General features: G+C 29.3%; 1 protein-coding gene and 1 long non-coding RNA gene across 3 annotated transcripts; one reads left to right on the top strand and one right to left on the bottom strand.

Moving 5' to 3' along the window:
* Positions 1 to 27,003: 27,003 nt before the first annotated feature.
* Positions 27,004 to 42,925, bottom strand: LOC129989281 (uncharacterized). Of its 2 annotated transcripts, none has more exons than XR_008785747.1 (3): positions 42,777 to 42,925; positions 29,533 to 29,939; positions 27,004 to 27,642 (listed from the first exon to the last, which is right to left on the bottom strand). It is a non-coding gene; the product is annotated as an uncharacterized LOC129989281 (long non-coding RNA). The 2 variants fall into 2 exon arrangements; XR_008785746.1 differs by lacking the exon at positions 42,777 to 42,925 and adding an exon at positions 30,422 to 30,548.
* Positions 42,926 to 47,930: 5,005 nt separating this feature from the next.
* LOC129987918 (DNA topoisomerase 2-alpha-like) lies at positions 47,931 to 58,145 on the top strand. Its single transcript, XM_056095915.1, has one exon. The coding sequence runs from the start codon at positions 47,961 to 47,963 to the stop codon at positions 52,656 to 52,658; it is 4,698 nt and encodes a 1,565-aa protein (XP_055951890.1). The 5' UTR covers positions 47,931 to 47,960; the 3' UTR covers positions 52,659 to 58,145.
* Positions 58,146 to 72,089: the final 13,944 nt, after the last annotated feature.

Raw genomic sequence — 72,089 nt, 5'->3', positions numbered from 1 at the left:
TAAGCTACTTGTACATTCACATCGATTTCGATTAATCGCTATTATATCGGTGCTGCCGTTTTTCTTAAATTTAATGCATCAGGAAGAACGCAATTTCAAGGCATCTGATGGCTTTCAGATCAAACTTTTTGAAAAATATGGCAAAATATATTTTTGAATTTTATTCGAACATTAATTTCGTGCAATTTCAAGGCACACAATTTCTTCCAGATTTAATGTTTTGAAAAATATAGCAAAATATATTTTTGGATTTTTGCATAAAAAAATTGAGAAAAGCATCCATGGATTAAAAATATGTCCGTTAAAAGCCAAAAGTGCTTTGAAAACTAGAAGGATATGTCTTTCTTTTCCTTTAACAAAAAATATATATAGATAGATACGAAGCAAACATTCTCTTGACATTAGTTTATCAAACGACTTGTATAACATGTAAACGCAAATAACAGGTGTTATATTACCTAATTAATGAAACTAAAAAATAAACTATTTTCCTATTGAATCTTTAAATATTAAGGTTTGAGCGATAAATAAATTGAAATTTTTTTTTATTTATTTATTTCATATTATGTAACATTTAAACATTTGTTAATTCTTCTTAAGGGAACAGATTGTTTATTCTGTTGTTGAGAAACTACAGAATACACTGAGTAATTATTGCCTAATATTTGAACAAAGATATGCTTTAGATTTTAAGTTATGTTGTCTTTTCTACGAATACTTTAACAAAATTTAAAATTTTGGAAAATAGCATTTAAAGATTAAGTAGTATTAAAATGTAAAGTTTGAAAATATGAAAAATCATTTTAATTTCTTAAAGAATGAATGCAGAATTATAATTCAAACAGTTTAGTAAAGAAAACTATTCAGAGTTTAATAATATTGTATAAAACATATTCATACTTTGGTATTACCTTACCTAATCTTTTATTTTTATTCTGATATATGTCATAATTTGAACCAGGATAAACTAAACCAAGTTTTTTCTGCGTTCTTTTTTTTTTTTTTTTTTTCTTTTACTTTCTCGAACACGAAGTATAGAGTAAATATTCAAGAATTCAAATTTCTTCTCAAAAAAATTCAAACTTAGATTTTGACGGATCTCCACGGTTCAGACCTCCGTGAGTCTGAAGAACGTATTTTTTGGCCTTATATCTGTCTGTGAACACAATAACTCAGAAATTTTTTCAGCTAGACGGCTGAAATTTGGTTTATAGACTTACAACCAAACTTGTAGATTTCTATCTAATTCATTGTTTCCAATGCGAAAATTTAATACATAATACACTGAATAAAAATCAGTAAAAAACGTTTCAAAACGCATTATTTCTTAATAACAAAATAAAGAGTTGTATTTTTTTAAATACATTTTTGTTGTGTACAGTATCGATGAAGTTCAAGTAAGGATATAATGCAATGAAGTGCATGGAATTTCTTTGATGATCGAATGTTAATTTCTTATTTAGACATGCCAGTTAATCATTAATTATTATGATTTTTCTTCCCTTCGGAAATGCAGAGGATGGCACAGATTGCATTTCTGTTACTTTTTTATTTGTTTGTTTTTTCCTGTTTTGGCAGTCTTGTGAAATGCAAAAGTGAATTAAAAGAATAATATCAGGACTCGTTCTTTAATTCTATCTTTGGTGCTAAAACGAGAAATTTAGGAACACTAGAAATATCTAGGAAAAAATCCATCTAAACAGCGCATTTCCTGAATTTTTGGAAATACGTGCACTATGTAGGGCAAAATCCAAATTAAACAGCACGTTTTCAAAAATTCTGGAAATGCGACGAAAATGTAGGCAAAAAGCTAAATTAAACAGTACATTTTCCGAAATTCTGGAAATACGTGGAAGATGTAGGGTGAAATCCAAATTAAACGGCACATTCTCCGAAATTCTGGAAATACGAAGAAGTGGTAGGCAAAAAATAATTTAAACGGCATATTTTTAAGAATTTTAGAAACAAAATGAAGCAATTAAAAAGTGAATAGATGATATTATAAAACTGCAAGTATTAGATCCACTTACCAGAAATGTTATAAAATCGAGTACGGAATGATGGGAAGTGGTTAATGATATTTGAATTTCATTCAAAATTTAATACTGCCAAACATCAACTTTTGAAATGCGATTTCTTGCCAAATAAAACCGGCAATACATTCTTTGAATGAAAAGTATTTTTTTATCACGTATTATTACCGAAAATGATTTGCATAGGTTAGTCATGAATAATGGTCCAATTTATGTCTTCCAATTAATAATAGTTTTAACAAAAAAGGTTCTTTGTAAGATTTCTTGATAAGTTTCTTTGTAAGATAAGAAACTGTAATTGCAAACAAAGAAGCTTCTTTGTTTTCAGAGGCTCTTTGCAAGATATACGAGTAGACACTAATGCAGTTTAAAAGAATGAAAAAAAAAAAAAAAACACTAGGTATAGAAACGCACTCGGAGTTTATATAAATTCACAAGGGAATTTTCCCCAAAATTTAGCTAAGATACCATTTATTTTATTTAAACGATATATTTATTACAGACAGTGATATATGCATGTGCCAGTGCCTTCCTCTAAATTCTACTCCACCGCATTCTACTTTTGACACTTGTTCGCCAGTTTCTTTCTTGGATAGCCAGGAAGTCTGCCTCCACTGACTCCATCCACCTCATTTTGAATCTACTCCTTTTCCTACTTGTTAGAGGTTTATGTAAGAGATTTTATTTTTAATATGAAATCATCATACATTCTAAATATATGAACACCCAGTTCATCCGATTTATTTTTATGAACTTTATAATATCTGGTTCTCTATAGATTGTATATAGCTTAAAGTTATATAGCTGGATCATATGGACTGAGTTTCAATTTTTAAAAACATTGCAATATTTTTAGTTTTGAGGGTATTCAGTTAATATCCAAAATATAGCATCGTTTTAAATATAACTTTTGTTAGTTTTTCAGTACTCTCAGTTTTAGAGTTAAATAATTGTAATTTAATCAAAATTAACTAAACACTAAAATAATGATTATAAAAATAACTCTTAAAAATAATGAATAAAAATTAAACCAAATACAGGGGATAAAAGACATTTAAATCCAAATAAATTATTTTAATTTGAAGTAGTTTGAAAAAAAATTAAATTCTCAAAATTTGACCATAAAATGAAAAATGTAGCAAATATAGTCTGGGCAGTTTATTTCAGTAATATAATGTTGAATTTTTTCTTGAAATTCTCGACCTCCAAGAAAAAAAGAATGTCATTGACAGGCGCCCCTTACTTTCCACTCCTCTTGGACTTCGTGACCTTGTCTGGTTTCTTGATGCAGTGGCCAATAGCTGCATACAAATTTCAAGGGGTCAGGTTGTCTGTCTATAACCCCCTTAGTGTCCTTTGAGCCATGGCTTTATGTTTCATTCATTGCAATGAGAAAAGAGCTTGAAACGAAAGTTTTGTTTGGTCATTCAGATTACTTATTTTTCCCCAGTTCTCTCACTACAAAGAGGTTTTTGTACTATGAACAATCAAAGATTTTTTTCTTTCTATTTTTTTTCAATCAAACTAAAAAAAAAAAAAAAAAGAATCAACAGACGTTATACAAAAAAATTAAATAGATAGATAAAATCAAGGGGGGGGGTCTACCCAAAATTTATTCCCATATTTTTTAATAAAGGGAAAACATCTTGCATAGCATTGGCTTAGAAGAGTAACGAAATATTAACCTTTAACGCGAATTTATCATTTTTAGTGAATCTATTGTGTCATCCTTGGCGGACATGCAATTAATAGTACCCGAAAATCATATTTTTGTTTTAGACGCGTTTTTTCTAACCGATTAAAATAAAAATTTGACACAAAACCACGCTTGAAGTGACAAAATCATATTTCGTATTTATATATTTAAGTCAATGCGACCTTGAGTTATCGCATTTACATATTTCTTAAAATACAGACCGACAGACGATCAATCCTTCGTTGGATTTGGCTCAAAATTTGATAGGTGTCTGTTTATCGAATTTTGTCAATCTAACTCTCTTCATTTTGTGGTTATCGGGTTCAATTATATACGAACAGCCGGACAGACAGGCTTGCTCTGAAAAAATCTACAAATTTGAAATACCGTATACCAAATTTCAACCGTCTAGCTGAAAGCGTTTTTGAATTATCATTGTCACAGACAGACGGTCTTTATGTAAGATCATGTTTTTCGAATTCAAAGAGGTCTAAAACCTGAAGGTTCATCAAAATCACGAATTCGAATTTTCTTACGATTGCTATACTTTCTCTATACTACGCGTACGAGAAAGTAAAAACGATGCGAAAAAAGGTTGGATCAATTATTTCTATATATAATAATTGATTATTATATTATAATTATTATAATATATATAATTATAATATGATATTAGTTAATAATTTATGTGTTGAGGCTCTAGAAATATATGAACCATGGGAGAATTCTAAAACGAAACTTTTGTTTTCAGAAACCCTTAAACAATTTTAAGATAATTTGGTTATTCTTCCGGATGGGAGGTTTGAAGTATCATTACCCTTTAAATCCGATATCAACTACAACAATAAAAATTCGACTCTAACAAGGAATATGAACATGTGTATGCGCATCATAAGAGATAATTATGCGCAGGAATGTATTAAAGTGTTTGAAGAATGGGAAAACTTGAGAGTTATTGAAAGGGTTACCCATTGAGGATATTGACAGAATTGGGTATTATTTACCACACCGACCAGTAACCAAGGAAACGAGTGAAACTTCAAGAATTAGACCGGTTTTCGATGCATCTGCTAAAGAAGGCAAAGGATCTTCTTTGAATGATAATTTAATCAGGAGTCCCAATTTGATCGAGATTATTCCTGACATTATTCATAGGTTCAGATTGCCCAAGGTAAACCTTTCAGCTGGTATCGAAAAGGCATTTTTACAGATAAGTATAGCTAGTGAACATAAAGATTTTTTGCGTTTTATTTGTCTTTCCGATACAGAAGATTTTATATTGTTTAGACATTGTAGATTAGCGCTTGTCGTGACATCTAGCCCTCTCCTACTAATGGCCTGTCTGCATCATTTATTTGAAAACCCTTCCAAAGAGTATTCATAAGTGGTTTCAAGCTTTATCACTCCTTTTATGTCTATAACTGCATTACGGGAGTATCTTCTCCAGAAGAAATGGTGCGTTTCATAGAATTCTTGCATTTCTAAATGCACTGGGGATACTTTTTTCGGGGGAATTGTATGGAACTTGGGCAATGACACACTTAGATGTAACGTTGCATTGAAATTGAATACTACACAGATTCATTCAAAGAGAACTGTGTTATCGTTGATGCAAATGATATTCGACCCTCTCTTGGTTTATTATGTCCTGCTACTTTAATTCCCAAGTTAGTGCTGCAGGAAACTTAGAGAACCGGAGTTTCTTGGGATATGCCTTTACCATATAACTTGCAGAAGGAGTTTTCAGATTGGGTGCAGGAGACAGCTGAGTTTGATAAAATATGCATTCCTAGGTATTTAGAGGATAAATGAAAATTCAGAATTGCATTTTTCATGGACGTTTTGGAAAATCGTATGCTGCTTGAGTATTCATGAAAATTGAGAATGATTCTAGTATTAAGATGCGTCTTGAGCGAGCTAAAGCACGAGTTGCTCCTATGAAAGAAATGTCAATTCCAAAGATAGAACTTAAGATAAAAACTTATGATAAGCTCTTTTAGTATAGCTGAAATAGCTCTCTTAGTATAGCTATCATATATATATATATATATATATATATATATATATATATATATATATATATATATATATATATATATATATATATATATATATATATATATATATATATATATATTGTCGTCAAATGAAGGCGGTAATATTTCTTTACAGGAATAATTGCAGCCTGTAAATTAGATATTTTAATCTTAAATAAACTTAATTCATAGTTATAAAATGTATTTATTCCAGTGATTTAAAATGAATTAACATAGTTTGGCTACAGCAAAATAACTTTTCTTAGCATGCATATTGCACAAGAGGTCCAGAGAAAAGAGTGTTTTATTCAATTTAATCTAACCATTAAATAGATTTTAGGCGGAGAATTCTCAAAGTGAAATAAATAAAATAAATTTACCATTTCTTTATTGAGGAAGTAAAAATTAGTTGAAAAAAAACTATTAATTTTATAACTATTATTCATTGAATTCTGAATTAGGGGAAACCGTTCTGTCGCCCTATTCATGTTTACTATAAAAGTATATTCCCCTAATAACTCCACTTGCGTGGTAAACAAAACACTGAATGGAAACAATTTTTTTCCCCTAACCTATGATAACTTGTTATCCGAAAGGCAAAGATTAGTCTGCAAAATTGCGACGTCTTATTCACTTGTCAGCTTATTGATTATTCTGCTAAATATAGCGCAGAGTATAAGCTAAATAAACACCATTTAAATCAGATGACTAAAAATCTGCGTGCTTAATACCGCCGATATCCATCGCATTCATTGAGTTCTTAGTCGACCGATCAAAATTTTTTGGCAAAATGCGATATCTCATTCACATGTCACCTTATCGGTTAAATTGCAAAACAGTACAAATTGAATGAACGATATTTGAGCTAGATGTCTAAAATTCTGCGGTCTTCCATCGCATTCAGTTCATAATCGATTGTCTAGAAATTGTCGGCAAAATGCGATATCTTATTCACCTATTCGGATATACTTTCAAAAGTGATGTAACTTATAAGGTCGATGAACGATATTTCAATAAAAAGTTTAAAAATCTGCGAATTTAACTTCTTTGACATCCATCTCATTGCATTCATTGTCGGCCGATCAAAAATTTTCCACAAAATGCGGCATCTTATTGACCTGCCACCCTATCTATTATTTTGCCAAATATAGTCAAACTGCTTTAACCGTTACTTGGATATTTCGACTGTTTACAACATATTAATTTAAGGTAGTTTTTAAATTATTATATTCGAGAACGTGCAGCTCTTCACAACCGTACTGAAGTGGAGAAGTTTTTTGCCGACGAAACTCTCAATCTTTCGCCGAAGGAGGGGGGGGCAAGCGCTTGCCGACTGGGGGGCAATTGCCCCCCTGCTGACGCCGCCTCTGGTCTCCACTGACTCCATCCACCTCATTTTGGGTCTACACATTTTCCTATTTGTTAGAGGTTAATGTAAAAGATTTTTTTTTTTAATATGGAATCATCATCCGTTCTAAATGTATGATCCGCCCAGTTCATCCGATTTATTTTTACGAACTTTATAATATATGGCTTTCTATGGACTTTACATAGCTCAAAGTTATATCTTCTTCTCCAAATATTGTTGATTTCTATCCCGCCAAGAATGGCTCGCAGAATTTTTCTTTCGAAAATGGCTATTTTATTTTCTCCAGCTTTGGTCAGGATCCAGGTCTCTGAGCCATTGATAAGTATTAGTCTAATTAAGGTTTTATATAGTAAAAATTTTGTATTTCTTGATAGTAGTGAGGATTTAAAAATCGTTTTAGTCCGTAAAAGGCTTTATTTGCATTCGTTAGAAGACCTCGAATCTCCTTGGCAATGCTATTGTCATCAGTAACTATAGAACCAAGATATGTAAAACTTTAAAACCTTAGAAATACTTAACGCTTTTACTTAAAATTCGAAAGTCATTTCTATAAAAGCTCTTTGTATTTTTATGACAAATGCAAGAATTTTAGTTCCCTTTTTCTACAATTCTCGGATATTAGATTGGCAATATACCGTTGTTCCCAGAATTAGTCAATAAAAGCTTTTATTTTGGAACACTGTTTCTACCTTTCTCTTTTCTAATTAGCAATTTTAATTGAAGAATATATTAACCATGCAGAAAGGATAAAACTATTTTGAAAGTGATTTTTAAATTAATTTTATCAATGTAATCATTGAAATTTAATTAAAATGTTGGAGAATGAAATTCGAAATTATATCTTTTTCCGTTTTAGGATATACTACTGTAAATGCCATTTTTGATGCCATTTAAGCAAAATTATTGACTGAAGAATTGCGATAATCAATTTTAAATTCAGAGTATTTATCTTACAGTACATATCAATTAAAACTGTCGTTTGAAAAAAAAATCGCAAACACGCCTGTCACTATTAAGAAATAATATTTTTAATATTACATTATTTTTTTTCATGAGATCTTCGTCTTTTACAAAAGAACAGCACAAGAATTACGTGAGTTTTCTTAAATGAAAATTATTTTTAAATATTAATTTTTATTTTTATGATCCGTTATAATAAAAAAATGTTAGAAAAAGAAAATAGGGAGGGAAATTGAATATTAATCCTTGAAATCTATTCTTAATTATACTTTATTTAAAAAAATTAAAAACATTCTAGTGCTTATGGTGATATTATATATACTTATTTTTTCGCGAAGCCGGATACAGTAAAGGCATTGAATTAAAATGCATAACTGCAATAGAATTAAAATTAATAAGAATATTCTCAATGATTCGAGCTAATTTATAGCATTCTGAGGTTGATAATTTTTATGAGGATTATTTTTTAAATATTAATTTTACTTTTAATGGTCAGTTGTAATAAAAAAAAAAAAATGTTAGAGGATGAAAATAAGAACGGAAACTGAAAAACTGAATATTAGTCTTCAAAATCTCTCCTTAATTATATTTCATTCGAAAACCATTAAAAACTTTCCAGGTACACTGTGAATAAAAAGATAATTAGTTTTTCACGAAATATAGTATACAATAAATGCACTGAATTAAAATGTATAACTTTAATAGAATTAGAATAATAAGACTATTCTCTATGATTCCAGCAAATTTATTCTAGAAATTCGATGCTTCTAATCTTTTTAAAGGTTTTTTAATATTTCTTACAGAACTGAATAGATTGTTCAATTAAATTAGTAATCTATAGTAGAATCTCCTTGGTGTCAATCGCTATAAAAATATTTGGTTAAAAATTCAATATGTCCAATTAAAGCTATTTATAGAATATTAGAAAACAATTTAAGTAAAAGTCATGTTCAAAGGAAATGACTATATGCTATATCCAAGTCATAGACAGACGGAATTTATCGTCTCCTCTTCCCCTTGAATATTTAGAATAAACTAGCAATCCATGCTGTCCACAGAAGCCGGAAGGGAAGGAGCGTCTCATTTCTCACTGGTAGAATATTGAAAGGTCATTTAACAAATTATAGACAGTTATAATTTATGAACCTCCCCCAAATACTTTGGAAGATGAAGGATTTAGAATCGCTAAAAGTGCCCATATCCCATATGCTAGGAAAAAACTACCAATCCATGCCCAGAACCCAGGAGAGAAGGGGTGTCTCCTTTCTCTTTTCTTTTTGGTGGAATGTTGAAAGGGTGGAAAAAATTTATTTTGGGTAGGAGGAGACGAGGGAAAATGGCATTGGTCAACTTGAATTCTTACAAATGATTGGCGATCTGCATAGCCACTCTCTAGTCGATAATTTTGGAACTTTTTTCTTGTTGATCAAAACTTGATAACTAACTTGTTAAAATAGGACTCCCTACTTATGGTCCAGCATTCCTAAATTCCTTCTGAAAGCCTTCGCAAATCTCTCATCTTCAACTACAGTTCTATTAGAAAAATGTTAATTTGAAACATCGACTTTAATTTCATTTCCATTTCTATTGGTCTTAAAATTTTCTAGAAAATATTATTAGAACCCGATTTTAAAAGACTTTTTTTAAGAATATTTTTAAGCATTCATTCCATTTCTTCTAACTTGAAACCGCTTTTAGAAAAATTCAAAAGCATTTTCCTCTGTTTTTAACATTAGTAAATGCGAGTGCATACAATTGTTTAAATAACTGCATACTTCTTACTGCAAAATTTTCAACATTTTTATTCTGCTATTATCTAATTATATCATCAATAGTATACAATACAAAAATGGCAGACGAAATGGCACTCAAAGGAAAATGCTTCAGCATAACATGGAAAATCGAAAATATGACTGGATGTTACCAGAAGTTTGACAATGAAATTTCAAGTCCGACTTTTACAGTAAATACGTTGGATAAAACCGTGTGGTGGCTAGCGGTTACGCCAAGAGGAGAAATCGATTCTATTGATTACATTAGTCTTTACCTTTACAGAGACATAGATAAAACTGATACCACTATAGATGTGAAATTTGAATTTGCTCTTATCGGGAAAGATGGCTCTGTTCTGGTTTCTGACGTGACTGATTATGCTTTTCCAGAAAACGCCGGGTATGGATTTCCCACATTCGCAAGGATAGAAAAAATTTTTAATACAAAACGGTCACTATATGTTCCTCAAGATACTCTGACTGTGCGCTGCAGAATATGGAAGAATGGCGAAGGTATGTCTGAAAATGGTCAATGTCTTGCTCGAACTCGATTTGAAGTTGAGAAAAGATCCTTCCTGTGGAGCTTGAAAAACTTCAGTACTATTGAATTAGATAAAAAATGTAAATATTCTATTAAGTCAAATATGAATAAGAATTCAGTAATGGATATAGAAATGTTTGAGACAGAAGGTGAAAATTCCAACAAAATTATTCGCTGCGTATTGTCTCCTCAAGACGAAAAAATCAAATATTGCACTTTGCGATTGTCCCTTGTCAATGAGTCGGGAAATAAAATAGAATCAAACAGACAAGAATTTTGGTACAGTAAGAAAGATAAAAGCGCGGAATTTACATTCTTTTTCACCAAGAAAATATTGATGGACAATAAACAATTGTTCCTGCCCAGGGATATTCTAACATTACATTGGGAATTTGTATTTTCCAGAGGTATAGCATTGGAAGAAATAGAAGAGATTCAGTATGGATGTATCAGCCCTGAGGCCAAACATTCTGATGACAACAGAATGAATAAAGACAAGATACTTCCTGCAGTTTCTTTTAATGATACTATAAAATCCTTCTACGAAGAGAAATTCCTCTGCGACGTCGAGCTGAAGACGAGCACAAGTGCGTTTCCTGCTCACAAGGTTATTCTCTCTGCCTCTTCTTCAGTATTTGAAGCAAAGCTGTTGAATGAAGATGAAGAAAAAGAGAGTGATTACATCGAAATTGAAGATCTGGAAGACGATGTAGTAAAACAAATGCTTGGTTACATCTATACTTCAAACGTGGAAGATTTAACATGGGAGAGCGCTTCTAAATTGTACGAAGCTGGGAACAAATATGCCATCGTGGATCTGAAGAGTTTGTGTTCTTCCTATGTGAAAGATAATCTCTCTCCATGCAATGCGAGCGAAGCACTACTGTTGGCACATAATTATGGCGATAAGGGAATGAAAGAAGCTGTAATGGACTACATAATAGAACACGGCAAAGAAATGAAAAACACCGAGTGGAGACTTTTGATGAATTCGAACGGGAAGCTAGCTGCAGAAGCCTTGTACCGCCTGTTCTGCGAAGAGTAAAAGGTACATTTTTTTTTTATATGCTTCTATACTGGATAAGATATTTTACAAATATATTAATATTTTATTAGATTTTTGAATACATCTTTTAAAAAATTATATGCCTCTGTATCGAGAGATAATTTACATGTCAAGTATGTAAATGCAAACTGATATAGGCTAGTTTTCTGGTTATACAGTGTTTTCTCCTTGGCCACAATTTTGAGCAAGAACATAGGACCCAGATCAAACAATAAATAGTTAGGAATTATTTTCCATGTTACTTTGTGCTGTATATAAATGATATTTGATATATGCTAATTTTCTGGAGGTAATGTTTTCTTCTTGGTTCCAGTTTTGGACTATATTTACCAATTTACTTGTCAAGCTTATAAATGCAAACTGGTGCATGCTAATTTTCTGGAGGCAGAGTATTTTTCACTGAGTTGCACCAACTTTGAACTAGGACATAGGATCTAGATAAAACAGTAAACATTTAGGAAATATTTTCCAGGTTGTTTTGTCTTTATACTGTATTACTTTGTCTTCGCATTTCTTCAAATTCATATTATTTTAAGTACTTTAAATATTATTTTTTTCAAAAATTTTCGCCTTGTCCAACTTTTTTAGTTTTTAAATGTTCCTTTGTTGTGAAAAAGGGAGCATAATTTTTTAACATTATATTCATAGAAAATCAAATTTAAAAAGGGAAGAATCTTTCCTAGGAATCAAAATCATAGGAAAGAATCAAATTGTATTACCAATGAATTCTAGAAAAGGTGTTTTATCAAAAAAGTCCTGCTGCATTAAAATATATAAAGCGACATATTAATTTAATGAAATCAAGGAAATGAGGGAAAGAAATCTAAAATTAATTTTCGAACTGTTATTTATATCGGAAAATTATATAAAAAAAACTAATTTAAAATATATGGAAAAAATTTAAAAAGTTTATTCACTTTTCTTGTGTATAATTTTTATATGAGAAAATTGTTGAAATAACTATTGAAGCATATGTAATATATTAAATTTATATAATATATGATACAAAATTGCAGTTCAGAGCTAAGTCGATCTAAAATTTTCTTTAAAAGGCGGTGTTAAATATTTCAAAACGTTTCGAAATCTATTGTTATATTATAATTTATTATATACAAGTAGAAGCTTTGATTACATTTGTAGTTTTAGTTATAATTTTTGTATTTGGTAATTTTATCAATTTTTAAATATCTTAATTTTTTTTGCAGGGCCACAGCTGAATCTGCAATGTACTTCAGCTGTTCTGAAATCTCATTAAATCAGAGCACGCTCTTTTAATAAACTGCCGTGTGTCCATTATGTACTGCAGTAGTTGTGTTTCAGAATTCAATTGAATTTTGTATAGTGATTGACTCTCTGTTAGTTCTTAACATTTCATAGTAATTATTTTGTTTATTATTTTTGATCGAATCAAAAATGTGGTCTATAAGCTTCCATGTGCAGTTTTTGTTTTCAACTTACCAATCAAATCATGACTTGAAATAATTTTTGTGTTTCTAGAGTTATGTTACATTTTTTTTTTCTTTTCTTACATCAATCTGTTAAACTAACCTATTATTTGTTACACTTTAATGTTCTGGAGTTGTTTTGTTTGTTTCTATAATCAATTCATGATTTGCGTATCAATTTGTATATGCTATTACAAAGTAAAGTAAACGACACTCTTCCAATTAGTTTATGATTTTTGTTTGGACTTATGTGTTTCTGTAAAATATCGTAGTTTTTTTTCATTAGTATCTCCTTAAGTGTTGTAAATTACACTGTATTAAAGTTATTTTGTCACTTCCTATCAATCAGTCATGACTTGCGATTGATTGATTTACAAAGCACGATGTAAGAAGATATTCTATTCTATTCAGTCAGATCATGAGTTTTGACTTAACGTTTGTAGAATGTTGTTGTTTTTCATAGCATCTCCTTAAGTGTTGTATTGCTGTACTGTATTATTTCTATTTACTAGAGTTGTCATTTCCTTCAATTAGTCATGATGTGCGACTTAATCTGCGTGTACTGTTGCTACATATATTGCAGCTGTTTCAATACTCTGTTGAATCAAATCAACTTGTGAATTAGATTGCGCGTTTCTGCAATGCAATATATTTTTTTGCTGTTGATGTTACTTCTATAAGTCAAATCATGACTTGTAAATTCATTTATGTATTTGTTACCTCTTTTATTATTTTTCTGTCAAGTCATTAATCCATAGCTTTGATAAGCAATCAAATTTCATATCTGACAGTTTTAAAATAAGATAAAATTTTGATCCAAATTGTGTTTTTCTTTCTTATTTTAAATTTCAGGTCATAGGCGATCTTTATAACTGATCCTATTACTCTTATAGTATGCTAAGTTTAATTTATTAAAATAAATCAAGAGAAAAATGGCGTAAATATGTAATCATATAATAAAAAAAATGGTGTGGTTTTTATTATTTGATCTTGTGTTATCTAATGGCAGATATTCAATATATTATACAACATCTTTAGCAGTTTTTTTTTTCCACAGAGATTCAGTATCCATTTACATAAACCAAAATGAATTACTGATTAAAAAATAAAGCAATCTGTAATTAAAATAAATTACTATATTCATAAATTATTTGAGAAAGAATGATTCATGCGCAACTTTTTCAGTATGTCATTCCATTCTTAATAAGAAAGTGAAATTCCTTTAAAATATATTTCTTTATGATTCAGGTTTTACTTTTCCAAGCATATACTGCGAATTATAGTCTTTTTGTCATTTATGTTGAGAACAGAAATGTCAGATGTAATTTATTTTGGTATATCATTGAGCTCACACCTTTACTGTCGTTAATCATTTTTTCTTTCTTAATTGCTGTTTTAAAATTCACAGTTAGAAATTACAGGAAAAATGAAGCACTTAAGCAAATAAATAAAGACCTCTTTACATTTATGCATACGTAAACCAGGGTATTTTCTAAGCGTAGGACGTTTACTATTGTATAATGCTTTATTTTTATTGGATTTTTTAAAATTAATTTTAAATATGTATTTTTTTTTAATATTTATTTCTACAACAATTTTAACACTTATTTCTGCAACACTACACAAGCACAGCTCCTGTTGTTCCCTTGCTTGGTTTTAGCAAAAATTAAAAATATCAATTCCAAAAAATTAAGTCAAATTTTATAATTTTAACGATGAAAGCATTTTTTTTAAACATATGTTAGAATTAACAAATTACAAGTTAGTTTGGATGGATACATCGTTTCCGAAAATGTCGAAAAAAATTTAGAAGCATACCAGGACTAATTTGTATTAGTTTTTTCATATATGGAACAACAAATGATATTCGATATAGCTGGGATGGAAAAGAGCAACTTTCCTCCTCCGCTAACTCACCATATTTAGCAATTTAGAACAATTCGTTTTCAGCCGTATAAGATTAAGAGCTAAAACACCATCATAAAATTGGCAAATCTGTTACAATATTGACAATGGAACAATTGTTATAATGGAGATTTTTCTAGATCAAATTTCTTTTAATAGAAAAAAAAATTAGGAAATAGAAGAAAGATAGTCTAGAAATGGTCAGACAATAATTTTTTTTTTCTTTTCTAAAGTTTAGTAAAAGGCGTTTTTTTTTTTTTTTTTTTTTTTTTTACGTTTCACATCTCAGAAATATACTTAAAGTCTGCCTTTTAACCTACATGCAAAAATAAATAAAATTTTCTTATTTTAGCGTAAAAAAAATACTGTAAAATGTGATTTACAAAGAATGATTCCTAGTTTTTTTTAAATAACGGAAACAAATTCATAAAATTAGAAAGACGGCAGCTTTGCAGTTAGATGTAAAATAAAAATAAAAAAATTGAGGCTTTTTTTTTTTTTTTTTTGTCTTTTTCGAAGCCTTTTCAAAATTTTAACAAGACTGATTAAAGAAACATATTCCAAAGGATTGCTCTACCGTAAAGAAAACATTCCTTTTAATCATGAAGTTAATATGTTGACTTCCGTATAGGATATTATACAGATCATTAAACTTTCAGTCAATGATCATTTCAAAAGTGGTTCTGTTGCTGATAAGAATTTCTTATGGAAAAGATTGCAACATTTTAAAGGTTGTGTGTCACTTGCGCTCTGTCGCATTTGCGCTAACTCATTAAAAAGTGTCATTAGCGCTCAAACTTGAAAAAGGCAATCACATTATAACTTTTATCTTTGCATGTAAGATTTGGCGATTTTACAATGTACGCCATATGCTAATCAATCACTGTCAGAGTAAGAATGATACTCCATGTCTCTGATAACGAAACGAAGCTTCCGTGAGAAAAATGCTGATGATCTTTAACGCGTTCCAGACGAGTGTTGAAAATAATAAATATAAAGTGTGAGAAATTTGCTTTAAAAATGTATTATAAAGAATGTATTATATTTATAATTTTTCCACACAAAAGACATTTATAAAAATTATAATTTTGATGTTCATAATACATAAAATGAAGTATTATTTTTAGTTTAATGAGGATTTAATATTCATATTTCTTGCGGTTTAACTTTATTTAACAAAATGAAGAAAAAAATACATAGAAAGTGCTTTAAATTCTAATTTAAATGGATATCAATAATGTTTAGTTTTTTCAATGTGATTGTATGCTTGTATATATATATATATATTCCACAAGCTGATATTTGAAATGAGTTAATGCATTTTTTTGCGTTAAAAGTATTCAAATAAGTTTTTTTTTTTTTTTTGCAACGTATTAAGCGCTTTGTCTAAAATAAATAAGATAGGAATCCTATTAATAATTTAAAAAATAAATGCTGGTTAATTCTCAGGGAGAAAAAAACATATTTTCAATAAGAAAATGTTGATAATTATTGATATTCCTTCAAATCTGAAATATATTGCCTCATTTTCTAGCTTATTTACTGTCAGATTTAACTATACATAATCCAATGTACCAGCAATCGACATATAAAGGCAATCTCAACACATACTATATTAAAACGCTTATTCTCAGCTATAGCATCATGAGCTAAAGTTTTATTCGCAAGTAATGTAGTAGCAAATTTCTGCCTATTTTCTTAAAAGCACTGCCACTAATTTATTTCTAATTTTCAATTTGTCTTAAATCCATACACGAAAGAAAGCTAAAAATAAAATATATTACTTTATATTTTATTCGTGTTTTTTTCCCCCTTCTTTTTTTCCCTGAATTTTTTGACAAAAGTATAGATTCATATAAATTGGACCTTTATCGTAATTGAAATTACAATAGTAAATATTTAAATATTAGGCCGTAAGATAAGACTAATTTCACAGCTATGTAAGCATGGTTTCTGAAGTCACTTTTTTCTCTCTTCTAAACAGCATTAAATGGTTGCACTTAGGAACAAGTTTTTTTTTTTTTTTTAAATATTACATCTAGACATACTTCCAATTATAAAATTTCATTAAATAAAGTAAGCAATTTAACGAAAATTACAAAAATTAAATTTTTATATATCTATCATAATTCCAAGTGTGAATTAGTATAATTTTCCTCTTATTTTCATCTATGCCTTCAAAATTTCACATTTCTATCTAGAAAATTTGCAGAGATATGCTAAGGTTTAAATTTCGTAGGACTGGTCGCAAATGTGGAAGAAATGTAACTAGTCTTTTGGAATGCAACTCGTACATCATCCAATCATTATCGCATCAAAAAAATTTGTTAATCACGACGTGGAAGATATGTAATCATACTATTTCCCAGCTTCAAAAAAAGTAATTACTATTCAGAGCTAATATAAAATAACATGTTTTATTTATTATAAAACGATTTATTCATTCCTAATAAAACAACACATGCCGTTATGAACAGAAATTCACATCAAACAATCCTTAATCACAGCAGAACACTCAATTGACCGATGCGTTTACAGAATCTTTTCACTTATTTACGCATGTACTGTCGGTGCATATCACTGCAAACTGAATGTAAAACTTTCAGTAAAATATTAAACTGTATGACTAAGAGTAACTTCAATTTTTTGAGATGGATTAAAATATATATCAACATGAAAAGTTAAGAAAAGATGGGATAATTTTTAATCCAACTGACCACAAAGAGTTAAATTATTTATGGGACATTATTCTGGTAGCAGTTCTACTTCATTATCAGTTGCAACTTTTATATTATTTTTTTTATTATAATTCTAACAAAAGGTGAAGCTTTAGAATTTTTTCAGTTGTCCGTCTTATAAAATAGTAGTCAGACTCCGTTTTTATTAATGTGGTGAAAGATTATATGCCAGTTAACAGCTACGCTGCATGAGCAATTGCTTTTATATCGTGGTCATATTGCCGGGCTGCTAACCACAAGGTCTCAGGTTCTATCTTCGCGCATCCCAATACGCCACATTAGAAAAAAAAAAAAAAAATACTAATTACTAATTAATTTCAGCTATACATTTTTTATATGAGATATACTGAAACAAACATTTTAGAAAGTGATATACATTTAAGTGTTTTTCTATTCAAGCTTGTCAAAAATTGCTGCTTAAAACTACAATCAAACTTCACAACACGAGCAAATGAAAATGTAAAAAAGTGCTTCGTTTAATGAACAACGATTTGCAGAACGAAAATTCTTTACTCGTCGGATATTATTAATATTTTTTTTCCTTTGTATTCGCCTTTGTATACTTTCATCTATTGAATTATCACTTCACAATTCATATCATTTTCTTCATCAAAACTGCAGGAAATTTATATCATATGCTGATTATTTAATGTGTTTGAAATCCAGCAAACTTCCTCTGTGGATGTGAAATTAAAATGTTTTAACTATTTATGGATAAGGTAGTTTTATTTTTTTTTTTAAAAAATTGTACTCTCTATAAATATTTTTTTGTAACACTACTAATCTAAGTTGACAAACCGTCACCGATTAATGTTGAATATTTTCCCATTGACTTATTGGATTTTTGATATATATTCACAATTTTGATCTCAAAAACAAACATCCTTTTTTCTTTTTTATCTCATTTACTTTCAGATACTTTGTTTTCATGTAAGCAAAGATAATGATTCATCAAATTTCAAAATCGAGTTCTTTGACGATATTGCTTTACACATGAGAAAATAAAAGGAATATCACTAGATGGCGCCACGTCAAAACAATTCTCTACAAGTTTTTTTTTTTTTTTTTTTTTGTCTTGAAGAGAAATCTTATTTATTTTAATAATTAGCATTATTATCTTTTGAAAAAAAATCCAAATTTCTTCATTTATAAACATATTTGATACTTGGTTTAAAATATGCTTCGTGATATCATAAAAAGGATAAATTATTATTTTAACTACTTAAATCCCACATTCTTTATAAAAGAGTTTTAAAAGAGCCAGAAATTAATACATCATACAGTTATGGTAAAGTACCAAAATTAAAAAAAGTCAGATATCGTATCTAGATAAATAATAATCGAAATACAAATTTAATAAAACATCAGAAAGTTAGATAGTTAGATAAATTCAAATAGCCAATTTGCAAATTAAACAAAAAAAATATTATTAGTTATCCTCTAAATAATTTGAAATGTTAACTAACATGAGAATATGTAGCTGAGAAAACGTAAATTCTAAACATAGGTGAAGAATTAGAATTTGAAAATGATCGCGTATTAGGTGAAAACGCCCATAAAGTTTGATCGAGCACATAGATATCATACAATTTACTTTGAAAAATCACAACGCCATCTATTGAGCTATTACATACCTAAAAAAAGAAGATATAAACAAAAAGAAAAACTTACAAAACCTATTCTCAGTATTGAAAATTCTTTTGAAGTATAGATAAATTGTTACTTTTGTAATCTATCTATATTAGAATTATTGCTAGAAAGTTCGCTAATATATAAAAAAAAAATTTTTTAATTTTTGCTGCCACAATACAAAAAATTGTTATTCCAATTTTTTTTTTATTAATTTCCTGCGATTTTTATTTAAACTGTAAAAGTTAAATTTTGTAAATTTTGAATTAAAATTAAAAAAAAATTACTTAGTTTAATAACTCTGAAATTAAATCCTTTTCTTTTATTAAAATTATCTACGGAAGTATCCCCGTGGATATATCTATTTTAATATGTAATTTGTTTTTCTTACATTGCTTAAATTTAATCTCATTTAGTTTCAATTCTTTTAGATAAAAATTAATTATGAAATTATAATTATCCATATTTAACAAAATTAAGTCATCAACATATATAATAAATCCGTTTGTTAAATGTCATTTAATTATTTTACTCTTAAAGAAACGAAAGAAAGAAAAAACGCTTGAAAAAGCTATTCTGATTGAAACTGTTGATTTTGTGGGTTATTCAAGGACGAAACGAATATTTTACTTAGGCGATACTTGACTAAAAATGCCGACTCCAATGATAAACTTTAAAAATTTATAAAGAAATAAAAATTAAAATGAAATCTACGATCGCAAATTTCAAGTTATCATGTGAGAACATTGTTATTTTTTTAATTCACTATTTGTCTAGTTAATTTAAGTCTTTAACCAGTTTAAACCGGTTTGAAACAATCACGAGACTTCTCTATCGTTCTCTATCCCTCTATATTATATATAATTTTTTTTAAACTTTCATTTTCAAGTTTTCTAGACGACAAACAAGGTTTGGGAGCTCAACCGATTTTGAGATGAAATAACAGCTAAGATGTCATAGTTCTACGTCTACCTTTTATAAATGCATCTGCTGTCAAAGAAACATACATAATAATAATGCAATACTGGTAAAAGCAGAAAAAAAATATATGCGAGATGATGAAAATTGCCATTTATGCTTTATTCCTTACCTACGCGATTTCGAGTTTCAAAACCCCTTAATGAAAACATGTTCTCACATGATAAAAATGTTGATGTTTTAATGAGCAAATATATTCTTTATATCAATTAATAAATTAAATGTGCAACTGAAAATTGGGAGATGAAATTACTTGTAAGATATATTGCTGTGCTATATACGATCAAAAATCTTTAAAAGTAGAGAGAAAAATAAACAATTGAAAGGGGTGAAAATGATCCCAAAAATATTATAAAAAATAAACAGAATATCATAAAATGAACAATAAAAAAACAGTTGGTGAGGGTTTCCCCGAAATTTTCTCGCATGTTTTCCAATTAAGGTATTACCCCTTTCACCTGTATAAAATTATGAATCTTGGGAAAGGCCGCAAATGCCTTACCCGGCATTAGCCAACGATAATTAGGAAATAAATATCTTTGGAGTGAATCTAATTAAATATATCGTGTGAATATGTAGTGAGTGTTTTTGCCCATCGAAATTTGTTATGGAATTACAGTTCCAATATCAAAATCACATATCTAATTTCTTTGATTTCAGACATTCCGTTTATGAATCATTCAGTGTAGAAGCAAGTAAAGTGCAAGTAAAGAAAGTACAGTATACTACTTTTTAACAGATTTGATTCAATATTTCATAAGTATCTATATTTTAAATCAAACCTGTATACCAAATTGCATCTACCTAGCTCTTTATGTTTTGGAGTTATCGAGCTCACTTATATCGAACAGAAAGAGACGGTTACTACAGGAATAAAAAAAAAAAAATTACAATACCGTAATAAATAGTAGATATATGAATCATATGCACAATGACACTTTCAAAAGCCCTGCAATGTCATGGGTTTCCTCTCCATTAATAAGGTTCATGTACGCAATGAATAGAGCATGTGCAAGAATATTAAAATAATAAGAATTTAATGTGGGACAATTTGATGCTTAAAAATGCTTGATAAAAGCGGAGACTTGAAGGTATTCTACGAGATTTAATTTAAATTCAATCAGAGGTTTCGGCTGCTATTTTTATACAATTACGACAGTTTAAATTCTGCGGTAAACCAAACTATAAGCGAAGTAAAGTTTCCCATTGCTAACAAGTGCTTTGTTTCCTTGCACTTGTTCAAATTTTTCTGAATAAAATTCTCAGAGATTCCACCAATTAATGATTCAGTTGAGGAACTATTTCTCTGTGCCGGAAATAGTAGATATTTTTCATGTTCATATTAAGTTTGCATAAAAACAACTCATATTAAATTTTCTCCAATCATAGTGAATGTTTTAATTTTCAGATATTCCATCTCTAAGCACTCGGTGTATACTGATAATAAAAGTTTTGCAAAGCCTTCATTGGATATCATTTCTATTGAGAGGTAAATAGAACTTCTTCCCTAATAAAACACAATTAGAAATAGATTTTGAGGAAATAATATAAAATATTCTGCTATTATTAAGACGTATCTTAAAGACATATATATATTTAAAAAATAATCATGTTTCTAGAAAGCGTAATCACCAGCATGGTTCTTGAATCATGTTCTTATAGAAAATATATGGTGAAGCAATATTTGAGATATCTATTGGAATTGGTGGCAGTTAATGACTTAACTAGGGGCCACGAACTTTTATATAAATAAAAACTGACTGAATTGACGTATTTCAGCTGAATGAATTCTTTTGTTTTTCCTAATTATTTTAAACTAGTAGCTTTTGAGGACCAACTGGTTGTGTCCGGCTGGATTATAGGTAAGTCAACCATCTAACTCTCCGACCCGCCCTAAGGCACACGGATTTAAACCATAAAACTGAATGACCGGACCGCCGCAACAGCAATTGGCGGGAACTGTGGTTGAGTCCTAAGGGCCGTCACCGGCCACGGTACAACTCTCCCCGAAGGAAGTACGTCCCGTCATCGATGGGAGGAGCCAGATCCCCCACCTATTAGTGTACCCTCCAGGGTGGCGAGATCCAACCACCATGCCGGAAGCATCTCATCCTCATTTCGAGGTGCTCCCCCCCCAAGGGTCTGGATTCTAGGTAACTTAAAGTTGCGTATAACAGACTGCCCTGAAACTTTAACTTAATGATCTGCTCAACAAAATATTTATAAACTTCGATTTTCAGTAGCAATGCAGGGTAGTATCGATGTGGTTCTGCGCCCTTGACAAAGCACTAAATGCATAATCTTTAATTTTTCATCCTTTCTATGATCTCTCCACCCTTCCCAGGAAAAAACAACAACAACAACAACAAAAAAAAAACACCTAATATTTTTTTTCTCTACACAGATCTATAAAAATCCTTTTGTGCACATAATATTTTCGAGAATAATCGTAAACAAAAGCGAAAATTTTGTTTAACATTTCATTAATTAAAATTTCAAAAGGATCGCTCTATGCTGCATATTTCCACCAAGTTTAGAAGTTTAAAGTCTAACATACACAGAGAGATCAAGCACACCTGGAGCCAAAATTCTTCGGGGCGCTCTGAAAGAAGCATGCAAATGAACTTCTGAATTTCAACTTAAATATAATGTTTTAAATTAATTTCAAATATTTTTATGTGAAACAACTATTTTTATTAATTTCGTTTTGTAATTTTTTTTGTTATATTGTAATTTGTTTTATTGTAATTACCAAGTTGATAAATTTATTTAGACTTTATTGACAATATATCTATAAATGAATAAATAAATTTATGAAATTTATAGGAATTATGGAAAGTAACGCTGTCAATCATAAAAAAATACTCTAAAATGTTTCTTAAAATTATAGGAAAAATTGCACACTAATTAAAAGATTACATTTTGAATTTTAAAAAGATTTCAAAAATTTCTGTGAAACTATTTTTAAAGATATAGAAAAATTCAAACTCTTAAAATTTCATTTAATTAAAACTTTTGGAAGTTGGTTGCAATATCTCTGGCTTTGTATAGCATATACATGCTAAAATTAAGCAAGATCAGACAAGCACTGCAAATGTGTACATAAATCAAGTAGCATTCATCTTTATATAGATTGTTAAAAAGATTTACGATAAATCTGCTAAAATTAAATAAGTAAGATTATGAATTTAATGTAGCTGTATTTAATTTTATTCAATAAATTATAACACGGAATATCAGTGTTATTTTTATGCTTTGCTTCTAACTAAAACTTCCTAGCTTTATTAAATATTCGCCCTTACTTAAAGAGAATGATGTATAGGTAACTGTTCTGTGTTCAGAACAAAGAACCTTGGAAGAGTGAAAATGTCCAATTTTAAGTAATGACCAAGAATTTGGCTTTAAGGAGAGCAGCGGGAATGCTTTCAAAACTTAACAAATTCCCCCAGACATTTCCCTTCTGTTTTTCTGAAACCTTTCGACTTTTAACAAGGTCATAAAAGCCATAAATTCTCAGATTTTTATTTTCAAAGTCCCAATCATATGTACTTCATAATAAAGGAGTTTAGTTATACTAACTCCCCATTTTAAAACAGCACTAGGGCTATTTTGAGAACGGGCTTCGTACTTTTGGAGCGCTTTCAGATGACGAGGACGACACCTGAACCCCCCCCCCACCCACCCAAACTTTCGCACCATACCAGCGGAAGGACGTTTGGCATTGACGGATTTAATGTGCACCTCATAGTAAGGAAAACATTATACAGTTTGGATACCTTTTTGTCGTCCGACTTAGACCAAAATTTGACATAGAAACAATTTTAATAACAAATAATCAGTAAGAAATCTTAATAAGTCATTGCACTTAAATTATTGCTTTCACATCCATGCGAATGTAGAAAATTCAGATTGATCTACACTTTTCATAATGAAACTACATACCAAATTCTTTCATGTAACGTTTTATGTTTTGCAGCTATCGTATTCACTTTTGCACGTACTGCAAAAGTAGCTTTCTGCATGGATTTCGTACAAAAGTAGATAGAATTCTACAAATTTGTATTCAAAGCCAAATTTAGTATGTTTTTTTTTTTCTCACAACTATAATATTCCGTTTTTGTAAACTTCGTATAAAATAATATTAATTTAATTCATCACATACCGATCTGAAACAAGTCTAATTTGAACGAGAGGAAACTAGCAATTTTATACAATTGCTAACAAAATTTAAAGGAAATATACAAAGTGTAGATTGAAACAATAAAAAGCAAAAAGCAGAAGCATTAAAAAATATGATTGAAATTCGTTGTGAAAGTTTTCACACCTCTCGGTATTTATTATATGATGAACTTTTTTAATCTGTAAGTCTTTAAAATTGCTATTTTAAAATTCCAGCAAACAATGCCACCTAAATGGCAGATGCTTGTAAAAATTATGAAATTGTAAATTTCTCAAAAAATGAGAACATTGATAATTCAAGAGCAAAAAATTTATTTGCAAGTTTAATATACAGAAAATACATTCGCATACAGTATTTATTATATTCCACGACTTCATTCAAAATAAGATTGTTTTATGTATTTTAAAACAAATTTTAGAAGCATTTATTAAAATACTATTAAAAATTTTTACATTAGCTTTTAATAACGAATTATAAAAACTACAGAATTTCGAAAATCTTTTAAATATCACTTTTAATTGTGCCACTAGTATGTAATAAAAATGCAATTAAATTAATTGTTTAAAGTATAATTAAAACAAGGCAATATAAAAGTAGAATATTGTCAGCGAGAACACACACATACATAATATTTAGAAATTTAACGACATAAGAAGAGGGAAGAATTTAAAAATTCCATCTTTGCAAATATGAAGTAAGCCAAATTTAATAAAATAGTTTAAAAAGACGTTTATTAAATGTATCCAAAAGATTAAAAAATATATTTGTAAATGCACAATATAATATCATAAATACACCGAAATCTTTTAAATACAAAGTGGCACTACTGATTCGGAGTAAAATTTGAGAACACAAATAGAATAAATCATTAATAATCCAATTGAATAAATAATAAAACAACAATCATCAGATGAACAAAATTTCTATATTATAATGAAATGTGCGAAGAAAAACCGATCACAAAATTTAATTAAACGCTTTCCATATTTTAAAGATGAAATTATTTCATAAAAGCACACAGGAGTACAGCAATAAAATAATCAGAAAATCTTTATTTAAAGCAAATGTTTTATAAATGTAATAAATATGATGATATTGAAAATTTTCCAAAATAAGACATTCACACAGAATATACAAATACGAAAGAATTGATAAAAATTCTATAAATTGCGATAATATTTAATTTCAAGTAAACTCATTCAAGTAATCATTTTTTTGAGATTAAACTATTTTGTGTAAGATTTTTTTTTAGAACTTCAATAGAAAAAACAAAATTTCTTGAAATTCCGCAAGTTTTAGAAGAGATTGACTATTAATAATTATCAAGATTTAATAGTAATATTAGCAATTTGATAGCAAGAAATAAAAAATCTTGAAATTCATCTGTACCATTGCCATTCCTTACATTCGAAATTTTTCTAAAATTTTCACAATATATTCATTAAAGATGTTTCATTTAGTTTTAGATATTTAATTTATAAGTTCCGCAACATATCATTTTTTAAGAATGTTAATCATCATGTTGATCAGACATGGATTAATTTTTTAAAAGATTATATATATTCAAGGAGACATCCGTTTGGCTGGCCGGCCTGAGCCAATCGGATGTTATACACAAAACGAAAAGAACCCATTTCTTTTCATTTAATAAAATTAATTTTCCTATAAATACAAGAATATTACCAAAAGTTAATTTAAACATTTTTGCAATTTAAAGATTTAAAATATTAAGACTGATTTTAAAAATAAATTTATATAAAAAATATCAAAAATGTTAAGGAATGTAAAAATGGCAATATATTTTAAATTATTTGCACAGATGATAGAAAAAAAAAAGTTTGGAAGCATTTTTAAAAATAGAATTAAAAGAATATTTTTATATGAAGTTAAATGCTGTAAAGCATTACTAGTATCTTAGTTACCAGCAAAAATATTAAATACTTTAAGATTGTATAAGAAATTTCATGAGAAAAAATAACTCAAGAAGTATTTGTTACAAGATTTTTAAATGGTTACAGTAATAATAATAGTACATAATTAATAATTAAATTTAATGCACAATATCCAGCTTAGTTTTATGTAAGCCAGCAGATTTTTCATGACATATATAAGTTACAAATATGAAATTATTCCCAACAAGAACTTTTCAGCAAGATTGCAATCAGAATGTTATCACAAGTATTTGTTCCACCTTCAAAAATATACAACATTGCCATTATGAGTTCAGCTTCGACTAATATAAACATGCTAAGCATTAATTTTTATATTAAAGTCTCGATTCTTAAATATGAACTTGTACTGAAAACTCAGGAGTCAAATATTCGACTAAACAATGAAAAAAAAATCCATTTCACATATATTTGAAATGAATTAAAATCATTTCAATGCAGACAGAGACGAGTATAAAAATACCACCAAATGAGAAAATTCACAATTTCAAACATAGCTGAACCATTTATAAAAAAATTATGAAGATGAAAGAACTCTTGATTACAGGAATTCGCAACATTTCATTGAATATTAACCATTGAAAAGTTTCATATAGAAAAAAATTAAATTGATGAATGCAACCATTTTTTTAAAGCTTTAAACCTCTAAATAACAAAGTTTGGCCAAACTTTCCATAATGATAAATGTGGATTGGTAAAACTTCAGATATATTTTTTTTTCCCCATCAGAAAGATGCATTTTCAAAATTACCATCATTGCCACGCGAGGGTTGTTTTTAGATGGTATTTAATAGAATGCAGACTAAACATAAAACATGGCAAGTAGTGAAGGATTATTAAACACTAAATGAGTCCTTGATTCATACTAGACTTTGATACATTTAAATTTTGGTTCACAAATATAAAATAATTGTTTCTAACATATTCAAATTCTATTTCATGCTTGATATATTGTTCTGTGTTGGATTTGGACTTGAGATGATGATAAACTGTTTGATAAATATAGTTCTTTTAAGTCAATTTATGCAGTACATTTAAAATATAGGATACTTGCACAATCTTGTGATTTTTTTGGAATCTTCAAATAAGTAGGAACCCTAAGCTATGACTTACACAGTTATAAATATTTAACAACTACTTTCAATGTCAAGCTGGGTTTTTTTCCCTTCAAATTTTTCGCCTTTTATGCATTGCAGATATTGGAATTAAAACTTGATGAGGTTCCACGAAAACCCTCAACCATGTTTCGAAAGACGGATCACCATCTAAATATCATGCCATCATACATAAACTGAGATCTGACGATGTATGCGGATATTCACCTCCAAGACTTCCAGACTTAACCCTGAAAAGGAATTTTTAAACTTATAACATCAAAGTGAAAATGGATGACAAAAGAAAGGATGTAACATGTTACTCAAGAACTAAAATATTTTATGGTCAGTATGAATCAACAGAATTGAATTTGAAATTTTTTCGTGCATTTTCTGATAAAGATTTTATCTTCATCACCAGCATAAAAAGTGTGGATTTGGACATGAATACCACGATTTGCTTAGATTTTTATTTTGTATTTCAATAGTATAGCGAAAAATTCCGAATATGTATTTTGAAAACCTGAATTTCGATCGATCAAAACCAATATTCGACATAACGACAATTCTAATAACGATATCGCATATCAAAATTCGTCTGTCTCAACTGTTGTGTTTTTAAATCTTCGTTTTTATATATATACTCGAATATGTAGAACTACATTAGTCAACCAAATGACGGATTTGCACTCGATTTGAATCTACAATTTAAATACTAAAACTGTACCAAATTTTGTTTATTTAGCTTATTTATTTATCTATCAGAGTTCTCTTTTTTTCAGAATGAGAAACTACTGTGAAGGGATTTTATTCAAAATGAGATAGAAATCTACAAAATTTAATGTCAAAACCAAATATCAATTTTCATCCGCCTAACTAGATTCATTTTTTGAATTATATGCACAAATAAAGTGACAGAAAGACAGTTCCAAAACTATGGAACTTGCAGATCTAAATCTAGAAAATATGAAACTAGCAAATTCGTCAAACTTTCGGGTTCGAAATGTGAAGATTACAGCGTTTTGTGTAATTTTTCATATGCTTTATATAAAATACTTCGGTTTTATATTATATAACGAATTTTTACAAGAGTTTCATGTGGACGACCCAGCAGCTACTAATTCCTGAAGACAGCCTCCCAAACTTCTTACATCGCATCTTTAAAATTTTTCCGAAACTTGAAGCAATTCTGATTTTTTTTCAAATTGTGTTCAGCTTTGAATTAGAAATGCGCAACACTTTGCAAAATATAAGCATCACTTGAGAATTCTTAGAAAAGTTTTATCTTTCTTAATAATGCTCAAATTCTTAATATATAATATAAAGTTATTTCATTATGAACTTAAATCTATTCTTAACACTTTCATCGAAAACTTCATTATTCAAAATAAATTACCTGAAACATTTCTCATGGAAATTGTCTCCTCTCTTAGAAATGAAGAATAAGTATCTTTCCTGATCTTGCAGCTTCAAAAATTCTGTATAATCACAACTTTATTCTGAACGGGTAAACAAGTCATCCTGAAAAAGAAAATATGTCCACATAAATCCAATATTTAAAAAAATATTCAGTTTAAATCTAATACTTTAACATATTTCAAAATTGAAGAATCGTATTTTTTGCTGAGTGGCATGGCAGCTAATAAAAAAAATGTCACGTAGAAATAAATAGGAAGATGAATTGATCATAAAAAGTTTTTATTTTAGAAAATTCAATTAAACTAATTCCATCACAAAAAAGGAAATCTAGAAAATAATTAAATAAAATATGCATAAACTTTTAGAATTACTGAGGAATTATGGGATGACAGAAAAATCGTTTGCCATTTAATCAGTTTCTTTTTAACAAGAGTTGGATATTTATTTTATATCCAAAGCAATATTGATACATTATTTACATTCAAGATTTTGTTTCTTGCTGGTATATAAAAGGAAGCATTGCTGCAAAGTTGAGCATAAAGCTAAATTTAATAATAGTGAAGAGAAAATTGCATGAAAATAAAATTTGCATCTAAAAATTATATCTGTGTACCTAAACGCGATCTAAAAAATTTTTTTGTAGAGTAATGCGCTTAGAAGTTAAAAAATATATATAATTTTTAGAAGTTAAAAAAATAGATATCCAAGTTTAAGTAAATTACCTGTAAATGACGATCAGGTTAGGTGCCGATCAACTGGAAAATAATGTTGTCTATCTTCAAAATTTTCTTGAAAGAAGTTTCGGATCTTAAGTTTTGGTTAAGTAGTTTTATTTCACAATAACCCGTCTTCTCTTGGAACTTCTGTTAATATAAGCCCATCGACTAATTCTTTTTACTTTAATTGTTCAATTTCTGGATTTTCTTACCAACTGAAGAAAATTGCCTCGATTGTTGAAGGAAGAATACGAAATAGTTTAGGGTTTTTTTTAGATATAAAAAACCACCCACTAAATAAATTTGATTAATATATGCTTGCTCACTGGTTCCCAATGGACTTCTGTCTTTAGGAATGCTTCTGTTGCTTGATTTTCATTCTTAGATACAATTTATTTAGCATCTAAAGGCCTCTGAAAGAGAAAAATGGATTTGTGTTTATTCGAAACAGATATGAATCTATAATACAGAAAGGAATGCAATTTAATAATGTCCGTTAGTAACTGCGAATTTATCCAAGATAGAATTTACTTGAAATTCCATTGTTAACGTGATTGAACACAATAGAAGTTTTTCTAATTATGAAAGCTTTTGCTCATTGGCATCTGGAATAAAATTCCAGATGTCAATAAGCAAAAATTTAATATAGTGTGGAAATGTGAAAATATAGTGTGAAAATGTGAAATGTGTTTAATATAGTGTGAAAATCATTTAGTATGCCAAGTTTCTAGTAGAAATTTTCGTTGCTTCTGTGCGAATTTGTTAATAACTACATCCCATGGTATTTTTTTCATTTCACAAAACAAAAATAAATAGATTTTTAAATATTAAATGAGCATACAATGATTTTTAAAAGGAATTTCCTTTTATACTATTATCAAAATGTGGAACTTACCAAATCCTTGAATTTTTATAACTTTGAAACCATTCTTGAAAAGCCTTCCTTGAATATTCAGGAGAATTGGAATGGGCTGCAAATTGTCAAAATTTGTTTGCAAATGTCATTTCCCAAAACGATGACAATGAAGAATCCAGCTTCGTTTGTGAATTCTCGTCTTATCAGCAAATTACATATTTAATGATAAGTCAAGTTTCATGCTTGATGATTTCATATTGTCATTACTTTTACCAAATCAGCAAAATTACAGGAAGTGCATAACTTTCGCTTCTTATCTAAAATTCATCACATACAATATTTAAAGAAATTTTTGCTTCCAATCTGGATTAGAATCTATAATTTTATAATAATCTATAGAATTCGATTCTGAAGTTCTTGGGTGAATTTTAAAACGGATTCTTGAAGGAAGTAAAGAAATGGAAAACGAAATAGAAATCAAACCATATATCAAATCGTGAAGAACCTATTTTATACCATTTCCGTCTTAACAAATAATTGATTAAAATCTACAAATAAACATATCCCAAGATTTGAAGATTTCAAAAATTTAAGATTTTCTTCAATCTTTCCTATTTCTTGTGGTTTTAATTTCATTTGAGTTCGGAAGCAAGGCTTTAAATTCTTTCATTTTATTTATAAATTTTGATAGAAATATTCAAAATCTAAAAAACAGTTTCTTTCTATTGCGCAACTTTTTTTTTTTGTCGTTCAATTCAAATTTGATTCTTGATTTTATCCATACTACACGACAGAAATTTCTTCCCTTAGAACATTAGAGTTGCAAGAAAAATTCTGTAATTGTCACAAGTACTTAATACAATCTTGTAAACTTCCTTAAATTAGCCACTAAATTGTTTAAAAATGGAAGTTAAACTTCAAATTCTGTTGTCAATCTTTTTTTCCGCTTATCGAATTTGTTATCGTACACTTTTCTTAAGTTGCCATTTTATTGTGAAGTTCTGATTCCATTTCAATTCCATTTGTAGATAAGGAAGCTTCTTTTTTTACTAGGTTTCCTTTCTCATTAGTTATTTCAACTGATTTCAAGCAATTTTAGGAAATATTCTACAAGGCTCTCGCCTTTGTCACAGTGGACCATATGAATTAACACCACGTAATTTTAGTTCCTATCAAAAAACTATTGTAAAAAAACTCTTGAAAATTAGTTTAAACATGAAAAAAAAAGGAGATAGGTTTGCAAAAAATGGCCGAATCAATATCGAAATCGAATAGAAAAAAAAACTATGAAAGCAAGTAAATTGTTATTGAAAGGATATTCATAATCCGTAACCTATATTTATTGAATTTTCCCTAAATGAATTTTATTAGATTAAGTTTATAATTAACTAGTCTGAACACTTCGTACCAATTTCTTATTATAGTTCCCTGCGGAATTGTTCAGTTTATGAATTTTAATATTTCGCCCCTTTCTAATAAACTTTATTCGTCCAATATTAATAGTTGCTTTTTCCGAAGGATTCACTTCAGGATATTTTTTAAAGGCATATGAAATCTTCCTTTCTGAAAATTTAGAGGTGAAAAATTCATCCTGGCTCTGATCCAGATAACTTCCTTATTCGAGTTTATTCGAATTTAACCGAAATTCAATTAATGCATTTAGCGCACGTAGGAATTTAAGCTATGAAGATGAGGGGAAAATTTTGGTTACAAAATAGATAATTTGTTGTGCTATATAAGACATTTGTTTTAAGGTTGATCCCTACTTAGAGGCGACCAAACTGAAGCTACCATAAAGCTGATATGCTCCGACATACACAGTGGTGTTTTACCAATAGTATGAAAATTGACAATCAGACTTGCCTATTCACTATTTTTTATAGTTTGAAATAGGGATTAAAGTTCCAACACGTTAGAGGATTGGAAATGATTATGTTTGTGACATGCTTCTGAACATTTAAAAAAGGCAGTTTAGATAAAAAAAAATTATGCAATGAAACACTTGAGAAGTTTTCTATTTCGACTTTCGCGTATGCATGCACACAATATGGAGAGATTTTTTCTTTTATTTCGTATTACAATTAAAAGTACGTATGCATTTTGGACCTCATCCTGTTCATCAATCGAGTTGAATATTCGTCACATTTGATTTTGGCGACAAAACCCATACACAATTTAGTTCTACGAACCGTTTAGTGAATTCCATCCGTCTAGTTTGTTGCGCCCTCGAGTCATAGAATGCAAATAAAAATAATTATCAAAACGTTTTTTGAATTTTGGCATGATTAAAAAGTAAATACGTAAAATCTTCAAGTCCAGTTTTAGCACAGTAACATTACGACTTGCATATCTGAGGTAAATAAAATCCATATGGTAAGATTATTGACAATAAACTACCAATAATTTTTTACAGTTTCGGTCGTTTCAAAAGGATAAATAGATAATAACAGATTGATTTGCTATTTCCAATTTTTCAGAATGAATGAAAGATAACATTAAAACAATTTTGGAAAATTCTTAAACCTTTACACTTTTATGCAAAATGTTAAATTTAATCGAATTCATAATTTTGTATACAACTTTGTATATAGCTTTGTAAATAATACTTCAAAACTTTTGAAAAGAATCTCCAGAAATGGATCACGAATGGTATATCAAAATCTGAATTTGCTTCTCTGCGCAAGATCAATGATCAAATAATTAAAAAAATTGGGTCTAGCTATAAAAGATTTGACAAAAAGTATAGTTATTTTTATCCGATTCGTTTAATGTTTTTAAAATTCTATATCTCGAAATGATCTCATTATATGGTAGGTACTAGATTAAGATGTGGGTATGAACTTATATATTCTTAAAGAAGGAGATCAGATTGATCAATCCTTTCCACGGTAAGAAAAACCCTAACATTATGAATTTAAACTCACCGAAATCGTTCTCAATCTGGTGAATTTCAACTGTCCTAACTGGTTAACATTTCCAAATTCATTTACGCAAAGTCAGTAAATGCTACCTGTAAAATACAACAGAATAGTTGACTCGCAACAAAGGAAAGGCAATAATCCTTATAATAAATTAGAATAAAAATGCTTTTTCTAAAAAACGGAAAGCTTCCAGAAACAAGAAACCCTTTGCATACTGTACATCAATAAACATGAACAAATTTCCTTTCGAAATGTGGATATTCCAGCAGCAATAAAATCATTAAATCCATATGTTACCATAACCAATAAGATATTTCTCACAATCAATGAATTACCACGACTTTCAATCCATATCCTACACTACTATAATCCAGCAAAAATCATTTCGAATTCAATACTAGTAACTGAAAGCTACACTCTAAGATCTGCACACTATGCTCCACCGCACACACTGCATGGTACGCACCACTTCCCACACAACTCCACACACTTCACACTGCATAGTACGCACAACTCCACACCATCTAAAACCATTGATAACATTCTACAAATCCACCTACTTCCATTTCAAATGCGAACTGCCACAGCAAAATTCACAGTTTACTCATTACCCGCACCGAAAGAACCCAGAAGCTCAGCACACACTCCATTCATTACCCGCACCGAAACAACCCAGAAGCTCAGCACACACTCCATTCATTACCCGCACCGAAACAACCCAGAAGCTCAGTACACACTCCATTCATTACCCGCACCGAAACCACCCAGAAGCTCAGCACACACTCCATTCATTACCCGCACCGAAACAACCCAGAAGCTCAGCACACACTCCATTCATTACCCGCACCGAAACAACCCAGAAGCTCAGCACACACTCCATTACCCGCATTGAAACAACCCAGAAGCTCAGCACACACTCCATTCATTACCCGCACCGAAACCACCCAGAAGCTCAGCACACACTCCATTCATTACCCGCACCGAAACCACCCAGAAGCTCAGCACACACTCCATTCATTACCCGCACCGAAACCACCCAGAAGCTCAGCACCCACTCCATTCATTACCCGCACCGAAACCACCCAGAAGCTCAGCACACACTCCATTCATTACCCGCACCGAAACCACCCAGAAGCTCAGCACACACTCCATTCATTACCCGCACCGAAACCACCCAGAAGCTCAGCACACACTCCATTCATTACCCGCACCGAAACCACCCAGAAGCTCAGCACACACTCCATTCATTACCCGCACCGAAACCACCCAGAAGCTCAGCACACACTCCATTCATTACCCGCACCGAAACCACCCAGAAGCTCAGCACACACTCCATTCATTACCCGCACCGAAACCACCCAGAAGCTCAGCATTCCATTCATTATACGCTCCGGCAATCCAGAAGCACTCATTCCATTCATCTACTCCAACAATCCAGAAACTGCCCATTCCATTCGTTATTCACTCCAACAACGCAACAGCCCTGAATGTTTCTAACTTTCGAACATAACACACGCAAAGCAAACATCCGAACGCAAAGCTCATGAATTCTTTTCATTCACCTCTATTCTATAAATTTTCTCATTCCACACATTACGAAATCAATCACAATTCAGTTGTACATCACGCACTTCCAGGATTCAGTTGTCAGATTTCCGCACAAATTATCCAAACTCCAAAATTATTTCATATGCCTCCAATTGTTCACTCGAAAATTTCATATACCTCTGCAACTATCCACAATTCTCACATTGCATGCTGTACATTATTCACATACTTCTGACAGTCACCATGTACAATTCTCGGCCTCTAAACAATATCCATCGCATAGCAAGTTCTCACACTTCGTATATTGCATGTGCAATTTTCAATTCACATTTTTTAAACTAATAAAGAGCAAAACATGCATTACATATATATCAATAATTTTGCGTAAAATTCATCGAGATATTCTAGAGAAAAAAAGCGCATAGAGATATCCAAAAAATGTCCTTCATACCGGTAGTATCTATCCACTTTGCATCATTGACGTGAAATAATTCTTGACTACTTTTATAGAAACATTCGCATTTTTCATAAGTGATTATATATAAACGAATTCTATAAAAATCTCATGCCAAATTACCAATAAGATTTTAAGCAAATTGATAAAATATTTTTTCCCCATTTCGAATACCATAACATTTAGAAAAGGACAGTATTTGGAATAGATTACTTTTTCTATATATCCTTCCTACGGCAATTTTTCCTTCGACATACAATATTGTTTTTAGACATCTCAATGTAAAATCTTAAAAATAAATTGTTAATAGACCCGCTTCATCGAAAATCTCAAATATAAAGCAGAAACGAAAATTGCCTTTTTGTGTAGAAAGATTACCGATTAGTTTTAATTTTTAGATTGAAACAATTGCAAAGGAGCATTCTGAATTGTCATATTCATAAGAATTCAAAAGTAACTAACTACACAAGATAAACATTTATTAAATTTCCAAATGAAAATTTGGAATTAAACTACAGTTAGCATTAAGCCAGAAAAAAAAATCATTTAAATTTTTTAGTGATATACATCAAAGCAACTTTAGGACTTGTAAATTCTGTTCAACAAATCGATAACTGCAATGATAATTATGATTGACTATCTTTATGGTAAGTGACAATTAAAGTAAGATCTCAATGTTATCTTAAGATTCGATATTTTTGCCATTTATTAAAAAAAATATTCATCTATCTAAGAGAGGGAAATTCAATTTCAAGATAGAATTTTTAAAAATGGATCACAGAAATTAAGTTTTCTAGAAAATTTCAGATCAAAGTTGGATACAAAACTAAGAACTCGATTTGATTTAACACTTTACATAAAATGCTTATGGTATTTGGAATTTTCTTAATTGTTTTAATGCGATTCTCGATCTTCCGGTAAAACTGGTAATAGTGTGGGGAATAGCTTATAAGCCAGTTAACAACGTTACCCGAGCGATTGCTTTTGTATCGTGGTTATGTTACTGGTCTGCAAACCACAAGGTCCCAGGTTCTATCCTCACTCATATCAATCTTCCACAATAGAGGATTAATCCGTATCCATTTGTATCTTTTAATGATTTCTGAAATTAAAACGGTTTTAAGTTTGTTAAATATTCTTACCATCTGAATAGTTTATTTTCTCGCATACATATGCAAGATGCAATGTTATTGTTACAAAACGGAAAATTAAATATTACATGTTTCGATCCTTCTCTAGTCCTAAAAACAATTTGGGATTTCTATATATGAATTCGATAACGCAGAAGCGAAAAGAAATTGATGGAGGAAATTCATTAAACAATCTTTGCATCAAAATTGCGTATTTGTCAAATTTTGAACAAATTTCGTCTGTTGAAGTCTGTCGGTTCGTCATAGTGTATGTGAGCACATCTAATGAACAATATATTTATTCACATCTTTGAAATTAGGAATATGATTTTGTCACTGAAAGTATGGATTTGTATTGATTTCAAACCCCATCATTGAAGAAGTGTTTGTCTATATTCCTATACATGCAGATGTGAAAGCAATAATTTGAATGCAAAGAACCGAATGAATTTATTTTATTCAAAATACAATGTAGCTCTCAAATTTTGAAATTTTTTTTAAGGATAGCCTTTATGTCCATGTGTATGTAAACAAGATACCAGAAGCACAAGCTACATAAAAATTCGGTATATGCCTTATCGCCAAAATCGGATTTGCCAAATGTTGGACGTGATCGATGAACAGAATGAGGTCCAAAAATCATACGCGCCTTTAAGTATAATACGAAACAAAAGGGAAATCTCCCGTACTGTACACGCGTACGAGAAAGTCGAAATGGGAAATTCACCAGGTAATTTCATTACAGAATTTATCTAAACTGCCTTTTGGAAATGTTCAGAAGCATCTCGCATATATAACCATTTCTATTCCTTTAATGTGTTGGAATTTTAATTCCTATTAGAAATTGTAAAAGATAATTAAAAGGCAAGTCTCATTGTTAACTTCTCATAATATTGGTTAAACTCACCAGTGTCTCATATCAGTCTTATGGTAACTTCGGCTTGGTCACCTTTAAATGAGGAACAGTCTTGAAACAAATGTATTATATATCTAAATAAACAAATGTATTATATATCAAATTATCTTTTTTTCTATCTTGAATTTTCCACTCATCTTCGTAACTTGAAACTTCAAATGTCAAAAAGAACTAAATACATGCATGAAATTTTATCGAGTTTCGTATAAACCAGAGATTTTATAAATTTAACAGAATAAAAATAATAATCACAACCAAGATTAAACGCATCGATATCAAAATGCATCAAACATAATTTTAAGCTCAGCTAAAATTTTCTGAAATTAAAGCTTTCTGAATGTAACAAAACTTTTTGGACAAGACGAACATGACTACTTATCAGAAAGAAGAAATTAGTTGCCATTTGCAGAAATTACCAAAGAGTTCTAGGCCTAATTGAAGATTAGTGTGCACCAACTGTTTGTCGCCAATATTGCAACCCATCGGATCCTTATAGCAACCGTACTGCTGTTTTGTTTACTACTTTTTGCAATGGTTGAGTTGTACATGAACTACAATTACATTATGAAAAATGTTAAATTAAAAATATTAAAAAAATATCGATTAAAGATTTTAATTTTGTTCTTTATTATAATTAAAATTTATTAAATAAAGAAAGTTAAGCTTATAATTAAAAGTTAATTTCTTTCTTTTTTTTAATGTGAATACGAACAGAAAATATTTATTCTTTTGCAATTTTTAATTGTTAATATGCGCTTTAAAAAAATCGTCTGCATTCTCACTTTAAAAGACAGCTGCAGTGGAATTCTTCGCAGTTCTCGTAATTCTTTTGGTGTTATAACGGTTGGTTCCTTTCATAATTTGTTATGTCGGAAGTATTTCGAACCTGTAGAAGGGATGAAGGGTGAGTTAAATATGCATATTATATATATATATATATTTACGAGTTGATGAAGTTAGGAAAGGATGCTTGTTTGAAATTTTGTATTGAGAATGTTCCGATTGCTTATTTTTCCGTCTTTTCTTTCCTTTTGGTTATGTACTGTTTCTGTTATCCACACAGTCTTTATGTTCAATGTGCTAGCGAAGCTACTAGGTTCCCGCTCCCGCTGCTAGCGAAGCCGTAGGATGTTTTTTTTAAGTTAAAAAATTCTGCCCGGTGCCTTCTACAGATGCCGAAGGCATCTGTAGAAGGCACCGGGCAGTATGAAAAAAAAAAATACTTATCAGTAAAAAGTTCTAATTAGATGGCGGGAAATGGTAACCGTAACTGTTCCCGGAAGTATTTGTTTATTTTGTCCGCCATCTTTATTGGCGACTTGGCATTGTTGGCGCAGCTGGGTGCACACTAAAATTCACTTTTACCGATTTCTATAACAAACATGAGAAATTTATCAGCCTGAAATTTTAAATTTTCAAAATTCGTCAAAGTGTTAGGTTACCTATTATGATTTAGATATTGGCGTTTTTTTTCAGCTGCAGTGAAACCGTTTATCATTGCATCATCTTCAGAATTCATTTTTTCTGACAATTAAATGGTACTTCCCAAAAAAATTTATCCGATTTTACCATTTTAAACTATTTCATATCTTTGAAAACGGGTTACTGATAGATGAATATTCCGAAATTGAACATTCTTACTTGATTAAGTCCAGTGTTAGAAAAGAGAGATTTTGTAGAATACTTCCATTGTGAAACATCTATGTTCTATCTATGACACAAGCATCTTGTATTCGGTGCTCTTACGAATTGCCAATTTGCAGGATTACTATGTTTCTTAAAAGACGCCATTCTCAAATCTTGAAAAATTTTATCATTTTTACTCGAATGCTGCACAGAAGAGTTGAGCTATCTGATCCTTCTTCAGATTGTATCATCTTGAGAAATACTGGAAGAGAAAGAAGAAATTGAATTAGTTATTGCGAAGATTTTATATTGTTCTCTGAAATTAATGAACACTACAGTTCAAATTGAATACAGCAATTTATCATAAAAATATAAAACATTTATTCTATGAAAAATATACACATTAATTTATACAAGAATTATGGCCCGTGCGATTCAACTGTAAGCTGTTGCCAGCATTGTAGTTCTAATTACAATTATATTACATCGATATGACTCAAATTTAAAATAGAAAATGTGTTCTATGTACTCTATTTAGACTTATTTAAGAATCTAATTGAAAATTGACGCAATTACCAGGAAAAATAAAATTCTAGAAGAAAAATCCATGTTACAGATCTAAATAATGGATGGAAATAAAAAATTTCAAAACCATTTCAAACTAACGAAATACAAATACTTCTGTAAAAACGCGGTAAACTTAGAAAGTACTAAAAGTGAATATGTTGGGAAATCGCCAAAAACCATTCAGATTGGGTCTGAAAATATCGATTGAGGTACAAAAGGATAACCCACATTTGCGAATTTATTTTTTATAAATTAAATTTTCAACAAAATACACGAATTTCAATAAGAAGTTCCTTATGCAGGTTTGATTATATACGAATTAAAAAAATCTAGTTATATAAATAAGTGAAATTACAATAACTTTCAAGCTTAAAAATCCAGATATTTTACACAAATTTTGCTAACAAAGCTTTTCGTGATGGATTCACAAAAATTAAAAATAGTTAATTTTTATTGTCATATTTTCTCGATTAATATTAATTTATCTTTAGTTTTTTCATTCTAGTTTAGTAAAAATACTGTAGATTTTAAGTTTGTTTCCGAGATGCAACTCGCAGCGCTTCAATAAATATTGTATAATTCTTTAAAAATAAATGGTTTAAGGGAAAAAGCGCAATTTTTAAATATCGTTTGGTGCTCCGATTTTTATAATATACGAGATTTAGAAGTATTTTGGGAGCAAATATTCTTATTTTAAATCAAATTTAATACACGAGATAAGAATTTTTTTTTTATTTTGTATTATAATATTTAAAAGATAAATACATGTTTTTAAGATGAGCATTTATTTGAGTATGTAAGTATGTATGCGTTTCCATTCATTCAGGTGATATTTTTATATATATTTTCATATTTTTTCATAAGATTTATACCAAGTATCCAATTAGCAACAACTGTTCTCATGTGGTAAATGTAAATCCGAAACTATCGGTTATTTCGTCAAAAGCTAATAACATCCGGGCTAGGTCTGCTAATATATTACTAATATTTCATCTAATATTTTTAATGAAAAAAAAATTAGAAATAATGCGAGCTCGAATTTTTAGCGTAACTTGCGACCTATATTTGAATGCAAAAAATATTCAAAATTTTATTTTCACTCTAGAACTTAAAAACGTCTTAAAAATGACCATTGTAGTAAAGTAAAAAATAAATCTTAGCAAAATTTCAATGATTTTTTAAAAAACTATTTTGCTATAAAACATTGAATGTATGAGAAATGTTTTACGAGATTTCGTTACTTCCATTATTTGCCTACATTTGACTATTATTATAATTAAATTTAAAAAATAGTAATTTCACAAAAATCGGCTCTTGGGCGTAGTCATCTACCTTAATAATCCTCTGATTTATATCTTAACAAAGACAATTAAAAGATCGGTATGTCTTTTTCTATTTAATGGCTTTGATTTGGCAAGTTTCCAATTTTATCTGTAAAAAAATTAAAGAAAATTCGAACGTGTAGTCCTAATCACAGTATATTAATGTGAATGATTTGCCTCGTCTTCATCTGGCTTGATTGTATCAACTTTTGCATTCTACTAGTAACGATTTTTACACTATGCAATTTACAAAAAGAATAGCACCCAAAGAACATTAAGAACACGTTTAGGTTCATATTAAAATGTTAATTATTTTCTCTGGTAAACTTATTTCAGATTTTCAAATGTTTCCTTTGAATTTTGTTTTCAAAATTTTTACTCGTAATTATATCAAATATAATGTGTAATTAAAAAATAATTACACTTTAACTTCGCAATTTAAGTGAAAATAAAAGTGGATTGCTTGGTTCAAATTCCTTATTTTAATATTCAAGATTTACATCGTCTTGAAAAAACGTATTATATATGTATATATTCTGCTGTTTGAAAAACTCATTTAACAGGTGGTTTTCTGGAAGTATGTAAAGAAATTTAAAGTTTTGTTGTTTATATACCCTTATACAAGTCCCAAAATTTTGTGCAAGGACTGAGATATCTTTACTAAAAAATAAGTTGTGGGTTGATTTGAATTAAAATAGCATCCATGTACATGCATAACACGAATCATAAGATAATTGCATAATTAATACTCAAGACATTCAATAAAAATTATTCAGTTTTATGATAAAGTTTAATAATTATTTTCAGTTCTATGCACTATATATCAGCACTATCTTAAACAATTTTATAATATTTGTAACTAAATTTGCATTCATAGCATTAAAACTCATGAAAGTTGTTAATTGAAATTTCGATTACATGTCTTTCTTTTATACGTGTTTATATGCCAGTCTCTTGAAACACATAAACGATGCTTTTCTGCATACTAAATAATCCTGATTTAAACTTAAATAAATCCGCTGCAAGAAAAATTCAATGTCTGTAAGAAGAATTTAACAGGAAAAGTATTATCTAATAAACCAAATAGATATTATGGAAATAGACCGACGGTTTTATAACGAATTTAACACAACAAGCTGGATAATGCATAAGGATATTTTATCCTACAATAAATATGAAACACAGGCAACAAAAATACAGCTGAGATATAAATGAAGAGTATAATACTAACAACACAGGCTAGAAATTAATATACAAGCCGACATCAAATTGACATTTAAATAATAATAGCGCAATAGTGCTTGTTCATCGTACCAGTAGGTAATGTGATAGCACAAAAAGAATTTTCGTATGAGCATTTCGGGTTTTTTTTAGGTCCCCGATAACTATGGAATTTCCCAAAAGGATCTTGGGAATCTCGGGTGTTAATAATAGGACAATTAAGAGCCCAAATTCTTACATTTCCCAGACCGTTCGTCCCCGTTTCTTTTTCCAGAAATGTCACTGACGTCCAAAACAATGTCACAAAGAAACAGTATCGTAATAACATTATAACTAAACGAAACAGTTTAACTAGCTATTAAATAATGAATTAATTTTGCTGAACCTTCAATTTCAGCATTCCATAAGATATTTCTGACGATAAAGTATATACAAACACTTAGTACAAACTTCAATACAAATATTCAATTAGACACTAAAAATTATTTAATAACCTTTATGTTTTCTTCATACAGAACAAATGAATGATTTTTCGAAAATTTTGTTTAATAATGACTCGTTGAAATGTAGTAATATCTTAAATATATCAAAAATTTCACTCGCAAAATCATATCTATTTTAAAATGATGAAAACCAATTAACTCATTAAAAAATTATTGTTGCACTTATGAAGAAACAAAATAACTTACCTTTTAACTATCCGAATTCTAATGTCCATGTTCCAACATGGTACCAAAAATAGGAAGAGAACAACTAACTGGATTATCGGTACTCCACATTAGGAACCAACAAGGAGTGAATGAAATTCAATTAAATCATACTGAAATTTAAATTGTTATTAAAGTTGTACGAGATATCACGCAATAAACTTCCAAGAGAAAACTAATTATTGCTATTGCTCTATCAGGATAACGATAACTAATTCATCATCCTCTTCTTCCAGAAATTTCTACATGGTTGTTGCCTAGATGTCATAGAGATTCTTAAAAAGATTGAATATTTGGATTCGAACTCTAAAGAAATATGTGTTCATATACTAAAAGGTCTTTGTTTAATTTTATCATATTATCAACCTATGTCGAAACAACATGAGGCCGTTTTGATTACTCGTATACCAGAAAATATTGTTTTCGAACCCGAGATTTCGATGAATCTGCATATTTCAGATCTCTCTTAATTCAAAAAGAAAATTTTAGGAATGATTCTTTTCTGTCGCTCTGGCTATGAGTATGTATAATTCAAAAATGTTTTGAGCTAAACTGATTGAATTTGGTACTTGATTTTTGCCACTAAATTTATAGATTTCAATCAAATTTTGAACAAAATAAATCCCCAGAAAGTTTGTCAGTCTGTTCGATTGCAAAGGAAAACTTAACTACAACATTTGAAAAGTTAGACAGATAAATTTAGTACATAGTTTCAACATTTGAAGAGTAGAGCTACATCAAATTTTGGACCAAATTCAAAAATGGGCTGATCGTCTTTCAATATGAACCTTAACTTGCTTATTAACGTCAAAAATCAAAACCATATTGATTTACATGATCGAAGTAGTTTGGAATACGTTTTCGTTATTAAAATTGTAGCATTGTGCCAAGTTTTGGTTTTAATTGGACCAAAAAAAGGCATCTGAAATGCATACTTGATTTCCCTCACTGTATTACGAAGTACGAAACACTCATATGCAGTATTCTGGAAATAAAAATGTGAGCACTCATGGCGCTCTCTTATTACTCAATCCTCACAATTTTCATAAGGAGGAAAGAGATAACATCTCTATTAGAGAATATGCAAGGAAATTTCAGGAGGACCACTCCCGATGGTTTGCAGTCATTATTTTAAATTGCGTTCAGATTTCGAGATTAATACCAGAATCACCATTCCATCTCGAAACTTCCGCACCATACCATCAGTAGAAAATTTGATCTCGAAATCTGATTCAGTGCGTTCAATATGACACGGTGCATCGTTGATGAGTTCGGATTTCGAACCTGAAATATTCCGGTGGGAAATTGAGGTCCAACCAAAAAACCAATGCGATTCTAGTGAAGTATCGACATTCGAATCGAATGACCATGGGTTTGAAATCAAATTCAGCTGGAGGTTCGCTGTGTTTTGGGGTTTTCGTCCATTAAATACATCATCATGAATTAACATCCTCAAGTTCGTATGGTCCAAAAGTTAAAAAAGAATTAAATGACGACAAAAATGTTTCCTAGATCTTCTGACCAGGTCCCTAATAAGGTGGCCCTGATTAGAAAAAACTGCAAAAGTTGCACCTCCTCTCACTATTTGAATACTTTTGGGGAATTTTCATCTCCTCTGTGACCTTTCCCCATTTCTGGCGTTCTAGCTATTGTTCACTATGCAGATTTAAAAGATTTTTTCTTTTTTGTTTATAACTTTTACTTTTAACTTTATTAATTTTAACTTTATTTGTAACTTTATTTACTTTCAAAACACTGTAGATCTAATTGAACTGAGAACGTTGAATTCAATTAAAATGATAGTAAGTATAAATATTTTAAAATTGAAAAATATAAGTAGCAATAGATAACCAGATATATATATTTGTGAATATTATTTATTATAAATATAATGAATAAACATTTATAAGTTAATATAATCAATTCCTGATTTAAAATTCTGTAGTGTATATTACGAATTACAGTTTGAATGTGTAATATTATTGGTAGAGTAAGATATAAATGCAAACTTAGTATTCGTTAACATTTTGCTTGGTGTATAACCAGCGTATGGCCATATTGCAATTATATTACAATTTATTTTTGTGTGATAATTTTTGAACTATTAAAAATAAATTCCTCACAAAAGTTGATAGATTCGGACAAAACTGAAAGAAAAAACGGAACTCGAACTATAAATCGTTTTGCTGTCTCAATTTACAAAAATTAAAGTGGGGGCATAATACTATATAAAAGTATGTTAATACCCATGACACATTAACTAGCTTACTTTATGAAGCATTATAAAGTGTACCTTAATTTAATCGCGGTCAGTGTTGCCGTTCCCATTATGTTACCAAAATCCTCTACTCTCACATCGACATACTCAAAAATATTCGTTTAGTGCGATTACTATGTCGTTAAATATTATCTGTTTTAAAAAAAGAGAAATCGAACGATCTTTCACTTTAAACCAAAATTAACAATTGATGTTAGTAGAATCTGATGAGAAGCTACATTTTAGATTCTAAATTCGTGCACCAAATTTCATACATCTAGCTCTTTGTTTTGTAATTATCGGGATCATTTGTGCTCAGGACAGCTGGAATGACAGATTTCCTTTGATTGGGTTACGTTAAAAAATTTATAAAAATCTACAAATGTAATGTCAAGTTCGCATATTAAATTCCATTCGTCTTTCTCAAAATTATTTTTTGTGATGTTCTGAGACCTATTAACAAAACTACAGGCAGATTTAATTCCAAAAATGTATTTTTGGTGAAGAATCATCGAAATCTCGAATTTAAAATTTTTGACGATTACAATATTTTCCCTTTGCATAACTTCGTATACAAGAAAGAAAAAAATGCTATTAAAGTACTATTATTTTATTCAATCTATGTTCTGGTGAATTAAGAGTTTTATATTTTCATACAGTTACTTGGTCTTCTGAGTTCTAATTAGTAAAATAACTTTAAGGCTCTATCATTTTAGATAAAAAGAAAGGTACATTCTATTGCGACTAAAATTGATCGAGTTATAAAAATTTGAATATTACTAACTTCTAAAATTGCGAGATCTTAGACTAATCCAATGAGAAAATGAAAAAAGGTACACTAAAGAAAGGTGAAGATGTTAAGAACAAATAATTAAATGCCAATTTATAAAACTGGTTATCTTAGCGAGGAAAAAAATATCAACTGCAAACAAAATCAACTGAAATTTTTTTGAACTTATCACTTATAATTCTTATTAAACATATGTCATTTTTACTGTCTTTAAGCAATAACTTTTCTATTTCTATATGTACAAATTCATACGTCAAAATTAGGAAACAAGATGAAATTACATTATTAAATTTCAGTTCAGTAATAAATTACTACAGCTTGTTGGTTCTTAATATTGACTATCTGGCAGCTAATAAATTTATAAGAAAAGCATTTTGCTTTTTGTGTTTGATAAAACTGAAAGATATAAATTAAATAACTAGTGAAATTACGCCAAATTGACTTATCTTTTTTTTTTTCGTTGCGAAATAAAGCATTCAATTATTTAAATCTAAATAGCTGTGTTTGACCAAATTGTGCAGCAAAATATAACAAATGAAAAAGTTGCAAGCTATCATTGTAAGTATTGGATAAAAGTATGTTTTGTTGCTTCGGAAAATTAACTGAAGTATTCTGAAATAGAAACTAAATTTCAAAACCCTTAATAAGCAAAATGTTAAAACGTATCATTGAAAAGAGCCAACTTCATTGTATTTCATAATAAATTTGAGAAAAAATAATAAATTCTTGTCTTTTTTTTTTTTCTTATATAAGATTTCTAAATGAAAAAAAAAAAAAAAATCCAAAATATTAATTGAAATGAAACCGAAAATATGCAATCAAAAAGCGACACGGAAAAATAAACGTCTGTTTTCTTCATTTGAAAAAGGAATTTTTTTTCTTTCGTGACCATGAATAATATTCCTCCTCCAAAAGTTTTTCACAATTGTATGTATTGTTTTTTATAAATGTATTATTTATGTATATCCTATAAACAACATTTTAATTCATTGTTTTACTAAGACTCCTTTATCCGAAGTCTATTAAAAGTTTCGAAGTATATAATATAATTTTTTTTTATGAAGAATATTTGGCAAAAGAAAAGCATTTCATTTACCGATTTTATAATTATCTTATGGAATGAAGAATCCGAAAAATTTAGTTACTGATTTATTAAAAAAGTTTAAAGTATAATTAGATAAGCTCCCTATTAGCACAAGAAATTTCCATGATGTTGTTAGATACTCTAAATATCGGGAAATTATCATGAGATATCGGAACAATATTGTTCGCACTTTGTGTTAAAAGGGCTCTTTATGTGTAGCTAAAAAATTACCATATCGCATGCACTTTTTTCGCTGAGCTGCAGTCTATAATATTTCATTTGTGAAATAATTGTAGTTTAATGAATTAAATAGTAAAATCAGATATTTTGAAGTTGAATAAACCTAGCTGTAATAAAACAGTTTATTTATTCCATTGATATGATGATATGTAATGAATTCACATAATTTGGCTAATACAAATAAACTCTTCTTAGCATGCCTGTTGTAAAAGACTTTCGATAACAGGTTACAATATTTTTTTTAATTTACTTTAATCAGAATTTGCCAGCAAATTATATCAATTTTCAGATATGAAAACATTTTCTCACCTTTTTATATCCTTTTCCTTACAGTGGATTTTTTTCTATTAAAAATGAATTTGTTTGAATATGTTTGTTTATAAGCATTAAAAACAGAACAATAAAAATTGAAAACATTTCTTTGATTAGTAATTGATAATTAGTTACTCAAAGAAGTGATTATTCAAATGTATTCTAATATTTGTTTTAATAAAATACTTTATTGAAACAAATTTATATATTCATATCATTTGTTGATCTCGCATATTCTGAAAATTATTTGCTAAAAATGCAATCTGACATGAGATTAAATATACTTGTTGTTTTATATCCGTTTTATATAATAAATAGATAATCTAAGTTGTTCATCAAAAGAAGCAGAGCTGCAGATGTTGCCAACACTAGTTTCTTTTGATAATTATAGTTTATTCACCCATGGGGAATAAGAAAAGAACAAGCCTTTCGAACTGAAATGACCATTAAAATTTTTGTTTTGTTTGGAAGGCCGCTGTAAACATGGCTGATTCCATTGAAATGGATGGCGATTGGGAGATCGGAGATATTGCTGCAAAAGCTCCGAAAGGGAATAAAAAGCTTTCGGTTGAAAGAATTTATCAGAAGAAAACTCAACTGGAGCACATTTTGCTCCGACCTGATACATATATTGGATCCGTCGAACCTGTCACTCAAACTATGTGGGTATACGATGACGGTATTGGATTGGTAAATAGAGAAGTTACTTATGTTCCTGGTTTGTATAAAATATTTGATGAAATTCTTGTGAATGCAGCTGATAATAAGCAACGAGATAAAAGTATGGATATGATAAAAATTGAGATTAATCCAGAAAAAAATAAAATTTGTATTTGGAATAATGGACGAGGCATTCCAGTTGTTGAACACAAAGATGAAAAAATGTTTGTGCCATCCTTGATTTTTGGCCATTTGCTAACATCATCGAATTATAATGATGAAGAACGTAAAGTCACTGGGGGTAGGAATGGTTATGGTGCAAAATTGTGTAACATTTTTAGTACTAAGTTTACAGTCGAAACAGCATCCAAAGAATACCACAAACAATTTAAGCAGACTTGGAAGGATAATATGACCAAAGCAGAAGAACCGAAGATTCAGAGTTTTAATGGTTCTGATTTCACTTGTATTACATTTTATCCAGACCTAGCAAAATTTAAAATGACAGTTCTTGACAAAGATATTGTTGCTATAATGACAAGGCGTGCTTATGATATTGCTGGTTGTGCACGTGGTGTGAAAGTTATCTTGAATGACAAAAGGCTGCCTATAAAGACTTTCAAAGATTACATTAGCCTTTATTTAACTGAGAAAACTGATGAAAATGGAGATCCATTAAAAATAGTTCATGAAGCCGCAAATGAACGATGGGAAATAGCCGTCACTCTGAGTAGCAGTGGTTATCAGCATGTAAGTTTTGTTAACAGTATTGCCACCACTAAAGGTGGACGCCATGTTGATTATATAACTGATCAGTTGACATCTAAAATTGCAGAAGTGATAAAAAAGAAAAACAAGGGTGGTAAAGATGTTAAACCTTTTCAAATTAAAAGTCATTTATGGGTGTTTGTAAACTGTCTTATAGAAAATCCAACATTTGATTCTCAAACTAAAGAAAATATGACATTGCAAATAAAAAATTTTGGTTCTAAATGTCAGTTATCTGAAAAGTTCGTCAATCAAGCTATGAAATGTGGTGTTGTTGAATCTATCATGTCTTGGATAAGATTTAAAGCACAGACTGAACTTGAGAAAAAGTGTAGTGGGAAAAAACATACCAAACTAAGAGGTATTCCGAAACTGGAAGATGCCAATGATGCTGGTACAAGGAATTCTATTGACTGTACTTTGATTTTAACTGAGGGAGATTCAGCTAAATCTTTGGCTGTATCTGGACTGGGAGTTGTAGGCAGAGACAAATATGGAGTGTTTCCTTTAAAAGGTAAGATTTTAAATGTTCGAGAAGCTTCTCACAAACAAATTTTGGAGAATGCAGAAATAAATAATATAATCAAAATCATGGGATTGCAGTATAAGAAGAAATATGAATCTGTAGATGATTTGAAGACATTAAGATATGGCCGACTGATGATTATGACAGATCAGGATCAAGATGGTTCTCATATAAAAGGTCTGTTAATTAATTTCATCCACCACAACTGGCCAAGTTTATTGCGATTACCATTTCTTGAAGAATTTATAACTCCTATTGTCAAAGCCACAAAAGGAAAAGAAGAAAAATGCTTCTACAGTCTTCCTGAGTTTGAAGAATGGAAGACTGAAACTCCAAACTGGAATAAGTACAAGGTAAAGTATTACAAAGGTTTGGGTACAAGCACAGCGAAGGAAGCTAAAGAATACTTTTCAGACATGAAACGACATCGCATTCGATTCCACTATACTGGTACTGAAGATGATAATGCCATTCAATTGGCATTTAGCAAAAAGATGGTAGATATGCGTAAAGAATGGCTGACAAATGGCATGGAAGAAAGGAAACGCAGGAGAGAATTAGGTTTGCCTGAACTGTATTTGTATGGCAAAGATACAACTGCAGTAACTTACAATGATTTTGTTAACAAAGAATTGATTCTGTTTAGTAACATGGATAATGAAAGATCTATTCCATCAGCTGTTGATGGCTTCAAACCTGGCCAGCGTAAAGTTCTTTTTACTTGCTTGAAGAGGAATGATAAGCGAGAAGTCAAAGTTGCCCAATTAGTAGGGTCAGTTGCTGAACAGTCTGCCTACCATCATGGCGAACAAGCATTGGCTGGAACAATTATTGGTTTAGCTCAAGATTTTGTTGGTAGCAATAATATCAATGTGTTGTTGCCTGTAGGACAATTTGGTACTCGTCTACAAGGAGGCAAAGATGCTGCAAGTCCGAGATACATTTTCACTATGTTAAGTCCAGTTACAAAGCATCTTTTCTCAAGTTTTGATTCACCTCTTCTGAATCATTTGTATGATGACAATTTAAAGATTGAACCAGAATATTACGTCCCTATTATTCCCATGGTTCTTGTAAATGGAGCTGAAGGTATTGGTACTGGTTGGAGTACCAAGGTACCAAACTACAATCCTAGAGATCTTGTGAAAAATATTTATCGCCTACTTGATGGTGAAGAGCCTTTACCAATGAATCCTTGGTATAAGAATTTTAGAGGTCAGATTGATCGCTTAGATGATCAACATTTTTTGGTAAGTGGAGAAATTGCCATACTGGAAGATAATAAAATTGAAATCACTGAACTACCTATACGTACTTGGACACAGACATATAAAGAAAATGTTTTGGAGCCAATGGTTCATGGAACAGACAAGACACCTGCTTTTATTACAGACTACAAAGAGTACCATACTGATACCACTGTTAGATTTGTCATTAAAATGACACCAGATAAATTTCAACAAGCTCGAAATCAAGGATTACATAAAGCATTCAAGTTGCAAACTTCTATATCTTTGTCTAGTATGGTGTTATTTGATCATTTAGGCTGCTTGCGCAAGTATGATTCTCCAGAACAGATTTTAAAGGAATTTTATGAAGTTCGTTTTGCTTTATATGAAAAAAGGAAGGATTATATGGTGGGTGCATTGGAAGCTGAATCTTTAAAGCTTAAGAACCAGGCAAGATTTATCATAGAAAAGTGTGATAATAAAATATCTGTTGAGAATCGTAGAAAGGCTGAAATGATTAAGCTTTTACAGGATCGTGGATATGATTCTGACCCTTTGAAAGCATGGAAAGAGTCTCAGAAGAATATTGATGAAGAAAAGGTTGATGAGGAGTCTGATACAGAGAAAGAAGACTCATCATCTGGGCCAGATTATGATTATTTATTAGGTATGACTTTATGGAGTTTGACTCGAGAGAAAAAAGATGAATTGCTAAAGAAACGAGATGAGAAAATAAAGGAGTTAAATGATTTGAAATCTAAATCTGCTTCTGACCTGTGGCGAAATGATTTAAAAGAATTTTTAGAGGAGCTGGATAAATTTGAAAAGGAGCAACAAGAGGATGAATCTGGTCACTCGAAGTTAAAGAAAAAGACTGTAGGAAAAAAGAAATATACTGATGAAGATAAACCATCACCTTTTGGAGAGAGAGTGAATCCACCTGTTGATGAGGAGTTCAAAAAGAAGTGGGAGAAGAAGCCTAGTGTTCCTGGTGAAGGCAGAAAAGGTCGTAAAAAGAAACTTCCCGACATCAAAGAAGAAGATGGAGATGATAATAAAGAAGTCTCTCTTTCAGAAAGAGTAGTAAGTACCACACCAGAGAAAAAACAGAAAGGGAAAGGTACTAAAAATGGTACAAAACAAGCAGCTTTATCTTTCAAAACAATTGGAGAGAAGAAAGGAGCTACTAAAAGCCCCAAAAAGTCTAAAAGAAATCCATGGTCAGATTCTGAATCAAATGATGACATTTCTGATTTGTCTGACATGGATGATAAGCCAGAAGATTATATTCCTGCTGAAAAGAGAGAAATGGCTCCTAGAAGAGCAGCTGCGAAAACCAAATATAATTTTGATAGTGATGACAATGATATGAATAGTAATAGTGACAATGAAAGTAGAGAACCATCACCTGTACCTGCATCTATTAATCATAGAAATCAGGATGTTGAAGAGAAACTGAATGGTAATGTTTCTTCTGATCTTTCTGATGTCGAGAGCAATCCACTTCCACCTTTGAATTCTAAGGGACAATCTAATAATGATTTATTTGACTCATTGCTAGGAAATAAAGCTTCAGAAGAAAGTCCAGAAAAATCAACCGAAATTCGCAAAAATGTCGATTCCGACAGTGATTCTAGTTCTGGATTTAAAATTGAAGTGGAAAAACCAGCACCGAAAGCTGCTCCCAAAAAACGAGCACGAAAAGCTAGTGATGAAAGTTCAGATGATGACTTCAAACCAAAACCCAAGAAAGAGGCAAAAGCAAAGAAACCTGCAGCTCCTAGAAAGAAATCTGCTCCGAAGGAAGGTGGTGGTGTTGCTAAGAAGCCTAGCAAACCAAAGGCCAAGCCAAAGAAAAAATCTGGCTCAGATGATGACTTTGGAGCATCAGATAATGATGATGCTCCTGAATCGCAACCTGCACGTCAGCCTCGTGCTGGACGAACAAAAGCACCAACTAAATTCACCTTTGATTCAGATTCTGATGATGATTTTTAATTTCATCTCATTATAGAAAACATCAATTAAGGGAAGAAAAAAATAGATTTTCAACTACTGAAAAAAAATTGCACAATTGATTTAATTATGCAAGAAATTTCACATTTTAATCGAACAGATTTTGGTTTTTATGTACAACGTCATTATGTGTAAATTTATATTTAATTCATATTATTTTATTAACACTCTTCTCACTGCTGTTATATTTTACTAGACATTTTAAGTAATGAAAATCATTATTTTGTATTTATAATCTTGGAAGATTCTGCTTTGTGTGGTTGGGAAGAGCTGGACTTTTACCTTATTGTAAGTACCCGAACGTTATTTATTCTTAACATGTTTTGTTATATGTTTTATTGTTCAAGGACAAAGATTTGATGAAGTATACAAGTGCTTACTTTTTTTTAAACTGCCTTGTTGTTATGCATTTTATTTTATTTGAATTCTCATGAAATCTTACCAATCATTGGATGCTGACGAGGTCAGTCTAAGTTTATATGTGTCGTGAAGAAATGTGAATCATTCAGTAAAGATATCATCTTAGAGAATTATCATATAAGATTTTTTTAAACTGAAATTTTAGAATTTTTCTTTTGAAGTATCATTTTTAATTCAATTCACAAATGCTGCATTTTCAATGTGGTAATAATCGTGCCATTTAAAAATGGCTTTGTTTGTAAAAATGGCCTTACATGTTATTTAAAATAAGCAATAATATAAGAAAATGTTATAATGACAATGAACAATTTAATTTTGAATGCATGATGGAATATATCTATTTATATGTGGCTTATTAATACAAGTATATTATTATATTTCACATATTGTTATTAGAATTATATTTGTTTCCAGCAGAGAATCGAATTTATTTGCTGTGGCTAAATGTGATTTATCTGTGTTTAATTTGTTAATTAATTGAATGTGGTTTAATTGCCAAACTCTAATTATTTAACGGCAATAAATTGCCAAAATACGGCAGCCTAACTATATATATATATATATATATATATATATAACTAATAACTATATATTTGGTGAATCTTCTTTTTAGCAGAGTTCATTCTGTACCATACTCTTTAATTTATCCTGATAAATTTTAAACATGTCAGAATTTAATTTCTGAAATTATGGAAAATATCTTTTTGATGGTACTTGTTTAGTAATACTTCACTACTCATTAGTACAAGAAATACTAACATCTGTTTCTTATAAACTTAGTTGCCTTGTAATTGAAATTTGTAGACTTAAATGCATTAAAATAATAAAGATATTCACAAAAATTTTTATGAGAGAAAAAGCTTTGAATATTTATAAATAGATTTTTCTAATCTCTATTTTTTTTAAATTTAAATTTTTATTTTATGAATTTAGATTTTATAGCTGTGACTAGATCTGTTGAATATTAAGATAATATTAAGTTCCCTTTAATGCAATTTATTGGTATCCTATAAATTCTTAATAACAGCAGTTTATTTTACACAAGGATTGCATAACATTTGGTGAATTTTTATTATAAAAATCTGATTTTATGTTATTTGAGAAAGTTTTTGATCTTTTTTTTATTCATGTGTTGATTTTATATTAATATTAAAATATCTGAAAATTATTTATTGACTTATGATCATTTGTTCTATTTATTATTATTTTTATTTTTATTATTATTATTTGTTACAATTTCATACATGCTGAAAAATTTTATCAACTGAAGTAATTTAATTGTTAATTGATATTTTTTATGTCCATTTAAAGGTATTTTCTTCTTTTTATTTATTACAATTTCATGGGTATTAAATTGTATGCAATTTACTTTTCTGTAATACTTATCCTGTATTGCGATTCATATATACACATCAATTGTATTTCACTGCTATAACTCAAAATTTAAAATATCCTAAGAAAAGCATTCTTTTCTGTTTCAAAAAGAAGTCTTATTTTGGATAACTGAAATCGAAAATATTGCTAATGTAACAATATTGGATAACTTTTTAATTATAAATGTTAGCTCTAGCATTCAGTGCTTGAAGACATGAAAATTATTAGTAAGATATTGTAGTTAAGGCTAAATTTAGCAGGTTTCAGCCTGGAGTTTTACTAACAAGAAAGTACTAATATTGCATTTTAATATCTTGCATTTTGTTACTAAATTAGAAAAAAGTTTGATTTTATTTTGAAATACCTTTCATAAGAAATATAGGAATTGTCATTAACTTACAAGATTTGTTTTTCAAATAATTAAATATATTATATTTACATGATTTTGATATTTATGTTGGTTTTTTATTTATTATTTCTTGAGTTATTATTGAATTAATATATATTATTCAAATTATTTTTATTAATGTATTTAAAAGCAATAAACTGTGATTTGCTTACATTTTTCTCTGAAATAAATAAAGCCTGACTTTGACACGTTAGTTGGTATGACATAAAAATTTACAATATCAAATAAATTCATTTTGCTATTAGGACATTGAATTGAGTCAAAGTTTCCTAAAAGTGGCTCTGTTTGCTCCTTACTAAACAAAATTTGACTAAATTGAAGTTTATCAATAATGAAAAGAAGGGAGGAAAATATTTTGAGATCAATGTGTTTTTATTATAACTCTATTATTACAATATAATCCATTTTTTATTTCATGCAATTTTATCTCTCAGCAAATGTTCATGTCGGCCTTCAAATTGTCATAGTCATGTTGTGTATTCAATCAATGAGTAGATTTCAATACCTACTCACTTTTGAAATACTTCCCCTTTGAAGTGTATTTTTTATTTAAATATTTATTTCAAAGTATCTTTCAGTTTTAAAGTTATATTGAAATCTGATAGTCTTTCTCATTCATGAATTTTGTCAGTTGTTAATAAAATTAATACTTTATTTTTTTAAAGTATTCAGCTGTTTTAGTTAAATAAAACCTAATATATGCCTGATGATAGTAATTTTGAATTATTCAAGCATTAATTAAAAATTATGCACATAATTAAGTTTTGTGTCTGGAGTCTTAAAAAAATTTTTTTTGTTGCATGCCTGCTTACTATTATTGTACTCTAGTTAAGATGCTGTTTTTTAAGTATTTAATTATCAGTTTCTTTTGAAAGATTTGATACGAAATAAGATTTTATTTAAAAATCTTGAATAATTAAAAAGCACACTTCAAAGGTTCAATTTATTGCTCATATATATAAAATCTGCAGAGCCAAGTGCAAAACATATAATTTTTAAATGTTTCCTAAATATATAAATAATATTGCAAATATAATTTTGTCAATGCATACCTGAAAAGAAGGAACTGTTGGAGTAAAATTCAATATAATTTACACAAGAAAGATTGTTGATACGACACATCACTTTAGTTTACGACAAAAGAGCAAAATGACCAAAAAAAAATTTCCCTTCAGGGATTTTACCAAGAGATAGATTTCTTTGACATGTGCTGACTTAGGAAAAGAAATCTTAGGGATCTTTGAAATGAATATGTAGTGTTAGGAATTTTTATGCCTTAGCTTGTGGTGTTGGAAACAAAAGAGTCGGCAATTTTTTAGAGTGTGTATTAGAAATAATTAAAAATGAAAGTGGGATTTGAATAAGAGAATTTTATAATGAAATAGCATGGGCTAATTTAAGATAAAAATTAGGAACTTATCTCTTAATTTAGTTTAAATTCAAATAATCATTGCACATATGTGTATTTTTCGAAAAAGAAAAGATTATGCAATACCTTTAAAAATTAAACAGATTTTTTTTTTCAAAATTTTTTGAATTATTGATAGAATCTGTTGAGTTTATGAAAAATTGTATTAAATTATTAAAAAAATTATCAGAAAGACTGGTTTGCAAATACTAATTAAAAACTATTATAAATCAATAACTTTTCAGAATTTCCAAGTACTATGAACTCCTATGTAATATGAATTCATATAATAAAGCAAATATATATATATATAATATGATTAGTTCTCATACAGTACAAAAGGCAATCAAATATTATGCATAAGAAATTTAATTATTTTCCTGATTATTTATTTATATATTTAGAAAAGCAGATGTATGTACTTAACTGTTCTTTATAGATGAATAGTGAAACTGACTATTTTTTAAAAGAAGTAATATCTCACTAGGAATATATGCATTTACCAATTAAAGATGTTTAAATTTGCATAATTTATTTCAGTAATACATGTCTTGTTTAATATGATTTCCATTATGTGGTATATACCTTCTACATTGTATGAGAATCCAATGTATGAAAGTTTTGTATGAATAGTTCAGGATTACCATATTTGCATATACTATATATATATACGAGTAAAACGTTATTTACAGGAATTGTATGTATGCTTTTATTAAATACTTCTTCACTATAACTAGCCTTGAGATTTTTGAAATTACCCCCCCCCCCCCCCCGCCTGCTTTAATTCAATTTTTTTACCGTAAATGTACATTTAAAAAAAAAAATGAATTACAATTTTTAAGCAATAGAACATCTGGAGAATATTTAAAATGACAGAAGTAATGGCACAGTTAATCAACATTATCTACATTTTTTATGCTTCAAGATGAAGTGAGAACCTGTTTACTTACACGGCAAATTTTTATCCTCGTATCCAGGCATGGAGGGATGAAGATATTAGTAATTATACATGTCTTCATGAGACTAATGACCTCCACTGTCAGATGATGTGGGGAAAATCTAATTAAATATCATTACATTTCTTAATCTCAAGCTCAAAATTGAGGTTGAATCTGAATTTTGATTATATATTTTATTCTACAGATGCAGTTGTGAATTATAGATTTCCCCTTCTGATTACAGTAACTGCAAATGACGTTTTATTCATTAATATTGTGTTTGCAAAACTTCTAATAAATAATATCCTTTAACATGCATATGTAAAAAAAAGAAACATTCTTGTTTTCTTCAGTGAAAATATTTATCTGATTCTTATTGGTTTTATTTAGTTGTTAAAAAATAGTTATATTTTCTTTATACAATTATATTTATGACTCCAGTTTATATATCATAATTTGTACATATGTCATTTGACCTTAAAAGACGTTTTTCATGTATTGTCATAGAATTCATTCCATGCTATTAAAAAAAAATTTCAGTTTGCTTTACTTATTTGCAACAATGTTTTAAACGTTTCAAGCTAAGAATGCATACTTGTTTTGAACTTTAACATGCATAATCTGTAGTTTTTAAAAAAAGCCATTTTAACAATGAAGTGTACAGCCATACATGACTAATATTATAAGTTTTGTGATTGTGACTGTACTATTGTGAATGTATGTTTTAGATGTTCTGAGATAACAATTAGATGTCAGCAATATTACAACTTTTTATATGATAAATGCTACTTGAAACAATGAAAGTGTTTTCTGTCATTATCATTCATATCATAAACTATTTAACATTTTAAATGCGTCATTCCGAGATATTATATGCATTTGAATGGTGACTGTAAGTTATTTGAAATTAAAAACTGGTGAAAAAGGACTGAACTTGTTCATTTTTTTCTTATTTTAAGAGTTCAGATAATTGTTATGCATAACGTTTTTAAAAAAGTTTAATTTTTAATGCTTTTAAGATCAAAATATTTATCTACCATTTATAGTGCCCTTATATTGGATATTTATAAGGGCACTATTAATTATTATTATAATTTTGATATCAAACCGCTTTTTAAATTTATACAGATCATTATACAGATTTGCAATCGAGATAAGACACCCCACCAATATTTTTTCCAAGTTTGTATTTGGGTCTGGCATCAAAATTTGAAGTGATAAGTAAACAGAATGTATTTTTATTATCATGTGAGAACATGATGCTGTTTTGGTTTGGTGTTTTTGAAATCTCAAAATGAATAGGTAGAAAACAAAGGACATGGGTCGTAAAATTTATCGCCCGAAGCACAAAGAAAATAACGAGGAATCAACGCGAAACAGCGAAGGAAAGCATCGAAAGTTGTGTGTTTGTGTATAATATATATATGTACGATTTTGAGACGGGGGGAGGGGGGAATAACTTTTTTAAAAATTGACGATTGCGGAATAGAATAGTCACGTCATCATTCCAAACCAGTTTAAACCGGATTTTTGCAAGGAGGGGGAGAACAAAACTTTTTTCTCGAAGCAAAAAAAAAAAAAAAAAAGTTTTTGAGCTCGAACTGTTTTGAGAGGAAAAAAATCTATCGTTTTTCTAAATATCGATGCTTGCGCAATCTGGTAGTCACGTGATTGTTTCAACCAGTTTAAACTGGTTAAAAAAATAATGTTCTCATGTGATAACTTAAAATTTGCGATAGCAGATTTCTATTTTATATATGTTTTATTTATTTTGCAGTCTGAAATCGTTTTATTTTTTAAAAAACATGATCACATTGTTAAGAAAAAAAAGCACGAAGTTTTATTTCTTAAGTTGGTATTTTTGTGAATATTTACTAACATCTAGTTCTTATTTGTCGAGTGGTAAAGAAAACAACTTGTTTATTTTGCAAAATCGACGAAATTATGTTTACTGCTCTATAAGTCAATTCTGCTTCATATGAACAAAACACACGGAAATATTCATCATTCATAGACATGTAGTTTTTTTCATAGATTCAGTACATATTGAATAATAACAATCAATAAATAATAACAGATTCAATGTATTATTTCAAATTCACGAATGTGATTAATCGGAAAATAATAGACGAACAATTAAATGGAAATCAGTTGCATGAAAATTCGCGGACTCCACGAAAAAACATAAGTCAACTGAAAAAATTCGTGGGAAATTTTATATATATATAAAATATGCATAATTTTCAGTGAACTAACGCAATTTTTTGGCAAATGTGTATTGAATTTGATGTACCAAAATAAGAGAAACCAGCCGAATTTTCAGTTATTAAACTTTCTATTATTTTCAAACTGAAAATAACAGAAAACATCCAAGTATGTTGTTCCGTGTGAAAAATGTTCATTTTGGGAAAAAAATAAATAAAACAGAAGAAAGTTGCATAGCACGCATATGCATTATTACTAGTAATTAGGGATTGCAATACCGGACCAAAATTTCAATACCGGTATTCGGTATTTTATAGATCTTAATACCGGGATACCGGTTTTAATACCGGTATTAGAAATTTTAGAAAAAGAAAACAAGGTGTTTCTTTGTTTTATTTGCCAGTTTTATAAAAGAGTGTAATATCACAAAAAATAATATGGAACTTATAAATTATAACAGTATATAAAGAAAAAAGTAAGAAACAACTTATTTATTTAAATCACAAAAAAAAAAATTGTAAATATCACTATTCAGTCTGTGGTACTAATACAAATTTTTGAAATATGATCTTAAAAAACATAATGCATCAGTTGTACTGTCATTAAAGCTGAAAAGTAATTTTGTGTAAAAATTACCAGCTGTCGTAAACGCTCTTTCGGCATCTACGTCTACGTTCTTCAGATAGTGATTTGTGCTGTTCTTTCATGATTGCAACATGAAATTTATTGTTGCATTAGCTGTTAATAAATTAAAATCTCTCCGACATAATGCCTCTATAGTCAGTTTTATTGGAAGTAGAACTGGTATAGTTCTGGATATTAAGACGAATTCACTGTCTGAAAAAATTAATTTGCAGGTTTAAGTTGATTATTGCTTTTTGGATTGGATTTCTAAATTTCAAAAACCGTTCCATCATTAGGAGTAAACTGTTCCAACGTGTCTTAGAATATATTATTGACATATATTTTGTTTTATTTTCGGTTAGTATATATATTTTTAATATGAAATTTTTTGTAGGGGAAAGTTTAAATATCTTAACAATTTTTCGAACTTTATAAATTATAGGAAGCAATTCTTGATGGGTTAATATTTCATCCTCATTAGCAATATCTTCTTCCACAATTACATTGTCATTATCTTCATTGTCAATATCACTCTCACTCTTACTCTCTTCAATGTCGGAATCCGAAGTTTCTATATCCACAATATTTGGATTCTTCTATTCTTTATTTTTTTGGTATATTTGGTATTTACTCCTAATTGAAATCCATGACCAAAGCACAATTGCTGATTTGCACCAATCAACTTTCCAAATTTTTTCATAACTGTTGCTCCATGAGTCGTTAAGGATACAATATCTTCTTTCAGGGATAATCCATGTTTCGCTAATTTAGATTTAAGCAATTAATTAAGCCATTCATTAGCTAATTAATTTCGCCAGTTGGGGAGACATAAAAACAAAAACGTATACTATTTTGCTATGTTGGCGACCCCTGTAGAGACAATTTAAAATATTTCTAGTAAATACCGAAAAACCGGTATTTAAACTTGTGAATACTGGTATTACGAAATTGTAAAATGGCTCAAAATGCCGGTATTCGGTATACCGGTATTGCAATCCCTACTAGTAATGTAAGTTATTAATTCCCTAAGTTTCTTAATGTAAGCTATTAATTTAACCCTTTCTAGGGCCATGGGAAGTACTAGTATGCTTCCCACCAAATTCATCATTCTTTGTATGAAGTTATGTAGGTTTTCAGAAGTTCTGACAAATTTTTCAATAAGACAGAAACTTAGATGCTTCATTTTCCCAAAATGGTGCGTCTTGATTTGGTACTTAATTCTTAATTAACCAAATTAATTAATAAATCAAATTAAATTTATCTAAAACTAAATGAATCATTTTTCTTGAGCCCGTCTCTACCCTAAAAATATTTTAATATACCATGATTAAAAAAAAAAAGTAGCCTTTTAGAGGATTATGATAATGAAAGTTATTAATTCCTTGGGCATCAGCCTTGAAAGATTCTGATTGGAGAACATTTTTAAAAATTTTAATGTTGGAAAAAAAATATCATCTATACAATGTTCTTTGAAATTCAAAGGCTGCTTCTATTTACTACAATACTATACTACTAACTGGAAGATTTTTTTTAACTCAAATTCGTTGATTTTATATCTGATCTTTTGAATTTCTTATTTAAATAATGTTATAATAATTCGAATGTATTTTGTCAGATTTTACATCAAAATTAAAAATTATATTCATCTCTTAATTGTTTTCATCATTTTAATGCTTCCATAACATGCATCTTCTGAGGTAGTGTAAGATTTTTGAAAGTTCTTACTTCTGTCGATAGACTCTAATAAGTTTTGTGAAAGGACTAATAAATAAATGAAAATATTGTTTCACAACGGATTCTAAAACCCTCCGCGCTTTTGCGCATGCATTAGGATGAGTTGAATTCATCAAAATAGGGTTGAGAGGAAAGATGAAAGGAGGGGATGTTTACATCTATCTATACTTATATAAAGCTCAGTGTGCGTGTGTTGGCGCTCTACAGGCCAGATCGTTCAACCTATAGCTACCAAATTTGGCACATGCATACCTTGGAGGTCGGAATGTGCACCTGGGGTCCCTTTTTTAAAATTTTTAATTAGAATTTTAATTATTAATTAAAAACTATTTTTCCCGCCAAAAAATCTTTTCATTTCCCCACCGCCAAATGAGTAAGGCTTCAGTTTTTTTCCCCACGCTAACAAGGATAGGCTTAACTTGTTTTCGGCCAATTATTTCAAACGATTCTGTTTATTTTCTTAGCGTTTGATGCATTTAAAATGAAACATTGTTAATTAATTGATCCTTCAGATTCATTCTGAAGTGCTTCTGAATTAAAATAAAACAGAATAAAGGAAATTAAAAATTTCTAATCTGCGTAGCGTTAACCCAACTGGCTTTGAAAATTCACGCATGCGCATTGTGTTCTGTTGACAATTATTTTCAACGGATGCGGACTTGATTTAAATTATTTTTAGGTTAGTTGCATGCTTTTGTAATTAAATTGTATTTATGTTAGTCATATATTTTTTGTATATGCTTACAATTTTAAGTACATCGTTTTTTAAGTGGTTTTTGTTCAACCTGTTTTCGACTGATTACTTTAAACGATTCTGTTTATTTCCTTAGTGTTTGATGCATTTAAATCAAACATTGTTAACTCATCAATCTGCTCATGATGATTCTGAGAAAATTTTGTTGACAAATTCTTTAGATATTACATAAAGAATTATATTATTTAGTGCCCCATGAGGTTTAAATGCTCAGTGACTCTGTCAGTAATCATATTATATAAAAAAAATGTTTTGTTTCAGTAAAAAAATATTATTATATTAATTGCAGATTAATCATTTTCATTTTAATATAAAGCATAAATTCTAAGGGAGCTAACAGAAAATTAGAGAGATACATATTACCTTATGGCTGAAGGCCTTTATAAAATTATGAGTGAATTATATCACTTTCAAAATTTGAAGTTTTATAATATTTTAATGAAGTTATTAAAGTAGGAATTACAAAAAATATTTAATTATTAAAATTTCAACGAGCATTAAGATTGGCGAACCGAATGGTCGCCAAAGGCGGCTAGTTTAATAATAAAGTAAACTCGAATTGCTCGCGGGCTGAATTAAAATAATACAGTCAGAAACGACACGATATTCACATTCACGTGAAAAAAAATTGAACAAAAAAGTTTCTAATATTGCGAACATCAAGGTCAAAGAATGACGAAGAATTCCGGAAATGCGCTTATCCTTTCGTGTCCCTCCCCTTAATGAGATAGAATCGTCCAAAACTGTTCATTTCAGAACATTGAATGAACAGTATTAATCTCTATTTTTGCATGTTGCATATAAATGCATTGCAAAAACGCTCGAATTTTATAGGTATGTCGAAAGTAGCATTTAAATTACTAAATAATTCTACTTCAATTTTCAGAAGCTGGCTTCACCTTTATCTTTGGAATCTTGTGGAAAATAATTTAGTGCATTAAAATTGTATTTCGCCAATATTCTAACGAAATGACAGTTCAGATTAAATACAGCTGCTCTTCTCTTTATAAAAGCATAATGATAGATTTAAATAATGCTGTAAACAAATGGCTCCATAATGCAAAGGTGTAGATTAAAATTTGTTTTTAAAAAAATCTACAGTACTTATTATTATTTATAAATAAACATAAGGTTCTCTATTAGCACAAAATGCCCAACAACATTTTACAATATCTTCACAGTATTGGCTGGCATTCAGAATATCGAACAACGTTTAAGAGTGCTTATCGTAATAGAATTTTTTGTATTTCATTCATGAAGTTTGTTTTATTTTTACATTATTATTTTTTTTTTTAAATAGTTGAAGGATTTTTTTTTACTGTTCTCTCATTGCTTTGTGGTGATGGTGTATGGTGCAACGATAAATCTTGCATGGAATATAAATTTTAAATTAAATATAAAGTTAACCAAAAATCACATTTCACAATCCGAGCACGTTTATATATTGGGTCTTCATAAAAATATTTGTTTTAAGTCGTCAAAGTTTAACATTAGAGTTGGCGTGTTTATTCTCGTCCCCTCCCCCTTCTCCACTCAAAAATAAGATGCGGGTCATTGCATAGTGCTATGGATATAAGATGTGTTCCATGTGACTCCCATCTATGACAATTGTTGTGGTCAAATTTGGCGAACACGGGACAATGTTTCTCCTTTTATTGGCAGGTTAGTGGTAAAGCTACTGCACAATCAATTTTAGGTGGTGCCAAAGATAGAAAAGGTCTGGTGATCTGGATAGCCACTTTAGCAGATCAGATTGACTGATCCATTGCCGAGATAACTGTTACTCCGAACTTTGGTGTACTTCAATGCCGTTATGCGGTACACTCCGTCGTCGTGGAAAAATTTTCAAGCTAAGTTTTACCACTATGTCAAAAGTTATATTCCTTTTGTGCGTTGCATTGAAAATTTAAAAGTACTGAATGATGGGTAGTATCACTCTCAGTCAACAGAGTAATGTTAATTTTGTTATATTTTGACCTGCATTATTTTTATTTGAATTACAGCACATGCATATTATTAAACTAAGTATAAAGTATTTAATTAAATGAGTTAAATGAAACTTTAAATGAATGTATTGAATGAAAATGATAATGAAAGGAATGTATGAATGAAACAAGTGAGAAATGAATGAAACGAAACCACTTATTCGAACGAAACATATTTTCTAAAGAAGATTGTCTGACAGTAAATCAAAAGATAAGTTTTAAGATTTTATCTAATAAATGAATTTGAGAAAACTAACGGAAGATGGTGTTTAATTAGGTTTGATTCAGCTTTAAAAAAAAGTGTCATTCGTGAAAATGAACAACATTTTCATTTCTAAAGGAAAGCAATTTAAGAACTGTATTTCAGAATTATATATTTGAAAGCATTTGTGAAAATTAGACAACGAATATCTAATAAGTAACTAAATTGTTAAAGAGATAATCTGCTTCTAAATTGGTATAAAAAAATTCTAGATAATAATTCCGTGATTTTTTTTTTTTTTTTGACAGTGGAGAAACCATGAAATTTAGAAGAAACAATTGTGTCGTTTTGAATTTCATAACATCAATAAAAAATATTGTTGCAAATTACTTTTAAAGATATTTATGTTGAAATTAAAGGGGGAAAAATTATTGTATTATAATTAATACCATTGAGAAGATAATTTTGAGCATTTTTAAAATTAGTTTTTGTGCGATCATTTTTCAGAAATTATCACGGGAAAATTCCCAAAATTTTATTTAATTTTCAGTTAATTAAAATTTGAATTGAATTTTCAAAAAAAATGGACCGAGATGACATTGTTATTCTTAAAAAAATAATTTTGCCTAATTTGGTACCTTGAGGTCAAATGGTCTATTCTGAAAAGCACCAACAAATACACACATTCTTTTATATTAACAGAGTACAGTATGTATAATCAATATTTTTCTAGTCTGTCTCTTTTAACTGAGGAATATTCTGCATTAACCATTTCTAGGACCGTGGGAATACTTCCCACCAAATTTATCAGTCTTTGTATGAATTTATGAAGGTTGACATAAGTTCTGGCAAATTGTTTTAGAAAAATAGAAACTTAGATGATTCAGTTCTTTATCTTACGCAAAATTATGTGTCTGGATTCGTTACTTAATTATTAATTAACCAAATTAATTAATTAATCAAATTAAATTTATCTAATAAGTTAAATGAATCCCTTTACTTATTCTAATTTCAAGCCTAAAAATATTTTAACATAATACGACTAGAAAAAAAATGGCCCTTTAAAGGGTTAAAATGAAAAGGAATGGAAAACAATTTGATTTTTTGAAAAACACCCATTGGAATACATTTTTAAGTTTCCAAACATTTTTATTGATTTCAACGAGGCGTCGAGTTTTTTAAACAACCAACCTTTCACAATGTTGTTAAAAATTGTCAAATCAAGGGTTAGAAATAAAAACAAACAAATAAATCAATCAATGTCAGCTACCCTAGCATTAAAACGAATCCAAAGATTGATGCGTATGAAATTGCGTATATTATTACTTCCGGAGTGCAAAGTATTAAAAGCTGTGTTTCGAATTCTTCTTCGGTTATTTGAGTAAGATTCAAACTTTTATATTAAGTCGATATATTTAGATTTAGAATAAGCAAAGGGAAAAAAGAAAGAAAAAAAATGTAAGGATTTGAATATCTAATCTGAAGCATCGCGCTACGATAATGTTTTATGTTTGATTCGTCTATCGATACTTTACCTTTACAATTTACTCTTAAATTATACAACAGGCATAGAAAAACATATCACAGCAACATCAGTGAATATAGATGCAAGGAAACAATGAAAAGTATTCTTGCAAAGTATATTTAAAATTACCTTTAAATATTGAATCAAAATGAAAAAAAACTATACTGAAATAAAATTGGTATTACTAAAAGGTTTTTGTTTTAATTTTAAAATTGTTGTAACAATGATTTTTGAGCACTAATGTGATCTGAAGTCATTGATCACCTTGATTGCCATGGGATTTACCGGTGACCGGCGGGCCCATATAAATTATATTGTAAGAAATTCATCGTGGCAGTCAATATGTTAAAGTATCCACTTACGTAAAAACTCATTTTTGACCAAAAATCACAATTTTTTTAACCTTTTATCTAAAAACTTCAACCTTCTCAAAGCCGTTTTACGATTCTGATAATTAAAAATGAAATTAAAGATATTTTAAGAGAACAATAACTAAAAATGGAACTCTAAAACTCTTACCATACATCAGCGTTTTTCATTCTTTTTATTTAGAATATTTAAGAATTGTTTGAATATTCTTTCTCTGCTTCATTACTTTTACCGCATATTGTTTGACAAAGAATTCTAAAATCCTCCGCACTTTTGCGCATGCGTTAGAATGGGTTTAATTCGTCAAAATAGGGGTGAGAGGAAAGATGAAAGGAGGGGATGTTTACATTTAACTATAAAGTAAACTCGAATTGCTCGAGGACTGAATTAATATAATACGATCAGAAACGACGCGATACTCAAATGCCCGTGAAAAAAAATGAACAAAAAAAGTATCTAATAGGCTGAAAATCGTCAAAGAATGGCGAAGAATTCCGGAAATGCGTTTATCCTTTAGCGTCTGTCCCCTTAATGAGATAGAATCGTCGAAAAGTGTTCGCTCAGAATACTGAAACGAACAGTTTAAGATATTATTTTGTAGAATTTTCTGCTTGCTTACCTTTGTTTCTGATAGCATTGTTGAAAATTTGGATAATTCTGAATCACAAATCTTGATTTTTTCCATTGATGTGTAATTTCTAGAAATAAACTCTTGAAAAAAACATTTAAATGGTACTTATCACAAATATTAATTGATAAAAATATTTCCAAGTTAGTTAAGAAATATTTTCGAATTAAAAGATTGGAGAGATATTGTAATTTGTCGATACCACTTGCACGGAAAATCGCAATAAATACACAATAAAGAAAAAGATGGAATAACGTATCAATTTAAGAAATAAAAAAAAGGTGTGTTTTTTTCCTTTATCATATAGAAAATTAATTACGAAATCTTTAAACTTGTTTTTCACAAAATGGGGTTTTTCCAGAAAATTTTCATTTTTTAAGCACGATTAATATTAAGAAACGGGAAATTATAAAACATATGTCTAAAATTTATCATACATTTTATTCATAATAATGTTTAGAGAAATGAACCAAAATATAAATAGGTAAAATTAAAACTAATTAAGTTATTAGGTAAAAAAAAATTACTCATCTACAGGGCCAGAATGATTTGGATTGGCGTATATATAGGTTGAATGTGTACTTAAGTGGTTAAAGGCATTGTTTTTTCAAAAAGAGAAAAAAACAATGTGGTGGTGTTTTTTTTTTTCTTTCTTTCTTTCTTTCCTTTTTTTTCCTTTTTTTTTTTCGTTGCATTCTAATATGTTGATACTGACATTAAAGCAAACTCGTTGGTCTATTAATGTAAAAAAAGAAGGAAAAAAAAAATCGAACAATTAAAGCCATTACAAAAATGAACAGTACTATAAGTAAGATGGAGTAGGCAGAGTATTTATCTTGGGCGGCATATATAAGAAGACGCAAAATAAGGAATTGATTGTTTTTAAAGAAAAAATTGCGTTTTATTTTAAGCTCTTATTCCCAAAATTTTTAAAAATTAAAATGATTTTAAAAGTTTTGAACAGATGTAAAGAATGCATTCTTTTTACTTTCTCGTTTGCGTAGTAGAGAGAAAGTTTAGTAATCGTCAAAAAATTCGACGGACATTTTTACGAATCTCCGCATTTCTCCCTCAGTTCGAAGAACACATTTTTGGTAAATGTCCGTCAGTTTGTCTGTCTGTGACAAAGATAACTCAAAAATGCTTTGAGCAAGACTGACGAAATTTGGTATATAGTCTTTATATCAAATTTGTCTCTGAAATTTTGAGGAAATCCATTCAGATGAAGTGTCTTATTGGCCGTTCGTATATAAGTTAACACGATAAATACGAAACAAAAAGAAGGAAATGAGTGAAATTCGGTACATTCGAAATTCGGTATTGACATCTATAGTCTAGACACTTATCAAAGTTTGAACCAAATCCAAAAAGGAGTCTAGTAGTTCAGTTAAAGCAAGTTCTATTCACTGAATATAAGCACTGAATATCTACGCAAATTAGTATAATTTATAAACTAAAAATAACATTGTTTTATTTTTAATTTTATTTTGCCAAAATTAAATGCACTATCTCTGCCAATACAGAATAAAAAAATATATAAAGAAAAAGAGGAAAAAATATTGTAAATGCAATGAGTTATCTTTGCAAATGCATGCAAGTAAAATTAATTAATCCATATTGACAATGAAATTAAAACAAATGAAAACGATTTCGCAAATTATTAATGAGACAAATGTTGAATAGATATTCAATTTCTGCCGAAATTTGATTATATTATATTTTTTTTCTACACAGAATTAGTTGGTTCTTATATTTAATGAATGTTAGTAAACAACTGCCTTTCCTGTCAAACGATTAGACGACATGAATTTAAAAATAATTTTTTTTTTTGCATATTTCTTATGTTTAATAATTTTTGTATTAAAATGCTGTGTTTATTTTGGAATGCCATATCTTGTAAAAAATTGCAAATGACTTTTTTGTTCAAATCAGTTTTATTTTTATAGAATTTATGTATTGTAAACATAACTGATACAAGGAAGAATGTATTTTAATTAATTTTCTTTAAAGTAGCAGCATTTTTCTATAAAAATATACATTTAAAATGAGAAATAATAAGAGATTAAATTCTAAAATCCAAAGCAGATCTCAAATCCTCTTCTAAGCTTACAGCAATTTTTTTTCCGTTTAATTGCAAAAATACATAGTGTCATTTTTTTTGTTTGTAATATTGCTTGATTTTCAATAATACATATATTATTTCCTACTTTTTACTACACTGACACCAAGGATACTTAAACTTTTCTTATATTCATTTTAATCTTTAATTCATTTCATAATCCATTATTTCTAATATTAAGAAATCTAAAAATTAATGTTTGTCTAGTTAATCTTCTCATTCTTAAAATAATTTGACTTCACATATTTAAAAGTTTTGGAAGATCCGAGTTTCTTTTTCAAATACAAGAAAATTCCCTTCCCTCTCCCCTCAAAAACTACAATGAGAGCCTATCTTCTTAAGGGGTTGATATGCAAAAAAAAAAAAAAAAAAAAAAGACTCCGATTGGCTTAGGGGTTTTTCAAGAAATTCCCTGCTCCTCTCAAAATCAATTCTACGAGCACCTCTAACGAACAAAGTACGGGCAATGGACATTCAGTCAATCGCACTTAACGAAAGGAGGAGGAAATTTCGCAGAGATATATTGGCGTTTCAGACGCTTGTCGTAGTTATACTGAATGGGTATTCGGAGCTTTTCAATATTGGCCCAATTAATATTCAAATGGTACCTCCTTTGTGCAAATATTTTTAACTAAATCAATGTATTATATAGTAATTAGGAATTCTAAAAATATTAAAGCATTTTATTCTCCAAAGAAACATCCAATAACTGCACAAAATTTCAGAACATTAACGCTTGAGGTAATAACTGAAAAATCGATTACAATTTTCCGCCCTGACGAACATGAAGAATGAAAGCTTTTAAAAAGATGTGGATCATATTTTAAAAGAAAAAAAAAAGGCGAGGGGCAAAAATTTTGACAACGGCCCAGGACTTCATTTTCTTAAATGCGCCTTTGGCTGTAAGAAATAAAGGAAATTTAAAGCGTAGTTTTACTAATCAAGTGCAGCTTTTAAAATTAATAAATCTAAAACAAAAGCAGTCATTTAATGAAAATGTATTTTTGCTCTTATAAATTGATTAATTACGGTACTCAAGCTGTCACTATATGCTGAATGAAATTTGTTGCTATTCCAGATGTGACTTTATCCAGACACAATTCCAATTCTAGATTTTAACTTTCAAATCCAGAATTAAGAGATTTGCGAAATGGTGTTGTATGGATGATATTATGACAGAACGTAGAATATCTATAAACTTGCCTAGGCGTTGTGAAAACCTTAAAATATTATATATTAGTCGCTTTTGATGACCAGTTTATTCACAGGAATTAATAGCTGCTAAAAATAACAACTGAATATTTAAGTAGCTTGGGCTTAATGGCTTTCTCAACAGAACATTTTTAAATTTTATAAACATATAAACTCACACTATTTTTTAAGCCTTACGTCATTTTCTTTGTATATTTTTATATTTATTTGCCAACAAAAAAAAAAAGAGAGAGAGAGAGAGAGTGGTGCTTTAAAAAGAACCACTTAAAATTTTTTTTCTACTTTGCCATCATTTCTTCATTATGAAGCTGAATCTTAATAATAAAAACAAAGAAAGAAATTAAAAATTTTATTAAAATCATGCATCACAATGAAATCTCAGCATGAAAAAATAAGCCGAATTTATATATTTTGATCATCAACAGTGGCAAAAAAAAAAAAAAAAAAAAAGATAAAATAAAATATTAGTAACAACAATGAAAACGATTTGATTTTCACTTCAACATTTAAATATCTTATTGTAAAAATATGTTTGAAATATTTTTTTTTTAATTTAATGAAAATCGAAAAATTAAATTCATGATAAAATATTGGCATCATTGAAAATAAAAATTTTGAATTTTAAGATAACATAAGGATAATATTTCTTCTGTAATATTTTTGGAATATCTTTTGCAAAAAGACATCAAAATATCATTAGATTTTTAATTAATTTATGTTTTTTAAAAATAAGTCCTAGGTGCACATTCCTACCTTTCAAAGTAAATTTGTGCCAAATTTCGTAGCTGTAGATTAAACGATTTGACCTGTAGTGAGCCAATACACACACGGAGAAAGGGACACATTAATTTTTACCGTCTCGTATACGAAATATACAAGGAGAAATTACTATATTCGTCCAAAAATTCAAACTCAAGATTCTGACGAATTTCCATGTTTGGGCTGCCACGAGTTCAAAAAACATATTTTTGGAATTATGTCTGTCAGGCTGTATATGAACACAATAACTCAAAAAGCCTTTTAACTAAGTGTATAAAATCTGGTATTTGTTTACATTCGATTTACAGATTTTAGTCAAATTTTGAACAAAATCTATTCACAGAAAGTCTTTCTGTCCACCTGCCGAATATAATCATATCCCCAAAACGAAAAGAGCAAGAGGGATCAAATTTGAAATATAGATTTTGCATCTAAAGTGTAGATAAATATCGATTTTGAATTAAATCCTCCAAATAGATAAATGCCTTTTAGTCTTTACATGCATCTAACTGTGCTAACTCAAAAACGCCATGGTTTAAATAAATGAAATTTTGTTTGTGATTTTGCCGCTGCATTTGAAGTTCTATACCAAATTGAGGTTTTAGCCAGTTTTAAAAAAGTCCCCCAGAATACATATTTGGTGTTCTGGTGTTTGTGTATTAACCGCATCTTAGCGATTAATAGCCAAAAGAAATTTAGAAGATCGTTCCCTAATAGGCTCTTTTGTAGTTATTCTTCACCAGTGCCA

This window comes from Argiope bruennichi, chromosome 10, assembly GCF_947563725.1.
Source record: "Argiope bruennichi chromosome 10, qqArgBrue1.1, whole genome shotgun sequence".
In the NCBI taxonomy this organism is placed as follows: domain Eukaryota; kingdom Metazoa; phylum Arthropoda; class Arachnida; order Araneae; family Araneidae; genus Argiope; species Argiope bruennichi.
The sequence above is the reverse complement of the archived record's forward strand: the minus strand, read 5'-3'. Positions and strand labels throughout refer to the sequence as shown.

What these genes read in the sequence shown, in the direction of transcription:
- LOC129987918 (XM_056095915.1), top strand. Translation starts at nt 47,961, where the DNA reads ATGGCTGATTCCATTGAAATGGATGGCGATTGGGAGATCGGAGATATT.